Below are 72,089 nucleotides of genomic sequence, written 5' to 3'. Positions count from 1 at the left end.
TTTATAGTTTTTTCCTCAGTAGAGGAAAGACTGAAGAGAGCTTAAGAGACAACCTTCAAAATTACCCCTCCCCAAATGCCACTTAACATCTGTCTTAGGGTTTCTACTATTGTGATGAAACACCATAACTAAAAGTAAATTGGGGAGAAAAAGTTTTATTTGGCTTAACTTTCACACTGTAACCCATCATTGAAGGAAGTCAGAACAAGAGTTCAGAAAGGGCAGGAACCTGGAGACAGGAGCTGATGCAGAGGCCATGAAGGGGTGCTGCTTTCTGCCTTGCTCTTCATGGCTTGCTCAGCCTGCTTTCCTGCAGAACCAAGAACCATCAGTCCAAGGCTAGCACCACCCACAATGGGCTGGGTTCTTTCTCATCAATCACTAATTGACAAAATGCCCACAAGCTTGCCTGTAGCCCAATTTTATGAAGGCATTTTCTTTCTTTTTTTTCACATCTTATTTTTTTATTAGATATTTTCTTCATTTACATTTCAAATGCTATTCCCAAAGTTTTCTATACCCCCCCCCCCATGCCCTGCTCCCCAACCTACCCACTCCTGCTTCCTGGCCCTGGCATTCCCCTGTACTGGGGCATATGATATGAAGGCATTTTCTTAATTGAGGTTTCGTTCTCTCAAATGACTCTAGCTTGTGTCAAGTTGACATAAAACTATCCAGGACAGCTTACAAGAAGCTAAGATTCAGAATCTATAAGGCACTCAGTAAATATCTTTTTTTAAAAAAAAAACCAAAAAACAGAGTTGCTTGTAGCTTATGGTGATTTGAATGCAAATCTTTCAGCTCAGACCTTGCACAAAGTCAAGAAACTAAGATTCAGAATCTATAAGGCACTCAGTAAATATCTTTAAAAAAACAAACAAAAACAAAAACAAAAAACAAAAACAAAAAACAGAGTTGCTTGTAGCTTACGGTGATTTGAATGCAAATCTCTCAGCTCAGACCATGCACATAGTCAAGGGCTCAACCAGTAGGGGAGAGGGGCTAGATAGCCTCATAGATCAAATGAATCTAGTTGACTTTTATACAATATTTCAACCACACACTTCCAAATAGAAGAAGCATTCTTTTTAGGAGCCATAGAGCTTCCTCTAAAACGCGCTACATATTGAGGAACAAAGCATCTCTTAATAAACATAGGAAAATTGAAGTAACTATGGTCAGTATTCTATCTAACCATAATGGATTAAAATTAGAAATGAACTGTAAAGGAAACTATGGAAGACACTGACAAAATCATGAAAGGAATTTAAAACAATTCTAGAATTGAATCAAAATGTAACACAACTTATGAAAATCTATGGACATAAAGAAAGTAGCCTCAACAGTAGAGTTTACAGATCTAAGTTCTACATTTTAAAAAAATCAAAGAGTACTCAAATAATAAAAACTAACAAGAACTCATATAAACAACTTAATAATGTACTTTAAAGCTCTGTAGAAATATTCAATCAATCAATCAATCAAACAAACAAACAAACAAACAAACCTCAAAGCAGTAAATGGGAAGAAATTATTAAGACCAGGTCATAAATTAATGAACTCGAAAGGAAAAATAATGCAAAGCATCAATGAGAGGTGAACTAAAAGATGAACTTCACAGTACATCTTCCAGGAAATACAGCAATTTCCTCTGAATTAAAGTGTTCTAGCCTGGAAAGAAACTCCTTAGGACTCCAAAAGTTCTAAAAGGAAAGTCCTTAAGACTCAGGAAGTAAATAACTCAAAAGTCACAGGAAGTTCCCTAAACTAAACAGGAAGTTCCTTAAACTAAACAGGTGCACAAGGCTGTTTTGTCTCTAAGTTTATAAAAACACCGAGGACTGTTGAGGAGACAGAGACCAACTGAGATGTCTAGAGAAGAATCTTCAACCCGTGGAGATGCCTGCAGATCATGCAGAGAGATTCAGGGTTCTAGTTTATACAAGTCATCACTCATGCCAGGATGGGCTTTCAATGATGTAGCTTCATTTGAGTCATATCCTTTGCCTCTCACCTGTACTCCTATATGTGACTCTAATAAACTCAATGGTTCACCAAGTTTGGCTTTGATGGTCTCATTACTTTTGCTTTCCATCAATTCTCTAGCTAGATAAGTAGACAGTTTTTGACATTTCCATAGGAAAAGTGTTACACAACAATGAGGCTACCATCCATGATAGATGGAGCTCTGCAATGATGCAGCTGTTGGGGGGGGGGGTCATCCATCCTCCTGGAATTACAGCCACATCCTTCTCAGGTACTCTTAGGAAACAGCTTCTGATATGCTCACATATCTGCCCATAGGTCTTTTGCAGTGACCACTGAACTCAATAGTTTGATGTTTTCTCACAAGTTTATCCATGAAAACACAAGAAGAAAAGGGTTTCTGGTCCCTCGGGCCTTCTTGCTACAAGCAGAGTATATGAAGACTGTCTATACATGTTAGAGACATTCTCATGAGTCCTATGATTCTGCATCAGAGGTGCAGGAGGATATCAAAGACACAGAATAAAGCATAGGATCTCAAAGCCCATTTTCACAGAGACACATTCCTCCAACAACTCCTACCCCAATATCCAGGCCATACATCCTGTGTTACTTCCCAGAGACCAAGCATTTTCAGACTACTACACTCCTCTTCCATGATCCTTGGTGTAGTAGCTGATAAAGATGACCCATTTAGGGCTGAGCACGCAGTCTCTTATTCTCAGCCCTTTGATCAGTTATGAGTCTCTACACTGATTGCTACTTACTGCACAAAGAAGCTTCTCTGACCAACACTGGGAGCAGCTCAGGTTTATGGACACAAACATAAAAAGTTAGAAGGCAATTTGACAACATGCCATTTAGGAAAATAAGAGTAACAGCTTCTACCTTAGGATCTGTGTCCTCCCCAACTGTGATGGACAGTTTTATGTCAGCTCGATACAAACTAAGTCATCTGAGAAGAGGGAACCTTAATTAAGAAAATACCTCTATAAGACAGGGCTATAGAAAAGTCTGTGTTAATTAGTGATTGAAGATGGAGGGGCCCGACCATTGTGGGTGGGGCCAATCCTGAACTAGTTGTTCTGCATTCTATAAGAAAGGAGAGAGGGGAGGGGGGGAGAGAGAGAGACTCCTGACACTATTGATATTCTGCTATACTTCCAGAAAGGCACCTAGTATAACTGTCATCTGAGAGGCTTCACCCAGAAAAGTGGTAGAAACAGACGCAGAATCCCACAGTTAAACATTAGGCAGAGCTTAGGGAGTTCTATTGAGGAGGAGGATGAAGAATTGAAGGATCCAGAGAGGTCAAGGACACCACAAGAAAACCTACAGAATCAACTAACCTGGGTCCATAGGGGCCCACAGAAACAGAAAGCATGCATGGCCTTAGGCCCTCAGCTCATATGTAACAGTTGTGTAGCTCAGACTTCATGTAGGACTCCTAATAGCAGGAGCTAGGGCTGTCTCTGACTCTATTGCCTTCCTTTGGATCCCTTTTTCCTAACTGGGCTGCCTTGCCTAGCCATAATAGGAGAAGATACACTTAGTCATACTGCAACTACATATGCCAAGACAGGGTGATATCCATGGGAGGCCTTCTGCTTTTCTGAGCCTTTTCTGAAGAAAAGGGAAGAATAGGAGGATAGCGAGGAGGTGACGTGAGAGGGAGGGACTGGAGGAGAAGAGGGAGAGGAAACTATGACCATGATGTAAAGTAAATACATTAATTAATAAAACCCCAAATCAACCAAATAAACCAAAATGGGAATTTCTGGTTTCTTTGGAGTCTCAGTTGTGTTATGTGATGTTTTTCTGGAAGCTGTCTTATGAGAAGATATTTTGCTAAGAACAGACACGATGTCCTTTCACCCATGTCTTTTCACCTGTCTGGTGAAAGGATATATGATGTTTTGCTGGAGTGGACACTTGGGAGGACACATGATGTTTGGAAAGAGTATAAGTATAAGCCAACAGGCAGTGGATGACACTGTCAATGGTTCACCCTGCTGGTCTTTGATGATCTTTGTTGATGCTGGTCTTCGTTGACTATGCTCTTGCGTTGATTGGTGGAGCCTCTTGGTTTTTTCTGGATTGAGCTACTGCTGCTGATTCTTGTTTGGTGTTTTGGTGGTGGACTGGACAGCTGACAACATAGATTGGAATCACCCCCCCAAAACTACTTTAAAAGAGGTCCACATCCCATTGTCTTAGTGGCCGTCTTCCTCCCTTACTTTTGGTTAGTGGGTGAACCCTTACTAAAGTAGGTTTTGAAACACGTAAGCCTACACAAACAAATAACCCCTCTCCCCAAGTCAAACAAAAAAGAATCCTTGTGGAAAAAAAGAAAAAAGTAAAAGAAAAAAAAAGGAAGCAGGCTGAGTAAATCATGATAAACAACCCAGTAAACAACACCACTCCATGGCCTCTGCATCAGTTCTTGGCTCCAGGTTCCTGTCCTGTTTGAGTTCAGAGTCTGATTATGGTGATCTGGTCAACCTCATACTCACCATATAACTCAGACAGGGCTTGAACTTGTTATACTCCTGCCTACCATACCTGGTGGGTGGTATTTCCGCTTTTGTGATAGGCTTATCTTACTGAAGTAGAAATTTCTGGTTTCAGTAATGTCATGTGATATTTTACTGGAAACTGTCTTATGAGAGGATTTTTATGCTGAAGCAGACACGTGGGGGGATGTTTTGCTGAGAAGCATCCTGGGAAAAGGGCATGTGATACTTTGATAGAGCAGATACTTGAGAGGACATATGATGTTTGGAAAGGTTATAAATATAATTCAACAGACAGTGGATGACACTCTGTGGTATTGGTTCACCTTGCCACTCTTTGTTAGTCATTGTTAGGCCTTGCTGATGATGGTCTTTGCTGATGATGCTTTGTGGTATTGTTTTGCCTTATCACTCTTTGCTGGTCATTATTTATCATGACTTCATAGAGAGAAATGCCACTAAAGAACTTCTGGTGGTGTTTTGGCAGTTTCTCGTTGCTCCTGTAGACTCAGGCCAATTGGCAGTGAAGTGGAAACTTAAAGGTTCTTTGGAAAGTCAGTTGTGTTGGATGGTGTTTTTTTGGGGCAAGCATGTAAAGGAGTGTTTTCCTGAAGCAGTTATAGGTGAAAGGCTAAAAAGCAGGCTTGTTTCAATGAAGCAGACACAGGAGAGAGGTTGTTCTGCTAAAGCAAAGACGTGAAAGGACACATGATGAAGGGTTCTCTGCTAACAACACCCATGTATTGGTGCTCCTTACATTGCATAGTTGAACTTCATTTGTTGGGATTCAGAGAACTTTGGCTGATGGGATATACATGCTGAGTTAAGACAAGTGCTAAGGCAAAGCAGATGGAAGACGCATGATATTTGGAGGGTATAAATAGGACTTAAGGGAGTGATGGAGGGAGCTTGGCTTGCTGGTACAGCTAGCTGTGCAACCCTTGTGGGTCTCTTGTCTTCGCTGATCTTTACTTCCCTGAGAGAAGCACAACCAAGAACTTCTGGTGTTCCTGTTGATCCCTCTTGCTGACTCGAACTGAGGCTGAGGCCTGGCTGTCTCTGTTAGGTCCTAACACTGATGTTGCTAACCTGACTCCACCGAACGAGATTGCTAGTGAATCCCTGAAGTGTTTACAAGTGGATTGAGCTGTCACCTGTCAACCTATGAGCTGAACTGCCAATTTCCAGGAGTTACTCTAAAGAACTTTTCTATACAGGCCCATTTCCCACCCTTCCCTCAAACCCCCCTCCCCACCCATCCTTTCTTTTCCACTACCTCTGGTGGGTAGTAGGCTCCAAAGGATGCTAAAGCATTTAAGAACTGTGATGTTTTGTATATGCTCGGCCCAGGGAGTGGCACTATCAGACAGTGTAGCCCTATTGGAGTAGGTGTGGCCTTGTTGGAATAGGTGTGCCACTGTGGGCATGTGCTTATTTTTTTTTAATTAGATATTCTCTTTATTTACATTTCAAATGTTGTCCCCTTTCCTGGCTTCCCTTCTGAAACCCCCTTATCCCCCGCCCACTCTCCCTGTTCACCAACCCACTCACTCCCACTTCCTGGTCCTGGCATTCCCATACACTGGGGCATTGAGCCTTCACAGAACCAAGAGCCTCTCTTTCCATTGATGATCAACAAGGCCATCCTCTGCTACATATGCAGCTGGAGTCATGGGAACCTCAATGTGTACTTTTTGGTTGATAGTTTAGCTTTTGGGAGCTCTGGGGGTACTGGCTGGTTCATATTGTTGTTCCTCCTATGGGCCTACAACCCCTTCATCTCCTTGGGTCCCTTCTCTAGCTCCTCCATTGGGGACCCTATGTTCATTCCAATGGTTGACTGAGAGCATCCACCTCTGTATTTGTCAGGCACTGGCAGAGCCTCTCAGGAGACAGCTACATCAGGCTCCTGTTAGCAAGCACTTGTTGGCATCCACAATAGTTTCTAGGTTTGGTAACTGTACATGGGATGGATCCCCAGGTAGGGCAGTCTCTGCATGGCCTTTCCTTCAGTCTCTGCTCCACACTTTGTCTCTGTATCTCCTCCCATGAGTATTTTGTTCCCCCTTCTAAGAAGGACTGAAGTATCACTTTGGTCTTCCTTCTTCTTGAGCTTCATGTGATATGTAAATGTTATTTTAGGGATTCCCAGCTTCTAGGCTTATATCCACTTATCAGTGAGTGCATACCATGTGTGTTCTTTTGTGATTGGGTTACCTAAACTCAGGATATTTTCTAGTTCCATCCATTTTCCTAAGAATTTCATAATTCATTGTTTTTAATAGCTGATATGTACTCCATTGTGTAAATGTATCTCATTTTCTGTATCTATTCCTTTGTTGAGGGACATCTGGGTTCCTTCCAGCTTCTGGCTATTATTATAAATAAGGCAGCTATGAACATAGTGGAGCATGTGTCCTTATTACATGTTGGAGCATTTTCTGGGTATATGCTGAAGAGTGGTATAGCTGGGTTCTCTATGTCAATTTTCTGAGGAACTGCCAAACTGATTTCCAGAGTGGTTGTACCAGCTTGCAATCCTACTAGCAATGGAGGAGTGTTTCTCTTCCTCCACATCCTCTCAGCATCTGCTGTCACCTGAGTTTTTTGATCTTAGTCATTCTAACTGATATGAGGTGGAATCTCAGGGTTGTTTTGATTTGTATTTCCCTGATGACTAAGGATGTTGAACATTTCTTTAGGTGCTTCTCTGCCATTTGATATTCCTCAGTTTAGAATTCTTTGTTTAGCTCTGTAACCCAGTTTTAAATAGTTATTTGATTCTCTGGAGTCTAACTTCTTGAGTTCTCTGTATATATTGGATATTAGCATTCTATTGGATGTAGGATTGGTAAAGATCTTTTCCCAATCTGTTGGTTGCTGTTTTGTCCTATTGACAACATTCTTTGTCTTACAGACGCTTTGCAATTTTATGAGGTTTGTATATACTAGGTCAGGGAGTGGCACTATTAGATGGTATAGCCCTATTGGAGTAGGTGTGGTCTTGTTGTAGTAGGTGTGACACTGTGGGCATGGGCTTTAAGAGCCTCATCCTAGCTGCCTGGAAGTGAATCTTCCACTAACAGCTTTCAGATGAAGATGCTGAACTCTCAGCTCTGCCTGCATCATGCTTGCCTAGATGCTGCCATGCTACCACCTTGATGATGATGGACTTAACCTATAAACCAGCCCCAAATAAATGTTGTCTTTTATAATGTTGTTCACAGCAGTAAAATCCTAATGACGACAAGAACCATCATTAAAAAGAAGGTTTGAAAAAAAATTAAAGTTACAGACAGATCCTCATTGAACTCTCTAAGATTGCTGATTCATGAATGGTGTTTGTGAGTGGATTGAGCTGCCACTGCTGAGTCAGGTGAGCTGAACTGCAGATATCCTGACAATGAGGATTGGAATCACCGCAAAGAACTATTTCTAAACAGGTCCACATCCTCCTTTGCCCTATTTACCTTTCCATTCTGCTGGGTGGTGGGCTAGAAAGGAAGTAAAAGCATTTAAGTACACTTATTAAAGTAAGGTTTTGAAAGATACAAGCCTACAACTCACATAGCAAACTGTCTTCAAGGTTTGTTGGGTAGTGTCAAAACCCCTCCCTTCTTAAAGCAGAATAATATGTATGTATACTACACTGAGATTTAGCCACTCAAAGGACTCTTGGGTTGTTTCTAATTTTAGCTGTTGTGAATAAATGCTGGTTGCAGGGGTAGCCTTGTTCTTTTGTATTTTTTTTTGTTTTGTTTTGTTTTGTTTTGGGTTTGAGATCAATCCCGGGGCCTTGCACATTCTACGAAAGTGCTCTTCCACTGAGCTACACCCCATGTCCCAACACACAACATCTATAGCTCAGTGTGATTATGATGCCTTCCTGTTGTGTTTTTCAATAGTTAACTATTGCTGAGTGCAAACACATCACAGTTATCTATTTTCTTATAGAGGGACACATAGCCTTTTCTCTTCTTTGTGGTGGTGCTTGTATTTTGGTTTGGTTGCTATAAATAAAGATGTTGCAAATGTTTTTTAAACTTTTAATGAATTCTTTGTGAATTTCCCATTATGCTCCTCAGTCTGACTCATCTCCCTGTCCCTTCATATCCACCCTTTGCCCTTGCAACCTTCCCCCAAAGAAAACAAAAATAACTCCCCCCACCAAAAAAAATCCCCCAAACAAAAAACCCAAAACCAACCAATCAAGCAAAAACAATCCCATCATGGAAGCTGTGTTGTGTCCCAGTGTGTCCCAGTACACCCTTTTGCCCAAACAGCTTTACTTGCAAATGTTCATTGCAACGAGTCATATATTGGTCTGATAAGAGACTTCAGGCTTCTGTTACACCATCAATATTGGACTTTCACGGGTGTTGGCTGTACCCTGGATAGGTCTCTACTAGACCTTCTCGGGAGTTGGGGGTGAGTTGGCACAGAGTCAATGACACAGACTCCGGGAGTGTGGGGCACTGGGCTATGCACAGACAGGCTGGTCTCCAGTCGAGCTGATATGCTGAACCCTGGGACCCGGTGGTCATAATTTACCTACATGGGAGGGAAGGAGTTCTCTCATGTCTCCTGGAACTCTGGCTCCTGTCTAAGTTACTGCCCTCCACAGCCCCCACAAGAGAAGCATGGCTAGAAATCATGAAGGCAATGTCCCAAGCTGACCTTCAGGCTAAACTCCTCCCCAGTTACCTAGCAACAGAAAAGATAACAGTATACTTTAAAAGGGGCTGTTTGGCCCCTCCTTGCCCTTTCTCACTTCTCTCACTCCTCTCTGTCTTCTCCTCTCCTCTCTCCCTCTTACTCTTACTCTCTTTATCTCTAGCTCTCTCTCTCTCTCTCTTTCCTACCCTCTCTCTTTCCCCCTGCCTCTCTATAATAAAGCTCTAAAACCATAGACAGTCTCTGCTCATCAAGATCTGCTGCCTTCACTCTAGCAGGTGTGGGAACCTCTCTTCCCTCTTCCCTCTCTTCCATAACCCTGGAGCTACAGGGTGTGGCTCCAGGGCCCCCAGGTTGGGCTGTTTCTTGTCCACCCCGGACGAGTGGGTCAGAGGCTTGGATGCCCACCTGGGGTTGAGTGGAAAGCATCTGGCAGCCCTCCCATGTCTGCCTGTCCAGAGCATAGGTGGAACTCTGGCTGGGCATGGGTCCTTCCTCCCCCTTCTTTCCCCAGGCTCCTTTATAGTTTGCATACGGAAGCAGGTGAGAAATGCTGGAGAAAACTCATCTGAGCACTGCTGCAAGCTCCTTTAATACCCTCCTCCACCCACACCCTCATTGGTCCCAAGAAAGTATTCTAAACAGCAGTTCCTGATTGGGTGGCATTATTTGCACCAGCAATCCTTGCTCTCTCTCTCAATTAGGAACTCCTGCAGGAGATGCTTCTGCAGTTGCATGGCCCCCAGTACTTACATAGAGGCAGCCCTGCAGTTCCTGCTACACACGGGGATCCCTCTGAGATCTGTTGTTGCCCTGTGCCCAATTTTGGTTCTGCAGGACTGGCCTCATTCACATACTCCAACAGTTCACAGATGGAATGGACAATGGGGTGGGCCAACTCAGAGCCCTGAATCTGGGCCTGGTTGGAGGCTGAGTTGACCAAGTCACCTGCAACCATGCCACCAAGGCCAGATATCCCACTTTGCCCAGGCATGGGCAGGGCCACCTTTCCAGGTCTTATGCTCTTAGGGTCAGCTTCCCATGTCTACACCAATGGGGCCAGCTCTACTGTGCTGCTAAGGTGAGGCTGGGAACCACTCTCTTGAGTACTGCAGGAGGTAGGAGATGGTGACAGGTGGGTGACCTCTCTTAAGCCCACCTTACTGCATGATGAGGGACAGGGACAGTTGTTTTGCTCTCATGACCTTGGGACTGGCTCACCAGGGTCAATTCTATTGTGTTGCTCAGGTAAGAGGTACAGTGGTTTGCTCTCCCCAGATGATGCAACTGATAAGGGGCAGGGTTGGGGTATCAAAAATGTTTTTGTATAAGTTTTGTGTGTAGAGGAATAATGAGGAGGGGAGGAAGAGAGAGTATAAGACAGAAAGGGTGAGAGAAAGTGTGGGACAGAGGGAGGGAGAGAAAATGTCAGTAGGCCATGGTCAATAGAACAGGGTAAAAAGTTGTGTGGCAACCTTCTTGGTGTTGAGAGTTAAGTCCTTCAGTGAGCATATGGACTCTTAAAGCCAATATAAAGTTTTTATTTGGTGGCCAGCAGGCTATATGGAAAACTTATTGTTTGTCTTTTATGTACAAAACCTGTACCCTGGTTGACATCCTTCAATTAGCAAGAACAGTAGCAATAAGTGGAGATACAGAAGCCAAAAGCAAGGTTAGTACATTTAGGGACTTTCCTACAACTACAGATTATAATGGATTAAGTCTTTGTTCTCCTTTTGGCAGGTGTGGGGCAGTCTATGGTCTAGGCTCTTAGGTAAGAATGGTCCATTGGGTGTCTCTCATATAGCATGAGTTATGCTGAGGTGGTAGGGAGTACTGTCACATTGGTACTTGCATAAACAAAAATTCAAGTATCAATATGTAAAATATACACACCACACACACGAATGCACACACACAGAGGCACACACCTTTCTGATAGTCAGGACAAAGAGTCAATAAATGGAATTCTAGGAGGCAGTCTTCATTCTTATGTGATATTGGGGTGGATATCATTCACAGTAGAGCAGACCCTGCAGAACACTATAGTAATCTTAGTCTTCAGTTAGATAGTTAACTTCACATCTCAGTATTGCCAGTTCTCAGCTGTGGGGCCTGGAGGGTTTGGTCCCCACAATCCACTATTTGCATGAGTCTCATATCTTTGCATATGAGGTTCTTCTAGCTCCTCTCCTGGCTTCCCTGATTGGAGCCAGTAAACAGGATGCTGAATACAACTTCCAAGTATTGGTCCGTGTGCCAGACGTCAATGTGTTCAGAGCACACAGCTCACAACTGAGACAAAGAGCAACTCAATAAGTATCGGCATCCCTGCCTGAGTTGTTGCAAAGACTAACTGGAGTCTCCTTTCCCAGAAACTTCATACTAATTCTATATCCTTGGGGGAGGGGCCCTGTAAGCTATGTGACTCTGAAGTTCCCAGGTATAGTAAATATTTAATCTCAAATCAGGGTTTCTATTCTGCCTTTGACCATTATGTTCTCAAATAAAACACACACAACTTTTATATTTATAGTAAGCCTTTATAGCATTAAAGCTGGGCAGATATCTACCCTCTAAGCCATTAGAACTTACTTCCCCATCAATAACCCCAAGTTATAACTTGCCATGTTCCACCTGGTCAGCTCTTAACTCCAATTGGCCACGTTTTCATGATTCCTACCCCTTGTTATCTTGTTCTCTCTTCTTCTCTCTCTCCTTCTTCATGAACTCCTGCTTCCCACCCCAAGCCCAGAAACCAAATATCCTACCTATTTCTCTTCTGCCTAGCTATAGGCTGTAGGCATCTTTATTTACCAATCAGGGATAACTTGAGGGGCAAGATTACATATTGTCTTCCTGTGGATTCTCTCATCCTTGAGGAAAACCCAGCCTTGGGGGCCAGTATTTAAAATTACAATACATAGCAAAAGACCAAATCTCAACAGATACAGTACGTTTTCATTTACTTCATGGATTTTGTGAATCTGCCTCTTCCCTCCAGGAGAGAATGTTTCAATTTAGAAGAAATTATCTATGAGACAGAGATACCTCCCTACAAGAGAAATTTTAATGGCCTTTCCTCTTGAGAATCATCCTGATGGAAAGACAGTGCTGGAATACCAGGAAGTCTGTGCTGCAGACCCTCTTGGGTCCCTTGTCTGTGTAGGACAGGTCTCTGGGTACAGATGGGCAAGGGGTCCGCAAATGACAGACAGATCAACACGCAAGATTGTGCAGAATCTGAATGTATTGTCACAAAGTGAACACCAGTCTTATATAATACAGAAAATAAAGGGGGTAGGATGTCACAGCAGGCAAAGTACATTGAAGTTACCTGACACAAAACAAAGGAATGACTTCAAAGGGACTTATAGGAACCAGGTAATATTTACAGTAAGATAAAACAGCCCTGCCTAGGGTCAGCTTAATGACAGCTAAGGATTTGACACCCTAGTCACAATTTGTGCTACTCCTTTGAGCCTGTGAAAGCTAGCACCAGGGGGTTCTGCTCTAGCAGACCTTCTCATGAACAATGCAATACCACAACCCCCTATTTCCTGGGCCTTGATAAATTCTTGTAATATGCAATGTAGCTTGCTATACCTGGCTGTAGTGAAGATTCCTGTCTCAGTGGGATTCCCTAACTCTTACATGGTAAACCCACCTATTAGCTAGGCCATTGTGTTTGGGTGAGACTGGCTACTGTCCTAAGTAATCACTCTGCAGACTAGCCCTGAGCTATTCTGGCTCAGTTCTTTGTAATGCCTAATTAGTTTCACTCTCTCTACTAGAAGTAAATTTGAATGTTACTGAATAGGTAACCTTCTCACTGAATTCCTACTGAATTCCCAGTTTGTCGGCTTCAAGGTTTTTCTGGGACATTGGAACACTGGCAAAGGCTTAGCTATGTCAGAATTCAATCTTAAAAGGCACTTATAATAAAATAATACTAAAAGGGAGCACGTGGATCCATACACCAGACTAACGTGGGGATAGGGTATGAGTATATGGGTTATGAGAACGCTAAAGTTCCAGGAGGTGAGTTTCTGTGAAACTCTTTGCCTCATGAGTGCTCCTAGGCCTCTCGGCCTGCCAAGCAAAACTTCACTGGAGCGTGCGTAGCAAGTCTGCTATAAAGCCATCTTTCCCAGCTGCATAAACAGGACGGGAGCAATGGGAATAACAGTGAAAATATTTGGTTGGAAAGGAGAAAATTTCATGGGGTCTCACCCAAAGGCAAAGAACTATAGATTACTAATGGCTGCTGGGAGAAGAAGAGTTAGCCTCCCTCAGGGATACGCCTTCTTAGTGAAATAGGAATTTGTGTGTCAATCTCATCTTATTCATGGACATATGAAGACTTGCCTAAGGCCGGTTGGCTTTTTGTTTGTGTATGTGGCACATGCATGCACATACATATGGAGGTCAGAGGTTGACCTCAGGATGCCTTCCTATATTGCTTTTCATCATTTTTGTGTTCTTTAAGACAGAGTCTCTCTACTCAGCCCTGGCTGCCCTAGAATCATCTATGAAGACCAAGCTAGACATAGAGATCCTCCTGCCTATGCCTCCTGAGTGCTAGGATTAAAGGCATGAGCCACTATGCCTGGTCTATCACCATATTTTTGGAGAACTGAGAACTCCCTGCTTTGCTAAGCTGGATGACCAGCAAGCTCCAGTGGTCCATGCATCTCTGACTCCCCAGCACTGGGATTATAGATGCACATAGGTATGCTTGGCTTTCTACTTGCATGTTGGAGATCCGAACTCAGGTCCTTGTGTTTGCATAGCAAGCATTTCTACCAACTAAGCTAACTCCTGGGTCCTGAACCTGGGGCAGAGCTGGGGTCAAGCATCAGTTTGTCCCTCCAGGGGCTTTCACACCCTTCCCCCCTCCCCTCCCCCCCTACACACACACACACACACACACACACACACACACACACACACACAAAAGATGAGCATTCTCTCCTTGTTGAGATCCAGCAGCTGTGTGCTAGGGAGGATACCAGGCACACTTTTTTCTGTCTTCCGAGATCTTGATTTGGGTGATTAGAAAATGGAGCAGTAGACCATGCTGAAGGCACCCCTTCAATATCTAAATATGTCTCTTAATTGCTATGCTTTATGCTTTTGCTGGGAGTTGGAGAGGACCCATGCCTTTCTATTCTGGGAAGCCCTACATAGCTGCAGGGCTGGGCCCCTCAGGACTTTTGACTGTGTGCTATTCATTTACATAACGATCCTATCTCTCTACCTAATCTAAGACTAACAGCGGTATGGGAAGAGTTTTGGACAGTCCCATTTGGTGTTGTCTTTATTTTGTGTTTGTGGTCTTGGGGATTGATCTGATGGCTTCACACATGCTAGGCAACCCCCCTGCCACAGACTTCTCCATCTCCTGCTCTCTTTATTGAGACAAGATCTCTGTCACTAAATTGCTCACACTGGCTTTGAATTCTCTCTGCAGACCGTGGAGGTGTTGAGCACTAATCCCCCTCCCTCATTCTTCTTAGTATCTGGGATCACATGCATGTACTATGAGCCTGACTAAGGGAGGTTTTATAAGGCTAGTTTAGTGGAGTGACAAGAACATAGAAGGCTGTGCAAAGGGAGGAGGGACACAATGTTTCTTTATGGCCTTTCACTCCCCAGGTTCCTTCATCATCTATCTCCACTGCTCTCCAGGTTCATGTCCTCTATGTAACTTCTCTCCATAAGCAGTGAGTCAGAAGGGGATGAAGAACATCTATCAGTAAGTAAAAAGATATCAGGAGAAAGGGCATCTAAGGACACAGGCAGCAAGAAGTCTGAGAGAAAGAAAGGGGGTGTGAGCTCAAATGCTCAAAGACATTAGGGGGTGGAAGGGAAGGGAAGGGAAGGTAAGGTAAGGGAAGGGAAGGGAAGGGAAGGTAGGGGATGAAGACATGAGAGAGGGAGGGAGGGAAATGAAGATTTCACAAATAAGGGTTGGGGATATAGCTCAGTTGGTAGAGTGTTGGTCTAGCATGCACAAGCTGGATTCCATCCCCAGGATGAATACACAGGGCATAGTAGTGCACACCTCAAATTCTAGGCGGCAGAGGCAAGAATATCAGAAATTCAAGATCGTCCCCTGCTACATGGAGAGTTCAAGGCTAGCCTGTGGTACATGTCAAAGGAAGGAAGGAGGGAGGGAAGGAGGGAGACACGGAAGCACAGAGAACCCACAAAGATGGAACAAACGACAGAGACAGGGAGAGATACACAGCTAAAGACAGACTTGGAGCCCTGGAAAGACCTCGCTGAAGAAGACACAGAGATTCAGTCATCCAAGGACTAGAGTGTGAGCCAAAGTCCTTGGGAAAAGATGCAGACCGGGGAAAACAGGATGCAATTGGGCAGAAGAAGGGTGGTGGCAGGGAGAGGGTATAGTCCAACCAGAGGGGTGAGTCCTGTGCCAACCAGAGCAGTGAGCTCCATGCCAGCTTGGCTTCAGAAGCCTTGGGAGCCGCCAGCACAGTCATTTCTCTGACTCTTATTTAGTGCCAGGCCATGCAAATCAAAGCTCATTTAACCTCAACAACAGGCTTCAACACTGATGAGTACAGCCAGTTCTTCAGCGTGCTGGCTGGATCCCAGACACGTGCGAGTATTTATTTGTACATACTGCAGCCAATCCCACCAGCAGCTCTTCCATATAGTAAATCCTGTTATCTTCATGGCCTTACAACTGCACAGATAAGGCAGAGGCAGGGATAAGCCACGTCTCAAAGTCACCTAGTAGCTCAGATTCAACACTGAGATGTAAATAGAACCTGCCAACTCCATCCCTGCGCTGAGGGAAAGCTGAGAAGGTTAGAGATGCGGTTCTGATTCTGTAGACATGGGACATAGCCTGGGACCTAAAGATCTCCCAGGGAGATCTATGAGCTCTAGAGACCATTGTGTCCACCCGGAAACATTATGTCCAAGTATATTCACATCCCTTGAGCACCTGCCTATTATTTACTTCAAGAATATCTATTGTGAGCCCCACAACGTGCTGGCTACATACGAGGGGTCTATATAAGTAAAAGAGAAGACACGAGTAACAAAAAAAAAAAAAAAATCAGTGAGCTGAACCAGGCACACTCCTTAACAGCAGCATTCAGGCCACAGTTTCAAGATCAACCTGGACTTCCCTATAGGGAACACACACATTCCTGTCTTGGGCTGAAGAGATAGTTCAGGCTGTAAAATATGTGGCAAAAATATAAGGATCTGAATTCAATCCCTGGGCCCACATTAAAGAGGAGGAGGAGGAGGAGGAGGAGGAGGAGGAGGAGGAGGAGGAGGAGGAGGAGGAGGAGGAGGAGGAGGAGATAATCAAGGAACATTGGCACATCCTTTAATCCCAGAGCTGGGGAAGCAGAGGCAGGTGGATTCCTGTGGTTTCCTGGCGATTAGCCCAGCCTAGTCAGCAGCTCCCCCAGAGCTAAGTGAGCTATCCTATCTCAAAAGATAAAGTATGAAGCTTGGGATATTCTCTGTGGGCAAGAGTGTTTGCTGGATAAGTATAAGGACCTCGGTTCGGTTCAAGTCCCCAGAGCCCACATAAAACAAGCTGAGCATGCCTCTGTGTTTCCTGCAATCTCTGCATTGGGCAACGAAGACAAAAGGACCCCAGGAGCAGCTCACAGGCCAGATGGCCTAGACAGAAAAAGTGAGAGACCGTCTCAAGGCAAAGAGCAGTAGAGAAAGACATTGTGTCCTGCACTGCCTCTGCGTGCTTACACAGAATATGTGCGCTCATGCTTCACAGACATGCACTATGAACACACACGCACACACACACACACACACACGCACACACACGCACACGCACACGCGCACACACACACACACACACACACACACACACAGAGGCGGGGAGAGGGAACTCTGACCTTGTGAAACCTTTTTTTTTTTCCTTCAGCAGACCCTGTCAGATACTATGTTTGATTGATCCTGGAAGTTGCCAAACCTGATCTCACCTCAAGGCCTTTGCCCTTGTGGCTCCCTATACAAAAGGAAAGTCACGCCCTCCCCCCCCCCCCCCCTTCAGAGCTCACATTTCCTAAAGCCCTCCCACTATTCAGTCTAAAAAGACCATGACCTGACAGTTTCCTAACTAACTGAGCTCACCTTATTTCATCTTATGACCTGCTTGTGTTGGGTTTTATCTGCTGATATTTACATACCGAATTGGCCGGGGGGGGGGGGCATGATTTTCTTAGTACCAGGATAGTATGTAGTATGGGCTTACTCAACGTTGGCTGATAATAGTTAACACCTTTAATATTCCTTACAAAGGATCAAGCATCCCACACTCCTTGCAGGACTCTAGCCAGCCTGAGCATGGTACACATGGCTCTGGCAGGCTTTGTCTTTCTTCACCTGTTCTCTCTGCCTTGCTAAAAAACCATTCGATTATATTCCTGTAGCTAGCCTCCAAGTCTATTTCTTTATTTGGTCACTTCCTCCTCTTGAGACTGACTATAAAGGTCCAGCTATCAAACTATTGAAGTTCAGCAATCAAAAGTCCCCTTTGGCTGTTTTAATTTACATGCCTAATTAGAACTAAACACCTCATCCTTACAGGGGGTTCCCCTTCTACCCTTTCTTTCTAAATCACCATTTTCCTAAGGGCCGTGTCTGTCTCCTCTCTACCCACGGGCAGTCCTTTGTTCCTCTGGGATAAATACCCCTCTTCCTCATTCCCTTTCCCTTCTCTCTCATCCTCTAACTCCTGTCTTTGTCTCCTTATCCCTCCTCTGCACCCCGCTACCCCACCAGGGGGCAAGCAAATCTCCTTTGTGCTGAGAACTTGGTCTTGCAGCTACCTACCTTTTCATACTTCCCACGTGTAACATCAAATAACCTCTTGTTAAAGAAAAATCTACAGTGAGTTAAGTTTAACAAAATGTTTTCATATGGAAGTTTAAGGTTTTGTTTTTCAATTTCATGAATAATTTTATTGAAATTTTGACAGCAATTGTATTAAATCTGTAAATTGCTTTTGGTACGATGGCTATTTTCACACTATTAATCCTGAGACTGTGAGAACCAGAGGCGGTAGATGACGAAAAGGAGACAAAAATTTCCAGACACAAAGCAGGTGCACACATGAACTCAAAGAGACCGTGACGGCACGCAGCGACCCTCACAGGATGCGCATGCCTCCACAGGCTGCACATGCGCAGGACCGGCACAACTCAGACACAACCCCAGCAGGTGGGGTGGGAGAGCGCACAAAGTCCCACCCAATCCAAGAAGCTCTTCACAAGTGACAGCTGATGGCAGAGGGTAAGAAAAGAATTTTTTTTTTTTTTAAAAGGGAGTGACACTGGGTTTGTCAACCACACTCTAGGTCAGTTCCCAGGCTCAGGAGGAGTTAGCCAACTCAAATAGGACTCCATGGTGTTTTAGTGGCTTTTCTCTTTTTAAGGAGAGAGAGAGAGAGGGAGAGGGAGAGGGAGAGGGAGAGGGAGAGGGAGAGGGAGAGGGAGAGGGAGAGGGAGAGGGAGGAAGAGGAGGAGGAGGAGGAGGAAGAGGAAGAGAGAAAGTTGGCTAGGTAAGGAAGGGAAGGGAAAATTACTTTATGAAATAGATAGATAGATTGGCTATAGTTTGCTTCCTGTGGAAATGGTCTAGTCAGTTGGGAGCCTGTGATTGGCTGAAGCTCAAATGCTGTGATTGGCTGAGATTCAGTTGCTTGGTTAGCACAGAGCATATTCTTAGGCTGCTGTTTGCCCACAAAACAGGGTAAGGCTCACTGTATACAGAGACCATTTTCAATCAGTCTTTATCACCTTGGTAACATGGACATAGGCCAAATTTATCTATTTAGCCCTCTCACCCTCTCACCTCATTGTAACTCCTTTATATACGATGTTCTACAATGTGCGTTTCTCACGTATGTGTTTTTCAGTGTAACTCACTCATCCACAATGTTCTACAGTGTGGTTTTTCTCATTTTCCATGTTTCTCATTGTAACTCCTTTATATACGATGTTCTACAATGTGCGGAGGGTACCAACTATTGGTAGTAGAGATTAATTATAGGTTTGGAAGGTAGAGGTACAGGTTTTTTTTTTTTTAATTTATTTATTTTATTTGTATTAGTATACTGTAGCTGTCTTCAGAAACACCAGATCCCTTTACAGATGGTTATGAGCCACCATGTGGTTGCTGGGATTTGAACTCAGGACCTCTGGAAGAGCAGTCAGTGCTCTTAACCGCTGAGCCATCTCTCCAGCACCGAGGTACAGGTTTTTAAACTTGCTTAAACTGAACACAATAGAAAATGCCAAGTTCGGATTCTTGGCTTCTAAGTCCCCGTTCTTTGCTACTCTGCTGGATATGCAAAACTATGTTTCTGTCCTAGCTCTAGCTTGGCATGATGGGGCCACACAGTGATGGATTTTGAACAATCTCTCCCACTCTGTGTGTGTATGTGTGTGTGTGTGTGTGTCTGTGCCCCTGTGCAGGGGTTGTCACGCATTCTCCACCTTATTCACTTCAAACCTGTTCTCTCCTTGAGCCTGAAACTCATTACTTTGCTTGGCAGCCAAGAAGCCCAAGCAATGCCTCTGTTGTGGCTCCCCTTGCCAGTGTTATATGTATGCTCTACATGGCCATGCCCAGACTTTTACATGAATAATGGGGATTTGAACTTGGGTTCTCATGCTTGCACTCATAACCCAGAGAGATGCCTCTCCAGCCCAGTTTTGAGTTTTGTTAGTTTCCAATGCCTTCCCAAAGCTGACCGAGGGAAAGAGAAATAGGGTAGGTTTTGAAAAAGTGGGGCGAACTTGGACGTCCCCCATAGGTCTATATGGTAATTCAGTACTCAGGATGGCCCTATTTGGAGATGGTGAAACTTTTCGGAGGTGGGGACTTGTGACATGTTCTTAGTCCTGGAGGTATGGCTGAAGAGGCTTTGGGGGGACCCCCATCTCTTCCCCTCCCCTCCCCTTTCTTCTTCTTTTCCTTTTTTTTCTTTTTCTTTTTCTTTTTCTTTTCTGTTCATGAAGTAAGAATAACTTGTCGTACCAAACGTTCCCTGGCACTGCTATGCAACATGCCCACCAGATGGCCCATAGCAACGGGCCCTCCTGCTTACTGTGGGGCCTTCAAAACTTTGAGGCAAAACGAACCGTTTCTCTGTGTAAGTTAGCTTGTCAAGAGTAATGAAATAGAGGTCTGATCTCCTGGGACTGGTGCTCCCCCTGTAGGGCAAATACTGGAACTGCAAGAGTGACTTGGGAAAGGATTCTGGCTATCGAAACATAGGTACTTAGGCTGAGAGACTGTGGCCTGCAGTGCCACTGTCTCATCTATTCTGTAAAGTCCAAGATTACACCAAGTCCGGCTGGGTACCTCAGGACTATAATACTAGCACTCAGGAGGTTGACGAAATAGTGTCTGAGGACAGCAGCCTGGGTTACACAGCATGGCCCTGTCTCTAGATTTTCATACCAAAAATTTCAGGGATCCAGGGACGTGGTAGGTTTGTTTGTTTGTTTGTTTGTTTGTTTTGAGACAGGGTCTTACTAGGTAGAATCACCTGGGAAGAAAGTCTCAGTGAGGCATAGTCTACATTGGGTTGCTCTGTGGGGCTGTTTTTTGATTGTTAATTGATGTAGTAAGACCCAGCTCTCTGTGGTTGGTACCATTCCCTGGTTTTGGGGACCTGGACTATAGAATAGTATAGAAAGTTAGCTAAGCACAAGCAAGGGTGAGTTTGTTCTTTCTGCTAATGACTGCAGATGTGATGTGAACCTATTTGAAGTTCCTGCCTTGACTTCCCCTCCACTGATGGAATAGCATCTGGAATTATAAGCAGAATAAATCCTTCCTCCCCCATGCTGCTGATTGTCAGGGTATTTTATCGGGTCATCAGAAATGGTGTCTCCTTGGTTTAATTGCCAAATCCCACGCTTAGCATCTTGCCTGCCTCCTAGTGGACACCCAGGAAACACTAGTCATATCAATGTGGGAAGACTGAAAAAACAAAACAAAACAAAACAAAAGAAAACAAAACAGAACTTCCCTCCCTCCCTCCCTCCCTCCCTCCCTCCCTCCCTCCCTCCCTCCCTTCAAGGGCATTGAAAAAATTAAGCTATCATCAAGTGGTTTTCCACTTAATGAGCTTTGCAGGCAAAATAAAGACCTTTATTTGTGGAAGCCTCTTTGTGAACATTACACAGGAATTAACAAAATATTTATGTTGTGAAATGGAAAATCACTTTATAACAATGCATGCTGCCAAAGGAATTTTGCAAACAAAATATCTTTGTAGGTTGTAAGATACTTTATAAGCCACAAGGTATTTATAAGGGTTCAGTCCTGTGTACAGTTTACAATTGTACATTTTAAAGGGCTTTGTAAACTTCCAAGCTCTTTTGAAAAAACCCACAAAATATTCGACAAATGCCAGTTTTTTTTTTTTATACTATAGAGAGTGTTTTATAAACATCAAGGCAGGTGCAGAAAGACAACAGCTTTCTTTTCTTTTCTTTTCTTTTCTTTTCTTTTCTTTTCTTTTCTCTTCTTTTCTTTTTTTAGTTGTAATGAGATTCTCTACATTGAATTCCTTTTTAATTGTAAAGCACACTCTAAATCTTTTTAAATTTATGTTTGTGTGTATATGAGTGTGTGTGTATGTGTGTGCAATGTGCATATATGTGTGTATGGTGTGTACATAGGTGTATATAGTGATCCTGTTATGTGTGTGTATGTGTGTATATGTATGCATGTGTGTTGTGTGTGTGCATGTGTGTGCTGTGTGTTATGTGTGTATATGTGTGCAGTGTGTGTGATGTGTGTGGAGTTTGTATGCATGTCATGTGTAGTATGTGTGTGGTGTATGTGTATATGTGTTGTGTTCATGTTGTGAGTGTGATGTGTGTTGGATCTGTGTGTATGGTGTGTGTATGTGTGTGTTGTATGGTATGTGTGTACAGGATGTTTGGTATGTGGTGTGTGTGTGACGTGTGTTGGGTCTGTGTGTGTGGTGTGTGTATGTGTGTGATGTATGGTGCGTGTGTACAGGATGTGTGTGTGAGTGATGTGTGTGTGTGGTGTGTGTTGGGTCTGTGTATATGGTGTGTGTGTACAGGATGTGTGTGTGTGTTGGGTCTGTGTGTATGGTGTGTGTGTGTATGTGTGTGTGTGGTGTGTGCACAGGCACTGGTTGTTTTATGTGGTACTGGAGGTCCAAAGTCAGGTCCTCGTGTGTGCCCTGCCCTAGCACCACCATCACTCCAGCCTCCCCAACTCTCTTCCTTCCTTTCCTCTTTTTTTTTTTTCCTCTTTCTGTTTTACTTTGTTGAGGGCCCTGGATCCCCTCAGCTGTAGTTACTGGCAGTTGTGAGCCACCTTTCATGGGTCCAGGGAACTAAGTTCTGGTCCCCCACATGAGTAGCTTGTGCACTTATATGCTGAGCTGCCTATCTGGCCCCTGATTGCTAATGGTAGATTCCTCCTAGGTCAACCATAAAGTCTGCCCTGAGTATCTGGAGACTACTGTAGGTTGGATGGAAAGAGACTTTATGTAATCAAATGTATGAGTCAAAGAGCTTAGGAGGCCTCACAGTTCCCTTCCCCCCATTTCTTTAAAAATAAGTCTGTGGCTGAGCTCTAAACCCTCCCTTGTGTCTCTTCCCTGCTCATCTACAAACCCCATCACCTGTCTCCCGAGGGCCTCAAGGAGCAGCGCAACACACACACACACACACACACACACACACACACACACACACACACACACACACCCCACACACAACGTCTCTGCCCACCTGCTGGCCTTACTTCCTGACCAGGTGCCAATCAGTGCATCACATAATGTAGTACTGCCATCTACTGGTCAGAAACGACTACTTGAGGACTCCTGCAGGTAGCACAGCTTCTGGGCCTTGGGGGGATAGAATTCTGGCAGCAGAGGTGGGATGGGGAGTAATGGAGCAAGACGGATTAAGTGGTGTGAGGAATGTGAGGGCAGGGTAAGGGAGGGAGTACGAAGAGGGATGGTTAATCCTAAAACCTCTGAGAAAGCCAAGCTTGAACCAACCACTGTAAAAGCAGCTTACCAAAGTATATACACACTTTTGAAGCACTTGTATGGAGGCAATGATCCTACTAGATACCACAGGTCTTTTTGTCATATAAAAAGCCACATGTGGTGGCTAGAATAGGTATGGTCTCCGTAGGCTCACATACTTGGATGATTAGGGACTCACTCTTTGAAAGGCTTAGGAGGGGTGGCCTTGTTGGAGCAATTGTAACCTTGTTGGAAGAAGTGTGTCACTGGGGGTGAATTTTGAGGTTTCAATTGCTCATGCCAGGCCTAGGGTCTGTCTCTTGCTGCTGCCTGCATAGCCATAGCTGGATGTAGGACTCTCATCTACTATGTCTGCCCGTGTGCCACCATGCTCCCTGCCATGAGGATAATGGACTAAACTTCTGAAACTGTAAGCCAGCCCAATTAAACGCTTTCATTTATGAGTTGCCTTGGTCATGGTATCTCTTCAGAGCAATAGAACACTGACTACATCACTCAGTGATGGGATTAGGATTGAGTTGTTGGCTGGAAGGGTCTCATAGATGCCCCCAACAGTATAGGTTATTGCTATTGCTCTTGGTTAGTGTGGTGGTTTAAGTAGGTTTGGCCCCTGTAGATTCATGTGTTTGGATGCTTGGCCCATAGAGAATGGCACTATTAGAAGGTGTGGCCTTGTTGTTGTGGGTGTGGCCTTATTGGAGTGGGTGTGGCCTTGTTGGAGTGGGTGTGGCCTTGTTGGAGGAAGTGTGTCACTACGGAGGTGGGCTTTGAGATTTCATATATAGGCTCAAACTTCACCCAAAGCAGAAGATAGTTTCTTTCTGGCTACCTGCAGAACAGAGTCTTCTCCTGGCTGCCTTTATATTAAAATGTAGAACTCTTGCCTCTTTTTCTGCCTGCACACTGCCATGTTTTCCACCATGATGGTAATGGATTAAACCTCTGAAACTGTAAGCCAGCCCCAAGTAAATGTTTGCTTTATAAGAGTTGCCTTGGTCATGGTGTCTTTTGACAGCAATAAAACCCTAACTAAGACAACTATCTTCCAGAATTTGATGGGTAGTAAAACCCCATTGCTGAAGACACTACATGCTTGAATCCTAGAACACAGGAAAATCAAGCAGGTGCTGACTGGCCAGGAAGCTTCACCCCTATTGGCTAGCATTCGTAGTGTTGGGAGGTGCTATGTTGATTACTGGAAGGGATGAAACCATCAGTCCTACCCAGCTCTGGGCCCTGTGAGCAACAGTGAGAACCAGACTGCAAAGACATGCCCACTGTACAATAGAAAAACTAATATTACGGTACACTTAGTTTGGAACACTTTCTGATTGGATTTTAAGGTCCCTGTCATAAGATACAGCCCATGCCTAGTACCAGTAGGGAGGCCAAGAACACATGGCCAGGTAAATCATAGATCCCAGAGGAGAACCTACTATTGTTCTGCTAACTGAATCTCATACCAAACCTACTCCTAAAGATTTATTTGTATAGTCATAGATTAGTGCATCTCTCACCCACCATCAGAGAAGTTTCTGAGCTGGGCAGTGGTGGTGCACATCTTCAGTCCCAGCGCTTGTAAGGAGGCAGAGGTAGGTGGATCTCTGTGAGTTGGAGGCCACTCTGGTCTGTATAGTGAGTTCCAGAGCAGTCAAGGCTATATAGAAAGACCCCGTCTCAACAAGACAACAACAGCAAAAATAAAAACAAATGAATGGATAAAACAGCCATGCTTAGTTTTTGCAGTAGATGGCAATTGACAGAGACCCACAGCTGGCCACGGTGCTGAGAATAAAAGACTATGGAATGCACACACACACACACACACACACACACACACACACACGTTACTTGCATACACATACACACATACACACATATACACTTGCATATATATGTACTTATATATACACTTGCATATATATTCTTGCACATATATATATACTTGCAGATATATATACTTACATGTATATATACTTGCACATATATACATATATACTTGCACTTATATATACTTGCATATATATTCTTGCACACACATATATACTTGCACATATATATATATATATATATATACACTTGCATGTATATATACTTGCACACACACACACACACACACATATATATACTTGCACACACACACACACACACACACATATATACTTGCACATATATATGCAAGTAACAACAATTAATAAAAAGTTGAATAAGGAGGAGTATATGCTAGCATTTGGATGGAGGACAGGGAAGAGGAAATGTTGTAAATATATTATAATCTCAAAAAAGAGGCAATTAAAAAAAAAGAGAAGCTGGAGCTTTATGGCCCTCTCTCTTACTTTCCCCTGTTTTTCTTGAAGGGCAGGTTTCTCTGTTGTTGTATCTTTGTGGTTGGAGGAGGAGGGTGTGTCAGGAATTTACCTTGGCAAAGCTCCTGGTAACTCTCCAAGGGCTACAGGGCATGCAGGCAGAAATTTAGTAGCTCACATTTGAGGCTTAAAGCCTCAATGGCTGGTTGGAAACATTATCACATTTGTGGATGTTAAGCAAACAGCACTCCCCTTAAGGGAGCTTGAGGGTCCTAAGAGTGTGGTGTGTGGAGGCTGAATTTCAGGTATCTCCAATAAAAGTGTGGCTCTGGGCCACCTCTGTCAGAAAGTGTCAAGACAGCAAGAGGGATCAAGAGTAGACAGACTGCAGAACTGGAGCAAAGGTAGACGCTTTGGGGACAGGGGTTAATTCTGGGCATCATAAGCAAGTGAGATAGGTCTGGCCACACAGTGGGTGAGTTGAGTAAGTGGCTAGTTTCATCACTTTATTTATGTAGTAACTTATTCCTTCCTTGGCAGGTGTTTTGAACAAGTAGCATTAGCCACCTGTTGTTCCAGGTGCTCCCAATACAGCAGTGAACAAGACAGTAGGTTGGCCCTTCTCTCACTCAGCGTGGATGTGATGGAAAAGTTCTCACCAAAAGACCTTCTGGAGATTTCTCGGTGATTAAGAGTACTAGCTGCTCTTCCAGAAGACCTGGGTTCAATGCCCAGCACCCACACAGTAGTCATGACCATTAGTAACTCCATCCCAAGGGATTAGATGCCATCTTCTGACCCCTAGGGGCACCAGACACTCATATGGTGCAGGGACATACATGCAGACAGAACTCCAACACACACACACACACACACACACACACACACACACACTACAACAAACACAGAAAAACACACAGTGTTTAAGCAAGGTGTGGCAGCACAAACCTTTAATCTCAGCACTCAGGAGGTCGAGGCAGATGGGTTTTAGTGAGCTCAAGACCAACCAGGTCTACATAGTGAGATCCTGTCTCAACAAACAAGCAAGCAACCCACACTCAAACAAAATCACAGCAAGGGTTCTTTCTTGATCGGTGAGGAAGGCTTTGTGTATTTATGAGATCCGTGGAGGACTTACAGGGGAATGTGGGAGAATCTAAGCAGAGTCATTCAGTTCAGGGCCTGAGGGCTGAGGAGATCCTTGTCTAAGAAAGAGAATGGGAAAGTCTGTGAAGGTGTGTGACTGTGGCCCGCACAGTACAGGGACCTGAGAAGCAGGGACAGCTGACAAAAGATCACATTGTTGCTTTTTCTACAAGACACATGGAGTCAGGTCAGTCCATTGACACAGAAGTCAGACTGTGTGTGGCAGGGTAGGTGGTAGATGTGGGGGAGGTTATGGAGAGAGGGACGAGGGACTGATCTTTTAATAGGTCAGGGTTTGGGGTGGTGTTGGTTAAATGTGACAAAATACCTGGAATTAGGTAGTGAAATCATACAGCATTGTGAATAAATTAAAAGACATTATAATCTAAACATTAAGATATAGTCAGTTTAAAATCTGGGTGTAGGTCCATGTGCCTATGATGCCAGTAGTGGAAAACAGATCCAGAATTCAAGACATCTTTGGATGTATATAGGATTTTGAGGTTGGTCTGAGCTACATGAGACTCTGTCTCAGAATACGTAACTGAAAAATTTTGTCAGCTTCATTTTATGAATTTCATCTCAATTTAAGCACAAGTAGGGAAGGGGAGGGGAGGTGCTTTTCTAGACTCACAGTGTGATCTTGTCCCCCGCTACTCACTAGCAGTGTGATGTCATCATGTGGCCTGTCACTCATCTATAAAGGGGATTCTCAAACATGACCCTCCAACACAACACGTGGGAGCATGATGGAGCCAACTCAAGAGAGAGCATCTCTAGTCCGCTAGCACTGATCATGGAGTCTAGATTGCTCTGGCAAGTAGGGACTATGACTGTTAACAAGCATGAGAGAGGTGACTCAGAACAAGCCATGGCCTCCAGAAGTCTCTCTGTCCAGACATCAAGAAAGGTGCTTCACTGGGTTTTCCCATTCCATTCACAAGGGACGGAAATGGGGACACATGCGAACCTGAAGTCCACTGACTCTCCTCTCTTGGCCCATTCAACGGGACAAGAAGTGAATCTGGTACTGTGGGGGTGTTTTGGTTGCACCACTGTTATTGGGAATGAGGTCAATGTTCTCAGGAGCTACAGGGCTGGCCAAAGAGAAGTTCTGGAGGATGGTGGTGAAGAAAAGGAACAATTCATTGCGGGCAATGCCTTCTCCAAGACAAATGCGCTTTCCTGTGGGCACAAAGGACAAGTCATGTGAGCTTCACAGTGGTATATAACCTTTGTACTGTCTCATCCCCAAACCCAGACAACCATGGCCATTGCAATGAAAAGTTTGAGTTTACCCTTTAACCCATAATGCTAAGAGACTATAAAGAAACCCTCCATCTCCCGCCCCCCCCCCAAAAAAAAAGACATGTAAAATGTTTGGTGGATGGCTGGCATTCATTAGTAAGAGTTGGATTTCCAAAGAATCCATTGTCCTAGAGGAAGCTAGGACCAAATTGAAGTTGAGGGTAGATAGGTGGGTGGGTGGATGTGAACATTTATAACATGATATCTTTAGGATTTTTAATTTCTCTCATGAGGACAGTAGCAGCCAGCTCATGAAGCTATTGTGAGCACAAAGTTAATGTTTGTAGTGGCTCTTAAACTGACACCTGGCTGGTAAACTCCCTATGAACCAGATGTGGTGGTGGATTCCTGCCATTCTAGCACGTGGGAAAGTTGACAGAGATGGGTCATGACCTCAAAACTGCCTGGGCTGTAGAGCAAGACTGACACCGACACCCTCCCACCCCCAATCTTAAAAAGCTACAGGTAGAGAAGGAAGGGGAGGAGAAGGAAGAGGAAGGGGGAAAGGGAGGAGGGGGATAAAAGAAGAGTGAGTGAGAAGGAGAGAAAGCGGGAGGAAGAGAAAAGGGAAAGAACACAGGAGAGCGAAGAGAAAGAAAGAAAAGAAGAAAGGAAGAAAGGCTCCTATTGGTGTAGTGTGTTTATGTGGAAGTGTAGAAGAAGTTTCTAGATCTCCCTGCCCCGCCCACTCCTGGTCTCAGCCCTAGATCGACTGAGCTTCAACAAGTTCCTATCTGAATAGTTCAGACGATTGAGAATGGGCGGTTACATGTAATAAGGGGTCTGTGGCACCCACCAGGTTCTCAGAGGAATGAGGAGCCCTTGCTGGTTGGTAACCTCCGGCATGGAAACCACGGAGCAATGGGAGCCTAAAAGCCCCGCGCACAGGCACCACAGTCTGCCCACGCCTCAGTGATTCTTAATCTGCAACTCTCCTCTGCTCCCCCACCCCCCAGGACCTCTAGGTGCAGGAGGCATTTCTCAACAACCCCTGTGCTGGTTGTTGTTGGGAAATTGTGCCTGTGTGGGAGTATTTAGGAAAAGCATCCCATACCTTTGGGCATGTCCTTTCCATAATTTAAGTGATATGAGCTTAGAAATTTATGGAGTAGCTCTCTGAGATGATTCTCCTAGAACCAGTTTTGTGACCCAGATTTTTCCAGAACAGCTTAATGACTCTCTCTCTCCCCCTCCCCCTCCCTCTCCTTCTCCCTCTCCCTCCCTCTCCCTCTCCGTCTCCATCTCTCTCCCTCTCTCTCTCTCTTCGTCTCTCTCTCTCTGTCGCTCTTTCTCTGTCTGTCTGTCTCTGTCTCTGTCTCTGTCTCTGTCTGTCTGTCTGTCTCTCCCTCCCTCTCCCACTCTTAATACGATGTCCCCAGGCCTGGAGCTGTCAATTTGGACACCTTCCTTGGCTCTTTGGCTCTAATGCTTTTTGGCTTCATTTATTTTTCTTGTGGGCCAGGGCACTCAACATGTATCTTTTTACCCACCAGACATTATTTTTCTTTCACCTTTCCCCCTTTCTGATTATTTTTGTCTAAACCCACCATTATTTTTCTCTCTCCCCTGCCTATCCTCTCTCTCTTCCCCTCTTTCTCCCTCTCCCTTCTCTCCCCTTTTACTCATTCGCTCCCTCTCTCCCTTCCCTCTTTCTCCATTTCTTCCCCTCTCCTCTCTCTCCCTTTATCCCCCTCTCACCCCTCTCTCCACCCTCTTCTCCCTCTCTCCCCTTTCTTCCTTTTTTCTCCCATCTTCTCTCTCTTACTTTTCCTCATCTATTCCCATCTCTTTCTCTACCTCTTCACTTCTCTTTCCACTGCCTATCTTCTCTCTTCCCTTCTTTCTCCCTCTCCCCCTTCCCCTCTTTTCCCTCTCTTCCCATCTCCCTTCCCTCTGTCCCTTTCTTCCTCTCTCTCCATCTCTCCCCCTCTCTCCATCTCTTCCCCTCTCACCTGAGAGCCCTTCTCTCTTCTCTCTCTTTTCCTCTCTCTTCCCCCTCACTCCCTCTCTTCACCCTCCTCTCCCTCTTTCCCCCTCCTATTATTTCCTTGTCACGTGTTCATGTAGTATACTCCTCTTTATGTCCCTTTAGTCTATTTCTTACTCGGTTTCTCTCTCTCTTCATTTTCCATCATCCTCTCCTCCTGTTCTTATACCCGTAGCTCCTTATCACACCCTTCCATTCCTCTTCTACTACCGTACCACTCCACTGTGTATCATTCCTAAAATGCCTCTTCTTGTGTCCTGTTTTTAATTCTGTTGTTGTGACAAATATCCCAACAAAATCAACATGGATGAGGAAGGGCCTCTCTTTGACTTACAATTTCAGAAGACTGACTGTCATGCCAGAGATGTCAAAGAAACAAGAGCTGGGACAGCTGGCCACCCCCACACCCACAGTCCAGAGCATGCTGCCTACTTCCATGGAGCTCAGTTTCGATCTTGCCTCTTTTTCAGGGCCTCAAACAAAGACTAATGCCACTCACAATGGGCTAGGTCTTTCCATATCAGTTAACAGTCAAGGAGCAGATCATGCTAATATAGGCAAGTCCTCAATTGAAACTCTTTTCTCAGGTAATTCTATGTTTGCACATTGACAGATAATGTGGACTAGTACAGCTTGTTCTAGTCTCCCTGTGCCTCCTGTTTGAATTTTGTTATCTTTCTATCATCTACTCTCTGTCTCTAGCCTTATGTATCTCATTCTTGTCTCCCTCTAAATTTACAACTATGGAATGGAGACATTCACTTTTATCCAATTTCTTGTCCCCACACTGAATAAAGATTAAATAGTGGAGAGATCCAATACATTGGATATTTCAGGGTAGAGTTGAGCCCTGAGTCACTGAACTTACTAAGACACTCAACTCTAGACTGGGTCCGGGGGAGTGGCTCAGTGGTGAAGCCTCTGCCTAGAATCCCTCAGTGAGGGGCTGGGGGAGTGTCTGAGTGGTAGAGCCCCTACCTAACATTTGCAAACCCTAGGTTCAATCATCACCACAGAATGAAAAGGTCTAAGGAGTTCTTTCTTGGACTCTCCTTTATCTCCAAAGATAAGGAATCTGTCTAGATAGAGTTTTTCATGGCTAGACCCTGTTAAAATGAATTCAATTTGGCACAAGGCTGCCCATATACATAACAAAACATTAACCTAACTTCATTAGTGGTGAATTGCAAACTGTATTGAGGTTATAGTGCAAGTAACTATTCTGTTAGCAAATAACTGAATCACAGCCAAACACAGCAGCAACCAATCCCAGGCTGCCAACTACTACAATATGGCCAACTAAGAGAAGAGTGTAGCTGGTATAAGTCAGGTTATATCCATATGCTCAGAACCAAATGGCTCACCTCTGATCAACACTACTGACTGCTGTAACTCTGAACTTTTTTCTGGTTCAGGATACTAACCATTATGAATGGATTCTTTGCTCAAATAGATGGCCATGATTTTGATTTCTTTTGCAATTTAACAAGCCAAGGAGTATTTAATGCAATCAGGGGCTAGTGTGTCAAGACATGTGCCATCTCCCCATTGCTCACAGATAAAGTCAACGCTTCCTCAGCTGTCAAGACCCAACCAAGTTCATGGAAGCAAGCATAGATGGTGTTGGTTGTTCTTCTGCTGCTTCTTAAGAAAATGAATTTTCTTGGGTTTAGAGGCTTTTAAATACTCCTCCAAAAAGTCCTCCTGACCAGGATTCTTTAGTTCAAGACTCCCCTCATAGGGCTGTAGCAAGGTGAATGGGGTGGTTCAGGCAAGGCAGCTGGGAGAAACTCAGTGAACAGGACCCTATTGCTGTTTGTGTCTCAAGGTGGGCCTGCCCTCTAGTGTCTGGGAAAGGAATCACAGGTCTGTCTCACCTGTGGAGAAGGGCATGAAAGCTTCATTTGTCTTCAGTGCCCCATTGGCATCCAGGAAGTGCTCAGGATTGAAGCTGTCTGGTTGTTCAAAGTACCGTGGGTCATGAAGAGCTGAACTCAGGATGGGGTACACCTCAGTGTTCTAGGAGACATTACAAGATACATAGATGTTAACATACCCCGACTCCATATGCAAAATAGCCAATTCCTAAGAAACACAGAATGCTGGGAAATCACAGACAGGATGAGTTTGGTGATTAGCAGAGTTGAGTATGTTTATGGATGGAATAGCAATGAGGAATGGCAGCTGATCTCACCTTGGGGATCAGGTATCCTCGGAACAGTGTGTCTTTGGTGACTTTGTGTGGTAGACCAATCGGAGCAAGATCTGTAAATCTCTGAATCTCATGGATGACTGCATCAGTGTATGGCATTTTGGTTCTATCATCAAGAGTCGGTAGCCGGTGTGAGCCGATCACCTGATCAATCTCCTTTTGGACTTTCTCTGCACAAAAAGAAGAGATAATAGACAGTATCCCCTTCTTGGAGGTGATGCACAGTGACCCAGTTTTCTGGGATCCAACAACCCAGGAACAGTTCAGAGCAAGGAGACTCTGCTGAGGAAGACACAGTGCCCTTTTGGGAGCACACACCTGTGCCTCTCTCAAGGATCTGTCTCTCCAATCATGCTTAGAGCCTGTTACAGTCTCTTCTCAGCAGGCTCCAGCTTTGCTTGTGAAAGAGAGAAAAGGAAAACCCTCAATAAGGAGCCATTTCTACTGTTAGTTTGCAGTAAGGGCTGGAGGGGGAAATGGCAAGAATGTATGAATGTTATCAATTGTATTCCTACGTGCACAAGTTTACACAGACACACACACACACACACAGACACACAGACACACACACACACACACACACACACACACACACACACACACACACACACACACCTTTGCAGGGAATTCATAGTTAAAAATCCAGGGGCTGGAAGGATGACTCAATGTTTTTAAGAGCACTGGTTGCTCACTGAGGGGACCCAGGTTCAATTCCCAGCACCCAATTCAGCTCACACTCTTTGTAATTCCAGGTCCATGTGATCTGATACCCTCACACAGACATATATGCAGCCCAAACACCAAATGCACATAAAATTAAAATAAATTTTAACACGTAGGCTAATAATCTGATGTTATATCCTAAGAAATAAAAGGGAAGTTAATTACTGTATGTGTAACTACATATAAAATATGAATATTTTGGTTGAGGAAATGGTTCAGCTAATAAGTGCACTTGACTTGAAAGCCTGACAGTCTGACTTTGACACCCAGAGCCCATGTGCAGGTGGAAGGAGAGAACACAATACACAAAGTTCTCCTTTCATGTCTACATAGAGCTGTGGGAGGTAGGCTCACAATAACTCCAAATCATTTTTAAAAGTTTAAAATGTGTGGATGTAGGCCAACCAAGAAATGGATGAGCCAGTTAATAAAAGGAAAGATTGATGAGTGATGGAAATAAGATGTGCATTTTCCACCTATTACTTGTGATATTAATCAATTAAAATTAATAATTGGTTCATAAATACAAAAATAGTGAACACAACAAATCAATGATCAATCGAATGTTAAATTTAATGAAGATTAATATAGGAATTAAAGCTGTATTGGATGATAAATAAACTCACAGAGAAATGAGTAAGTTATTAGATGTATTAAGTGGATACATGTAGGAATGGGTGGACACATGAAGGGTGAATTCAAAGGCCAGTTGGAAGGATTAAGGAATGAAAAGATTCATATTTCAATGGACCAATGAATCAGTAACAATAGGCCAGCCAAATATTCCTGATCAAAGAATAAAACTCATGAGTTGATTAATCCAAATGAATGAATGAAAGGCATATCCTTGTGTGAATCTGAGATGAACAAATCAAGGATTAATAGTCTATGGATATGAAGAAGATGGGCAGGTGCTTCAAAGATTAATAATCTATGGATATAAACATAGGCAGGTGACGATATGAGTGGGTGAATAGACTTATAGATGGATGGGTGGAAAAATGTATGTATGTATGGACAATAGATGTCCAGGTTAGTGAATAGAATGGGTGAATGGATGAAAAGTGGATGAATAGAAAGATGAGCGCATGGAGGGATGTAAGACAGAAGGAAAGGAGGCAGGACAGGATGGATGGGTGGATAGATAGATGGATGGATGGATGGATGTAAAGACAGAAAGACAGAAAGAGGGAAGGAAGGTTGAATTGATGTATGTATGTATGTATGTATGTATGTATGTATGTATGTATGTATAAATGTATGTAGAGACAGAAAGACAGAAGGAGGGAAGGAAGGTTGAATTGATTATGTATGTATGTATGTATGTATGTATGTATGTATGTATGTATGTATATATATATAGACAGAAAGACAGAGGAGAGAAGGAAGGTTTGATTGATGGATGGATGCAAATACAAAAAGACAGAAGGAGGGAAGGAGGGTTGGATTGATGGATGGATGGATAGATGGATAGATGCAAATAAAAAAAGACAGAAGGAGAAAAGGAAGATTGGGTGGATGGATGGCCAGATAGATGGATGTAAATACAGAAAGACAGAAGGAGGGGAGGAAGGTTGAATTGATAGTCAGATCAATCTTTAAGTGATAGGAGGAAACAACAGAAAACAAGTCAGCTGATTGCTCATTCACATACCACCACAGCACTGCTTTAGTTTCGAGCAAACCAAACAAAGCCTTCAGAGCTCCAGATGTAAGAGGCCCATGTCTCTCACCCCCACAAACCCCTGCAGCCAAAAGAGAGTTGAAGATCCCCCAACTGTCCACTCATGGTGCACCTGCGACATGGGGGTACTTGAGCATGATCAGGAAGCTGTAACGGAGCGTGGTGCTGGTGGTCTCGGTGCCAGCAAAGAACAGAGAGAGCACAGAGATCACGAGGTTCTGGTGATGGAACTCTGTATGGTGGTTGGACTTCTCCTGGTTCCAGATGGGAGAGAGAAGGGATGATCAGGGGTGGCTGAGCCCTTGCAGTGAGAAACATGAGCCTTTCTAGTCACTGTGCGTGTGTCTCACACTATCTGGACCACTGGGCATGTGTCCCCTCAGCAGTTCACACCTGTCTCATTGGCTCTTAGCCTCTTTCATTCAGTCTTCACTCGACTCCTTTGCTCTTTAGAATCTCACTTCTCTGTCTCTTATTTTATGTGTATTTATGTGTATGTGACTGTGGGTGTCTGGAGTGTGTGTGTATGTGTGTGAGTGTGTATCTGTGTGTTTGTATTTGTGTGCGTTTATCTGTCTGTGGCTCTGTGTGTTTATGTGTCTGTTTGTCAGAAAAGCTAGGAGACAGCATTGGAGTCCATAGAGGTGGAGTTACATATGATTATGAGCAGCCCAACATAGGTTTTGGGAAAGGAACTCCAGTCATCTGCCATAGCAGACAGGGTTTCTAACATGAGCCTTCTCTCCAGACTCTGTGGTCTTGTCTGCTTTTCATTCTTTGCCCCGTGTTTCATCCCCGGCCACACCCCTTCTCTTTCCCTATGTCACTTTCTCCTCCCTTTCTCTTTTCTCCCAGATGTTCTGCATCTCCTCCACTCTGTTTCTTCCTCTCCTCACCATCCTCTGTCCCCTCCCATCTTTTTCTCTGACAACATCCCCATCCTTCACTTTCACCCACCCCATCTCTCATCCATGCAGGACTAACCTTCTCCATGCGCAGAAGGTAGGTATCAATGAAGTCTCGTGGAGCACTGGGGTCCAAGGTGGCCCTGTGCTTCTCCACACTATGGCCAATGTAGTCAAGGATTTCCTGCAGGTTTTTGGAGATTTGTCTGTGGGCACCAGGAAAGTACTTCAGGATGGCAGAGAAGAGCTCAAACACCTGCAAGAAGGAGAGACTCAGGGGGTCACCTGGACCTTTCCGGTCACAGGAAGTGGGCAGTGATCCTAGGTACTCAGATTTCATGAAGTAACACACACACACACACACACACACTACATATATATATATATATATATATATATGTATATATATATATATATATACACACACACACACATATATATATATATATATACACATACACACATATATATACATGTATATGTATATATATATACATATATACACACACTATATATGAGTGTGTTATATATATGTATATATAAATATATATATACACACATATGTATGTATATATATATATATATATGTGTGTGTGTGTGTGTGTGTGTATACCATACACATGCATGCTTTTGAACTGTAGTTCCAAATTGTCTCTAACCTTTGTCCTACATTCTCTGTATCTCTCTTTTCCTTTCCTCTGTGCTCCTTCCCAAGTCCCTTTGCCAAACTGTCTTTGTTTTAATTTGTGGGTTGTGTGTGGGTGGGGTCACAGGGTATCATTTTAGCAAGACTGACCTTAAACTCAATATGTAGCCAAGGATCACCCTGAATTTCTGATCCCCCAGCTTCCACCACCCAAATGCTGGAATTTCATGTTTGATATACCACCAAACCCAGGATGTATAGTGCTGGGGATGAGCCCAGGGGATCATGCATGAAAACAGTATTCTGTCTTCTGAACTACATCTTCATAACACATCATTGTTTTCTTCATGTCTGGATGGCTCTGTATTTCTACATTGAGGTCGCTCTAACCTGTTAAACATGCCCCCTCCTTGCCTCCAGGTCTCAACCACTTTATTTCTCCATGCTGTCTCTGTCTTTCTTCCAGCCCTAAGACACTCCCTCCTTCACCTACAAAGCAATCTCTTGTTTCCTCTGCCTTGGATGCTCCTCTTTTCCCACCCACTGACCTGGCTGGACAATGAGCTCATGAGGGAAAATGTCTGGTAGATCAGATTTAGCAGATGCAGGAATTGGTGGTCTTTGTAGTCAAAGCGCTCTCCAAAGACAATGGAGCAGATGATATTTGCTACGATGCACTGGAAGTAGAAGGTGGGGTTCAGAGGGGCTCCTGGAGGATGAGGAGGCAAGACAGGAGACAGGAGATATAGGACCATGGGGATATTTGAATTTATTTCCATCTTGTGAGGCAGCTGACACCACTCACTACTCAAAGAACAGCAACAGTAGCTAACCTCACTAGCACATATATGATGGACCAAGCCCTGTTCTAAGCACTGAATGCATCATTTTATTTAATTTCCTCAGGATATCGGACATAAGATGCAGTGTTGGTAGCATACAGAGTGGGAAGCTAAGTTCACTAAGAACACAGCTACTCACAACTGGGGTCAGCATTCAGACCCCTAGGAGCTGAGAGGGACTGTAAGACTGTGAAAGGCAGCCTGGTTCTTGGTTGAGCACAGGCTGGAAACCCCGGTGACTCTGCAGGTACGGTAGGTGGTTTGCCATGCTCCTAAATACTAGGCTCCTGACACGAGGCTGCAGCCCTCCATAGATTTGTGGCCATCAGTCACGTAAGGGTAATGCCCTAAGCCCCTCCACAAGTAGAAGAAATGACCACAGGTAACATAGCCTCAAGACAAATCTCCATTTTAATGAGATACCTAAAGGTCTGGAGGCCTGGCCAATAAACTCCCCTTCCCAGACACTCCTTCCTGCAAAAGGTATTTAACCTCAGGTCCTCCCTGAGAGACTGGGGTACGGTTTTATTCATCTACTTTCCTCTGTGACAATAAATGTCTTAAAACCACGGACTGCCTCTTTTCATTGGGATCCACCGTGGGGAGCAATGGACCAGGCCTTCGCCTAAAGAGCCAGCCATCTAATCTCCCACAGAAGGCCTCTCAGTGCTCCACCAAGCCAAACCAGTTGTCCACTGGACAAACCAAGGACTCCTCCCCACAGGACCCAGATGGAGCTCTCCCCTATTTTCCCCTTCGGCCCTGGGTTAGATCCAGGCTGTGGGTCCTCACTCTGTTCTCAGCTCTTCCGAGGCTCCTGTCGGTGTTCAAGAGCCTGAGAACCAGATGACCCTTGCAGGGCCACAGATCCCCAAGCCAGCTCCAGCTGTCCTGCACTTCAGACTACGCTCCCCCACCCCCTGGAACAGTGTCTTGTGGCTTCCCCATAGCCTGAACCCACCCATGTGGGTTAAGTGCAGTCTAAAGTCCCAGGTCCTGCCTCCACCAGTGGCCTGAGCCCTGTGGCAGAGTAGATGTGGGGCACTCCATAATTCTACAAGGGACAGCATGTATAGTTAGTGTCCACAATGTACCTCCTCCCTGGTCACCATTCTGACTCTGAGCTGATAGTTAATTCCCAGTGGCAGGAAAGGACAGAGAAAGGTTCAGGGATTGCCTGTATGGATTCACATGCCCTGCATGTTCCACTCCCATCTGCCAGTCTTCATCCCTTCTCAGACTTCTGGCTCTGTGGTGTTTCAGAAGCCATCAGGACCTGCTGTCTTTTGCAGGCCAGGTTAAGTCATGGACCCTGGTGGTTGGAGGTTTGTTGTCTGTCCAACAATATTGGGCCCTTCTTGCTTTCTCCCTGGAACTGGCTTGTCTATAGTCTCTGATTCTCTGTAGAGCCTTCCCTGAGTCTATTCAGTTTCACTCTCAGCCTTAAAACTTGTCTTCCTTTGGATCCTTGATCTCTATGACTTGTCTTTCCAGCCATTTTTCCCAGTCTCTGCATCTTTCTTCCTCTCCTGCTTCTGCATTGCCATCACCTCAGCTCTCCTGAGAAACGTCAATAAGAGACCACAAATGCCTGCTGTGAAAAAAATGGAGCTACAAATCAAGGTCTCTGTCTCCAAGATGCCCTTGGAATCACGAAGGACCCAGAAGTGCCTGAGAATTCTACCAAACTACAACTCCCATGAGTCTCTGTGCTCACTGATTCCCATCAGCACAAGAACAAGGAGAAATCACAGTTTCTGCTTTGAACATGTCTGCAGTTCTTCCTGCTTCCTTCATTTTCATTTACCTAAGCTCTGTATTTGCCTTTGGTTGACCAGTGGTTGTCAACCTGTGGGTCATGATCCCTTGGAGATCAAACAACACAGGGGATGCCTGAGTCCATCAGAAAACACAGATATTTACATTATGTTTCCTAATAGTAGCAAAATTACAGCTATGGAGTAGCAAAAAATTTTTCTACGGTTGAGGAGTTAACACAACATGAGGAACTTTATTAAAGGGTCATAACTTTAGGAAGGTTGAGAACCATGGGACTAAGACCATTGTGGGGCAGGGAGGGCATGATGAAGATTAGGCCAAGGTGGACTTGAACTCTATGTGTAGTAGAAGATGACCTTGAAAATGTCAACATCCTGCCTCCACCTCTGGACTTCAAGGATTACAGCCACACCCCACCATGACAACTATATATGGTACTAGAAGCATTCTCCAACTCACCCACAACAACAGTGTAGGCCAGGACCTCACAATGTGGACAGGACTGGCCTTTAACTCATGACCATCTTGTCTCAGCCTTCTGAGTTCTAAGATGGCAAGTATATACCAACCACACCCAATTGACAGATAAAATTAATTCAAAGATTGATTTTTCTGTATACAAGTGACCAGCATGGTTAAACTATGTCTCTGAGATATTTGTGGATAATATAAACCTCACTTTTCTTTTTATGTCTCTGTATTTTTCTCTCTCCACATTTATCCATATCTACCCTTCATCCCCTCATCTCTCTTCTGTCTCTACAGTCTTTCTCTACCCTTGTGTGTCTCTTTCTTTGGTTGTGCCCTCATATCTTCTTTATGTCCACTCTCCAAGACTCACCCTTGTATTTCTTCAGTTCCTCCACCAAACATTGGGCCTCTTCCTTTATCCGCTCCTCCACACTCCGCTTTCCCATCCCAAAGTCTCTCATGGTGGCCAGAGAGAATCGCCGAAGGGTTTTCCAACGTTCCCCACTGGAAAAGATCACACCTAAGAAAGTAGGGGAAACATGGGTGGTTGGGTCACATTGGAAATTCAGAGAATCCCCAGTCCTTTCCCATGGCTTGGATCCCACCTCTCAGATTCACCTTCCTGGGTCACATCCTCCTTTTCACCCTGTCCCATATCTCACCATATCCCTGAACAATTGGATCAAGCACAGCAACTGTCCCTCGGCCAGAGAAAGCCTCAGCTTGGTTCACCAGAGCTTCCCTTATGGTGTCTGTCCCGCACAACATGACCACGGGCCTCGGTCCCAGGTGTACTGTGAACACATCTCCATATTTTTCTTGAAGCTGCCAAACCATAAGGGCACCAGGATTGTGGCTAGTCAGCACAGACATTGTTGTTAAACCGTTAAAATGCTTAGATACAGATTGATAAATAGGCATCTCCTCTCCTGGCCATCCTTCCCCTTCTGAGGACCTAAGAGTTGAAGGGTTATTTCACTACCCAGCAGGTCTGCACTATTGGTTGTATGTTCTAATCAATGCACCAGAACTGTAGAGTTTGAGTAGGGCTCTAAACACATGACTATAAACTCAACCTTGAGGAGGTAGAGGCCATATAATGAGTAGTTATGTTTGGGTATGTATCCACTTGGAAGCCTTCCTGGGCTACCTAAGGCCCTACCTCAAAACAAAATAAATAGATATGGATCTATATATAGATATGAATATAGATACAGATGTAGATATAGACCTATGACCACACCCTTCAGTCTGGCCAGCAGTTCCTGACATCTTATCTAGATACCATGCCTTCTGAAAACAGTCAGAGAGAATGGCCCTGACCCATTCAGTGGGTTACTTGGGAGGGAAAATGGATGACCCCTGCTGGTGGTCCTAACTTCAAGCATGTCTACAGTACAAATCAGGAAACTATCTGGCAGTGCAGTTGTCTCTGGGCATCTCTAGGGAATTGGTACCAGGAATATCCAAACCTTCCAGTGCTGAAAGCCCTTGAATAGAATGGTGCACATTTGCAAATAACCCACCCTCATCCTCTTGTGACCTTTAGCTCATTCTAGATTTCCATGCTGCTAATAGAAATTAGATGCTGTGGAAATGGTCAGCACACATGTTGTTTTGGGAATAATTCTATGAAAAAGCTCTATATGTTTGATGTTGATGTATTTACAATTTTAGGTGGGGTTGCAGCACCATACCTTATGGAACAGTGAAAGAACAATCTACAGATCAGATACAAGATATTATATAAAACTTGGAGGAGGATCATGAGTTTGTGATTACCCTGGGAAAAGTGGGACAACCTTGTCTCAAAAGCTAAATATAAATGAATGATTATGCCAGTGAATCCAGGTGGCTGATCTGTTAAAAACCAAAGGAGGGCAAGAAGTTGGGATTGCTACCACTATATCTGCTCTCTTAATGGGCCACCAGGTCATGGATAGTCATTGATTATTGCACATTGATTATTATGAACAAGTGATAATTTAACACAAAATACCACTTGTGAAGCAACAGTACAGAGACTGGTATAGACAGTGCCAGTGTCCTTGGCTTGTATAGTGCATGGTGTTTATAGCTGATTAGCCCTACCTACCTATCTACCTACTCACCTCACCTCCCGCCCTTCTCCTCCTCTTTGTCCTGGAACACCTCAGGCTAATCTCTTTTGTTGGCAGGAGCAAAACCTATGGTTGATACCTCTGACATTTTTCTTTCTCTTCTAGAAAAGACAAGCTCCAAGGAGTGAAGCTACACACTTACACCTCAACACCTTCACACCTCTCGTGTTCTAAGCACAGTGTCCACAACAGTTCCAACACTGGAAGACTTGCCTGTCCATCTGAGTACCATCATTATGAGACAGCATGTCACTGTTCACTCAGTGACATTCCCACCTGAATATACAGCCTGGAAGGAGCCCCTTGCTCTTCCTGCTGAGAGACCTCCAAGAGCAAACCTGGGCTAAGCCCACAGGTCTCAGGCCCTGTGGATGGCTCACCTGTATGAAAGAGCTCAGAAGGCCCCGTCTGTCCATCTGCAAGAGGTTACCCAAGAAGGGCAGGGGACGAGGTCCTGGTGGGAAGTGGCCATGGGTCTTTGGCTGACTTTGGCTGACTAAGAATATCAAGAAGCCTGTGGTGAGAGCGAGAAGGAGCAGCACACTGAATTCCATGGTCCTGGTCTAATCACTTCTGACTTCAGTGCACACTCCAGCAGGATCTTTTATGGTGAACCTGCCCTCCTACTCACTTATGCAACTCCAGCTATTCCCGCCTCTGTTCTCATCATTGTCCAGGTGTGTGAGCACCCATACTTCCTGTTTGGGCTGCTGGTGACCTGCTCACTCCCCATTCCTTTACCCCAACCCTAGATGTTGGCAATGACATCATGAAATAGACACACAGGACAAAAGGGCATTAAGAGGAACATATCTTGATTTCTGCACTTGCCAGCTCAGTTTTATCTGTTTATTTACTCAGGCATGGACCTGTGTGTGCTGCATATGTGAAGGAACATTTCTCTTTTTTTCACTTATTTATTTATTATTTAATTAATTAAATCATTTTACATCCTGATCAATGCCTTCTCCTTGCTATCCCTCCTCCCCATAGTCCCTCCACTCAACTTTCCATCTCCTTCTCCTCTGAGAGGGCGGAGGCCCCCACTAGGTATCAGCCTATCCTGACACATCAAGTCTCTGCAGGGCTAGGCACACCCTCTCCTGCTGAGGCCAGACAAGGCAGCCCAGGTAGGAGAACAGATCCACAGATTGGCAACAACTTTAGGGACAGCCCCCACTCCAGTTGTTGGGGAATCCCCATGAAGACAAACCTGCATATTTGCTACATGTGTGCATGTGTGTGTGTGTTAATTAGGTCTAACCCATGTATGGTTGGTGTTTCAGATTCAGAGATTCCCCCAAGGGTCCAGGTTAGTTGACTCTGTTGGTCTTCCTGTAACATTTCTATCTCCTCTATGACCCTTGATCCTTCCCCCAACTCTCCATAAGAGTCCCTGAGCTCTGTCCAAAATTTGGTTGTGGATATCTGCATCTGTTTCAGAGAGATGCTGGGTGGAGCCTTTCAGGGGACAGTTATGCTAGGCTCCTGTCTGCACAATAGAGTATTATTAGTAGTGTCAGGGATTGGTGCTTATCCTTGGGATGGGTCTCAAGTTGGGTTGGTTATTGGTTGGCCATTCCTTCATTCTCAACTCTATTTTGCTCCATGCATTTCTTATAGACAGGACAAAGTTTGAATTGAAAGTTTTGAGGGTGGGTTGATATCCTTATTCGTCCCCTGGGGATGCTGCCTGGCTACAGGAGGTGTCCTCTTCAGGTTCCATAGTCCCACTGGTAGGAGTCTCAGCTAAAATCACCCCCATAGATTCCTGAGAACCTCCCCATCCCAGATCTCTGATACATCCTAAAGGTTCCCCCAACCCTTACTCCCATTAGGTGCCAAATTCCATTCATTCTCCTTGCCCTCTGGCCCCCTTTCTTGTCTCTCCCCATACCTGATCCCAAACACCCCCCTCCCATTTCCCTCCTCATCCCCTCTCCCACCCAGTTCCCTACATCTTATGACTATGTTATTCCCCCTTCTAAGTTATATTCAAGCATCCACATTTGGGCCTCCCTTCTTTAGCTTCTTTGGGTCTTTAGAGTGTAGCATAGGCTTCCTTTACTGATAAGTGGCTGATATCCACTTATAAGGGAGTACATGCCATGTGTGTCCTTTTGAGTCTGGGTTACCTCACTCAGGATGATATTTTCTAATTCCATCCATTTGCCTGCAAGATTCTTGATGTCCTTGTTTTAAATAGCTGGATAGTATTCCATTGAGCAAACAAACCACATTTCTTGTATCTATTCTTTAGTTGAGGGACATCTGGGTTGATTCCAGTTTCTGGCTATTATGAATAAAGCTGCCATGAACATAGTGGAGTAAGTGTCCCTATGGTATAGTGGGGCATCTTTTGAGTAAATGCCCAGGAGTGGTATATCTGGGTCTTTAGGTAGAACTATTCCTAATATTTTGAGAAATGGCCAAATTGATTGCCAGATTGAATGTGCATGCATGGTCTTCTCTGTTCCTCTAGATATGTTTGCATGTATACAAATGTATATGTGTGTATGTCTGTCCTGTCTGTCCATCTGCCTGTCTGTCTGTGTTGTCTTTCTTTCTTTCTTTCTTTCTTTCTTTCTTTCTTTCTTTCTTTCTTTCTTTCTTTCTTCCTTCCTTCCTTCCTTCCTTCCTTCCTTTCTTTCTTTCTTTCTTTCTTTCTTTCTTTCTTTCTTTTTCAAGACAGGGCTTCTCTGTATAGCCCTGGCTGCCCTGCAACTCACTCTGTAGACCAGGATGGCCTTGAACTCAGAAATTCGCCTGCCTCTGCCTCCCAAGTGCTGGGATTAAAGGTGTGCACCGCCATGCCTGGCTGGTGGTTGCTTTTTAAAGATAGGATTTCTCTGTGTAGCCATGACTGTCCTGTTACTCACTCTATAGACTAGTCTGGCCTCCAACTCAGAGAACTCCCTGCCTCTGCCTCCTGAATATTAAGATTTACAATGTATGCACAGCTCACAAGTATATTCTTGCACTGTGGATCTAGTTCTCAGTGGTAGAACTAGAAGTAGAGTTTTGCATATTACTGTGTGAGTCTCACTGTGTTTGTACAAACACCAACCCCAGTGCAGATGTGACTTCTTCAGAGTCCCCATTGCATTCTCTAACCTATAACAGCCACAAATATGGAGCAAAAGAAGAAGGGCTGGGAGAAAGAGATACAGGCATGGTAAGGCTCAGCTGTCAGGTAGAGAGAGAGGCTTCAGCCTGAAAGAGGAATAGTTGGAACCGCTAGGTCTCTGATCACTGTGAATGGTGATTGCCTCCTCCTGGCTGTTTCAAGGCACATGAAGCTTCCTGACCTTCCTCTTGCTATCCCTCTCTGACAGTGTCTCTGTTCCCTCATAGACTCTGCACTGGAGGATGCAGAGCCTGTCTCAGTCTGCTTCATTTCTCCTGAAACAGAATGCAATAGACTAGGTGATTATGGTTAGCAAAAATTTTAGAAGCATTTATTCTCAAGAACACAGCACCAGTACCTGGTGAGGCCTTTGCTGCTGCACTATAACATGTCACAAGGGGCAAGCAAGTGTGCCTAAGACTGTGAGAACTAAAAAGGACCCTGAGCATGCTCATAGAAGACACACTCCTATAATACTGTCATCAATCTATTCACAAAGTGCCATGGTTAAATGGGAGAGAGGGTGTCTCTCACTCTTTTGCCTGCTTTTAGGACCAGTTCTCTTCCTACTGGCTTGCCTCATTCAGCTTTGTATGAGGGTTTGTGCCTAGTTTTATAGCTTCATGTCATGTTGTGTTTGGTTGATATCCCTAGGAATCCTGCTCTTCTCATAGGGAAAACAGAGCAGCAGTGGATCTTAGGGAGAGGAAAGGTATGGGATAAAACTGAAAGGAATGGAAAGAGGGGAATAAGTAAAGAGAGAAGAACAAGTAAAAAAGAAAGAAAGAAGAATGTGAAATATCTCCCATGATTCCATGTGTTTCAATGCTTGATCTCTAATGAACAGTATTTTAAAGAAGTTCTGATACACTTTACATGGAAGACTTAGCAGAATGAAGTAGATTACTTCAAGGACCTCCTCCCTCCCAGCCCCTGTCTCTCCTTCCCAGATGCTACCTTCTTCCCAGCTACCATGCCTCTCTGCCATGAAACTGGCCATAAATAAATCCTTCTAAACATTTGCTTCTGATCAGATATTTAACCATAGTGACAAATACAGGAACAAATGCAAAAAATCAGTACCATGAGTAGGGTTGTTATGTGATAAACATCAACTTGCTGTTCCCAGCCTGAAATTCTTTGGCAGCTTGGGCTTCAGCTATGGGAAATTGCCACTGATCAAATAGCAGCAGCAGAGAAAGAATAGAGTGTGAGTGTGAAAGAGAGATGCAGCCCCTCAACACCTTGGGCACAAACTGGGTGGAGGGTCCCAAGGTCCCCAGAGGACTCTCCATGCCACAGGCACCCTAGCATACCCAGGATCTTGGGATCACTGGTGAGTGGAATACAACATCTGTTCCAAAACAACCCAGAGGAGCTTGGGCCAGCAGGAACAGGGACACAGGAAACCTGCCCGACCAGCGGCTGGGGTTCTTTCCAGTTGGCACCAGCCCCACACCACCTTGGGCGCGAATTCTGAAGATGGTCCTACAGTCCCCAGAGGACTCTCCATGCTGCAGGCACCCTAGTCTTAGGATCACTGTGGAGTCAGCCTCCAGAGAGGGTTTTAACCCTGGGACTCAGGTGAGAGCACCATCTTGTATCCCAGGTCTCTCAGAGACCAGTCTGAACAGGAGAGCACATGGCCTCAGAAGCAACAGAGCTTCTTGGACAGGGTCCCTTGGGCCTTCATCCTCAGCCAGGAGGCGGAGCTGAGACCCAGAACTCTGGACACCTTCCCTGCAATAGGAGAGCTTGCCTGCAGAGAGTGCTCTGACCACTGGGACTCAGGAGAGAGTTGGACTCCCAGGAGTGCTGACAGAGGCTAACAGAATCACAGGAGGAACAAGCTCCAACTAGAGACAGCTAGAACATCTAACACCAGAGATTACCAGATGGCAAAAGGCAAACATAAGAATCTTACTAACAGAAACCAAGACCATTCTGCATCATCAGAAACCAGGACGCCCACCACAGCAAGTCCTGGATACCCCAACACACCGAAAAGCAAGATTCAGATTTAAAATCATATCTCATGATGCTGGTAGAGGATTTTAAGAAGGGCATTAATAACTCACTTAAAGAAATATAGGAGAACACTGCTAAATACATAGAAGCCCTTAAAGAAGAAGCACAAAAATCCCCCCAAAGAATTACAGGAAAACACTGCTAAACAGGTAGAAGACCTTAAAGAAGAAACACAAAAATCCCTTAAAGAGTTACAGGAAAACACAACCAAACAGGTGATGGAATTAAACAAAACCATCAAAGATCTAAAAAGGAAAGTAGAAACAATAAATAGAACCTAAATGGAGACAACTCTGGAGATAGAAATCCTAGGAAAGAAATCAGGAGCCATAGATGTGAGCATCAGCAACAGAATACAAGAGATGGAAGAGAGAATCTCAGGTGCAGAAGATTCCATAGAAAACATGGACACAACAATCAAAGAAAATGCAAAATGCAAAAAGATCCTAACTCAAAACATCCAGAAAATCCAAGACACAATGAGAACACCAAACTTAAGGATAATAGGTATAGATGAGAGTGAATATTTTCACCTTAAAGGGACAGTAAATATCTTCAACAAAATTATAGAAAAAAACGTCCTTAACCCAAAGAAAGAGATGCCCATGAACATACAAGAAGCCTACAGAATTCCAAATAGACTGGAACAGAAAAGAAATTCCTCCTGACACATAATAATCAGAACAACAAATGCACTAAATTAGGATGGAATATTAAAAGCAGTAAGGGAAAAAGGTCAAGTAACACAGAAAGGCAGACCTACTAGAATTACACCAGACGTCTTACCAGAGACTATGAAAGCCAGAAGATCCTGGAAAGATATGATACAGACCCTAAGAGAACGCAAATGCCAGTCTAGGCTACTATACCTGGCAAAATTGTCAATTACCATAAATGGAGAAATGAAAATATTCCATGACAAAACCAAATTTACACAATATCTTTCCACAAATCCAGCCCTTCAAAGGATAATAAAGGGAAGACTCCAACACATGGAGGACAATTATGCCCTAGAAAACACAAGAGAGTAATCCTTCAACAAACCTAAAAGAAGATAGCCACAAGAACAGAATCCCAACTCTAACAACAAAAATATTAGGAAGCAACAATTACTTTTCCTTAATATCTCTTAATATCAATGGACTCAATTCCCCAATAAGAAGACATAGACTAACAGACTGGCTGCATAAACAGGACCCAACTTTTTGCTGCTTACAGAAAACCCACCTCAGGGAAAAAGACAGACACTACCTCAGAATAAAAGGCTAGAAAACAATTTCCCAAGCAAACAGTCTGAAGAAACAAGCTTGAATAGCCATTCTAATATTGAATAAAATCGACTTCCAACCCAAAGTTATCAAAAATGACAAGGAGGGACACTTCATACTCATCAAAGGTAAAATCTTCCAAGAGGAACTCTCAGTTCTGAATATCTATGCTCCAAATGCAAGGGCATCCACATTCACTAAGGAAACTCTAATAAAACTCAAAGCACACATTGCACCTCACACAATAATAGTGGGAGACTTCAACATCCCACCCTCATAAATGGACAGTTCCTGGAAACAGAAACTAAACAGAGACACATTGAAACTAACAGAAGTTATGAAACAAATGGATTTAACATGTATCTACAGAACATTTTATCCTAAAGCAAAAGGATATACCTTCTCAGCACCTCCTGGTACCTTCTCTAAAATTGACCATATAATTGGTCACAAAACAAGCCTCAACAGATACAAAAACATTAAAATTATTCCATGCATCCTATCAGATCACCATGGACAGAGGCTGATCTTCAAAAACAATATAGGTAATAGAAAGCCCACATTCATGTGGAAGCTAAGGAACACTCTACTCAATGATAACTTGGACAGGGAAGAAATAAAGAAAGAGATTAAAGACTTTTTAGAGTTTAATGAAAATGAAGCCACAACATACCCAAACTTATGGGACACAATGAAAGCATTCCTAAGAGGAAAACTCATAGCTCTGAGTGCCTCCAAAAAGAAACTAGAGAGAGCACACACTAGCAGCACACCAAAAAGCTCTAGAAAAAAGGAAGCAAATTCACCCAAGAGGAGTAGACCTCAGGAAATAATCAAAGTCAGGGCTGAAATCAACCAAGTCGAAACAAAAAGAAATACACAACAATTCAACCAAACAAGGAGCTGATTCTTTGAGAAAAATCAACAAGATAGATAAGCCAGACTAACTAGATAATAGATAAGCCAGACTAACTAGAGAGCACAGGGACAGTATCCTAATTAACATAATCAGAAATGAAAAAGGAGACAACAGCAGAACCTGAGGAAATCCAAAACATCATCAGATCTCACTACAAAAGACTATACTCAACAAAACTGAAAAACCTGGATGAAATGGACAATTTCCTAGACATATACCAGGTACCAAAGTTAAATCAGGATCAGATCAATGATCTAAACAGTCCTAAAGAAATAGAAGTGGTCATTAATCATCTCCCAAACAAAAAAAGCCCAGGACCAGATGTGTTTAGTGCAGAGTTCTATCAGACCTTCAAAGAAGACCTAATTCTAATTCTCCTCAAACTATTCCACAAAATAGAAACAGAAGGTACTCTACCCAATTCATTCTATGAAGCCACAATTACTCTGATACCTAAACCACAGAAAGACCCAACAAAGAAAAAAACTTCAGACCAGTTTCCCTTATGAATATCGATGCAAAAATACTCAATAAAATCCACACAAACCGAGTCCAAGAACACATCAAAATGATCATCCATCACGATCAAGTTGGCTTTATCCCAGGGATGCAGGGATGTTTTAATATATGGAAACCCATTAATGTAATCTACTACATAAACTCAAAGACAAAACCACATGATCATCTTCTTAGATGCTGAGAAAGCATTTGACAAAATCCAACACCCATTCATGATAAAAGTCTTGGAAAGATCAGGATTCAAGGCCCATACCTAACCATGATAAAAGCAATCTACAACAAACCAGTAGCCAACATCAAACTAAATGGAGAGAAACTTGATGCAATCCCACTAAAATTAGGGATAGACAAGGCTGCCCACTTTCTCCCTACTTGTTCAATATAGTGCTTGAAGTCCTAGCCTGAGCAATTAGACAACAAAAGGAGATCAAGAGGATACAAATTAGAAAGAAAGAATTAAAAATATCACTATTTACAGATGATATGATAGTATATATAAGTGACTTTAAAAGTTCCACCAGAGAACTCCTAAACCTGATAAACAGCTTCAGTACAGTAGCTGTATATAAAATTAAGTCAAACAAATCAGTGGCCTTTCTCTACACAAAGGATAAACAGGCTAAGAAAGAAATTAGTGAAACAACACCCTTCACAATAGTCACAAATAATATAAAGTATATTGGTGTGACTCTAACTAAGGAAGTGAAAGATCATTATGATAAGAACTTCTAGTCTCTGAAGAAAGAAATTGAAGAAGATCTCAGAAGATGGAAAGATCTCCCATGCTCATGGATTGGCAGGGTCAATATTGTCAAAATGGGTATCTTGCAGAAAGCAATCTACAGATTTGATGCAATCCACATCAAAATTCCAACTCAATTTTTCACAGAGTTAGAAAGGGAAATTTGCAAATTCATCTGGAATAACAAAAAATCTAGGATAGTAAACATGATTCTCAACAATAAAAGAACCTCTGGGGGAATCACCATGCCTGACCTCATGCTGTACTCAAGAGCAATTGTGATTAAAACTGCATGGTACTGGTACAGTGACAGACAGGTAGCTCAATGGAATAGAACTGAAGATCCAGAAATGAACCCACACACCTATGGTCACTTGATCTTGGAGAAAGAATCTAAAACTATCCTGTGGAAAAAACACAGCATTTTCAACAAATGGTGCTGACTCAACTGGCAGTTATCATATAGAAGAATGTGATTTTATCCATTCTTATCTCCTTGTACAAAGCACAAGTCCAAGTGGATCAAGGAACTCCACATAAAACCAGAGACTCTGAAACTTATAGAGGAGAAAGTGGGGGAAAAGCCTCGAAGATATAGGCACAGGGAAAAGATTCCTGAACAGAACAGCAATGGTTTGTGCTGTAATATTGAGAATCGACAAATGGGACCTCAACATTGCAAAGCTTCTGTAAGGCAAAAGACACTGTCAATAAGACAAAAAGGCCATCAACCCATTGGGAAAGGATCTTTACCCATCTTAAATCCGATAGGGGACTAATATCCAATACATACATTGAACTCAAGAAGCTGGACTCCAGAAAATCAAATAACCCCATTAAAAAATGGCATACAGAGCTAAACAAAGACTTCTCAACTGAGGAATACTGAAGGGCTGAGAAGCACCTGAAAAAATATTCAACATCCTTAATCATTAGGGAAATGCAAATCAAAACAACCCTGAGATTCCAACTCACACCAGTCAGAATGACTAAGATCAAAAATTCAGGTGACAGCAGATTCTGGTGAGGATGTGGTGAAAGAGGAACACTCCTCCATTGCTGGTGTGATTGCAAGCTGGTACAACTACTCTGGAAATCAGTCTGGTGGTTCCTCAGAAAATTGGACATAGTACTACTGGAAGATCCAGCAATACCTCTCCTGGACATATATCCCGAAGATGTTCTAACTTGTAACAAGGACACATGCTTCACTATGTTCATAGCAGGCTTATTCATAAGAGCCAGAAGTTGGAAAGAACCCAGATGTCCCTCAACAGAGGAATGGGTACACAAAATGTGGTACATTTACACAATGGAGTACTACTCAGCAATTAAAAACAATAAATTGATGAAATTCTTATGCAAATCGATGGGTCTGGAGGATATCATCCTGAGTGAGGTAAACCAATCTCAAAAGAACTCACATGATATGCACTCACTGATAAGTGGATATTAGCCCAGAAACTTAGAATACCCAGGATACAATTTGCAAAACACATGAAACTCAAGAAGAAGGAAGACCAAAGTGTGTATACTTTGTTCTTCCTTAGAATGGGAAACAAAATACCCACGGAGGGAGTTACAGAGACAAAGTTTGGAGCTGAGATGGAAGGAAGGACCATCCAGAGACTGCACCACCCGAGGATCCTTCCCATAAACAGACACTAAACTCAGACACTATTGCATATGCTAGCAAGATTTTACTGAAAGGACCCTGATATAGCTGTCTCTTGTGAGGCTATGCCAGTGTCTGGCATTACAGAAGCGGATTCACAAAGTCATCTATTGGATGGAACTCAGGGCCCCCAATGGAGTAGCTAGAGAATGTACTCAAGGGACTGAAGGGGTCTGCAACTGTACAGGTGGAACAACAATATGGACTAATCAGTACCCCCAGAGCTCATGTCTCGAGCTACATATGTAGTAGAGGATGGCCTAGTCAGCCATCATTGGGAGGAGAGGCCCTTGGTCTTACTAACTTTATATGCCCCAGTACAGGGGAATACCAGGACCAGGAAGTAGGAGTGGATGGGTTGGGGTGTAGGGCAGGGCGAGGGTATTTGGGGAGTTTTGGGATAGCATTTGGAATGTAAATGAAGAAAATATCTAAAAAAAAAAAAGGAAAGAAAGAAAGAAAGAAAGAAAGAAAGAAAGAAAGAGAGATGCAGAGAAACAGACATAGACAGAGAAAAAGAGATAGATGTAGGAGATACATGTATACAAATAGAGAGAGGCTAACCTTGAATTGGAACCTGAGGCAGAAGTAAAGAATTTTTGCCTGCCTGCCCTCATTCTCCCTGGCAAGTTTGTCTAACCTTTCACTTGTCTGATACTATATTCAACTTCTTCTGGATTGCAACAGGCACTTAAACACTAGCATTTCTACAGGCATCCTTCAGGACTGTAGTACTGTGAGACAGATGAGACTTACAGCCTCATGGATGGACAACTACCTAATTCTTAGCCTTTCTATTGTGAATAGTCATTGTTGCACTACCCAGCCATGGCCTGAAAGCCTGTGTAATAATAGGTAGATGGTAAATAGATAAGTAATTGATTTTATACACACACACACACACACACACACACAGAGTGACTGATTGATGCTATCAATCCTGTTCCTTTAGAGAACCCTTATTAATGCAGGCATTGGTGTAATTCTTGGGAGATTTAAAGGGAACCTACAGGAATCTGAAAGTCAGTGTTCAGAAGCATGGAGCTCAGGGACCATGGGCTGAGGAGGCCTCTGCTTAGACAGAAGTTGCAGGAAGAGGATGCTAAGAAAGAGCATGAGAAAGGCCCATGAAGGTGTGTGATTGTGGCCTATAGGATACAGAAAACTAAGTCAAATTATGTGAAGTAAAGGCACGAGACACCAAAGATCACACACTATCTTGATTCCATTTACCTGAACCATACATATTAGGCATGTCTATAGACATAGAATTCAGACTTCATATACAGTCCATTAGCACAGAACACAGGGCATGGAGAGTTGATAAGTGGGGACTGGGGCTGTTGGGAGGAAGAGGGAAGTGACTCAGCATGAGATTTGGACTCCAGAAGTCTCTATTCAAACAAACAGAAAGACAGTTGAACATGCTTTGGAGCATTGGAGAAGCTGCAATAGAGAAAAGAACGTGAGCAGCTACCCTAGAGTCTGGTTTCCAGCAGGTATCCCAGAGCCAGAAACATGGGGCCATTCTCAAAAGGCGTGGGGATACCTGGCTGCCTCAGCTCAATCAGTGGGCTAAGAAGCAGATCTGGTACACTGGGGTATTTTTCCAGTACCACTCTCCTTGGGAGTGATGTCAATGTCTTTAGGAGCCAGAGGGACGGACACTGGAAAGTTCTGGAGGATGGTAGGGAAGAAAAGGAACAATTCATTGTGTGCAATGCCTTTGCCAAGACAAACATGCTTTCCTGTGGGCAGAGAAAGTAAGCCATGTGATCTCTTGGCTAGTATACAACTTTTGAACTGTCCCATTCCTAAATCCATTTAGACAACTCTGCCCATTGTAATGAGTAAGAATGAGCTTAACCTTCAACCTGCAATTCAAATCAGAATGTTAAGAGATTTCCAAACCTGAAAGAATTGGTGCAAGGGCCAGTGAGATGCCTTAGCATGGGCAGGACCCTGCCACCAGTCTTGGGAACATGAATTCAATCCCTGAGAATTGGACACACATGGTGTAAGGAGAGACACCCACACCCACATACATACAAACACACACCATAGTGCATATGTATACAATAAGTAAATCATAAAATGAAGGACAAATTGTTGTTGGATGTCTCATGGTCACTTTTGACAGGTTTGTAGCTTTTGTTAGATTACCAGAGCCCTTCTTCTGGAATTGTAAAAACCCACTTAGAACAGGTGCAAAGTGTGTTTGTGCACACATTTATAATGCAAGATCTTTAGTGTCCTCCTTTCTCATGCGAGGAGATTTATATGTATCTCATAGGGCTGCCCTGAGGGAAAAGGTACTTAGCTTCCAAACGCAGACACCATTGCATACACCAGCAAGATTTTGCTGAAAGGACCCTGATATAGCTGTCTCTTGTGAGGCCATGCCGGTGCCTGGCAAACACAGAAGTGGATGCTCATAGTCAGCTATTGGATAGAACACAGGGCCCCCAATGGAGGAGCTAGAGAAAGTACCCAAGGAGCTGAAGGGCTCTGCAACCCTATAGGTGGAACAACAATATGAACTAACCAGTACCCCCCAGAGCTCGTGTCTCTAGCTGCATATGTAGCAGAAGATGGCCTCGTCGGCCACCATTGGTAAGAGAGGTTCCTTGGTCTTGCAAACTCTATATGCCCCAGAACAGGGGAACACCAGAGCCAAGAAGTGGGAGTGGGAGGGTAGGGGAGCAGGGCAAGGGAAGGTTATAGGGAACTTTCGGGATAGCATTTGAAATGTATATAAAGAAAATAATAAATAAAAAAATTAAAAAAAGAAAGAATCTTATATGCATTAAACATGGAGACACAAGCTTGTAATCCTGGCACTTAGGAGACTGATGTACGAAGATAGTAAGTTCATCTGGGCTACATAGTAAGAGCTCTCTGTCTCTTATCTTTTTCTGTCCCTTCTGTCTTTCAACACCCCCTCTTTTTCTCTTTCTCTGATACTGTTCTACACCTTGAGATTAATAAGCTTGAACAAGTTAGTTCAGAAACACAATTGTTCATACAATTGAGAATTGGAAGGCACTCATGATAAGGGGTCTGTGGCACCCATTGGGTTCTCAGAGCATTGAGGAGCCCTTGCTGGTTTGTAACCTCAGGTATGGAAACCACGGAGCAATGGGAACCTAAAAGCGCCTGCACAGGCACTACTACCTGCCCTGTTTGTCAGATTCTTGATCTGCAACTGACTGCCTCAGGACTCCAGGTTCAGCAGGGATTTCCAGTAACTTCTGTGCATTCCAGGTTGTTAGTAAATTGTGCCTGTGCGGGTGTATTTAGAAAAGCATCCTATCTCTTTGGGAATCTCCTTTCCAGAATTTAGATGACACGAGCTTAGTAATTTATGGAGTAGCTCTCTGAGATGATTATCCTAGAACTGGTTCTGTGACCTGGATTTTTCCAGAACAGCTTGATGACTTATCTTAGTCTCTGCTTCTGTCTCTCTCCACCTCCCCACCCCCTGTCTATCATAGTCTCCCTGAATTCCTGTCTGTACCTACCACCACTACATGTCTTTTTATCTATTATCTTTGTTTGTGTCTTTCTCAATTCCCTAGGTACTATCCTAACCACCCCCTTTCTTTGTCTAGGGACAGCTTGTCATGTGTTCCTTCTCTAGTCTCTCTCATGTTCCTTTGTCTATTTCTAGTTGTGTTCTTCTCCAACTTCCTTTTCTTCTCTCTTCCTGTCTGGTTCATCACCTTTCTTCTGTCTTATGTTCATTCCCTCATTCTCACAAAATGTCTCCTTTCCTTGGAGCTGCTCTCTCTCTCTCTCTCTCTCTCTCTCTCTCTCTCTCTCTCTCTCTCTCTGCCTCTCTTTGTTGGCATCTGTTTCAATGTCTTTGCCTCTCTATTGTTAATCATCTTTGTCTTTTTTCCCATCATGTGCCTGCCTTTCTAATCTTGGAACTGTTCTATGAACAATTCATTTTTTAATCTCACTGCTGTATGTGTCTCCAACTCCAAAGATGAAATATGAAAGAGGCCATTATACCAGACAGAGCCAGGAGCAGGGTTGAGTCCAGGGTCACTGAAGCCACTTATACTCAAGACTAGACAGTTTTTAACTGAGACATAGCTCAGCAGGAGAGCACTTGCCTAAAACCCCTTAGTGAGGGTTGGTTGCAAAGGGGATGTTCTAGATCCCTAGATGATCACCAGAAAAGGATCTTCTAGAATGCACCAGGAAGGGGCTGGAGGTGTGGACTGTTGGCAAGAAAACTTGCTTAAATCCACACAGCTCTGGGTTCCATCCCTAACATGAGGATTGTGGCAAGGGGAGGGGTTGGTGACCAAAGTCTATAAAACTATTTCTAGAACACCCCTTTTTCCAAAAGAAAAGAAACCTGAACACAAAGTTTCCATGTTTCCATCCTATAGAGTCCATTAAACTGACTGAATTTGGCTAAAGGCAACGTCTGTATGTAACAAGCTAACCAAACACAAGAGTCACCTGAACTATATATACAGTAATTTGAGATTATATTCTTCCAATGAAGAACAAGTCTCAGCCACTCAAAGAAGTTGACCAATTCTAGGATACCAACCTCTCCTGCATGGCCAAGTAAGGCAAAAAGTGGAGCTGGCACTAATCGAGCTGTGTGTGTACGCCCAACCTCTCTTTTATTTCTAGACACTGCCTGCTGACACTGATGAGTGCTGTAACTCTGAACTTTCTCTGGTTCAGGATATTATCCCACATGAATGGTTTCTTTGCTCAAATATATGTTCATAATGTTGATTTCTCTTGTAATATAACAAGCCAAAGAGTACTTAATGCAAACAGAGGTGAGTGTGTCAAGACATGCTCCATCACCCCACTGTTCAGAGACATAGTCAATGCCTCCCCAGTGGTCAAGACCCTATCAAGCTCATGGCAGTGTTCATAGAAGATGTCGGTTGTTCTTGCTGTTTTTTCTTATGAAAATTCATCTTCACTCTTCGCTAACTCAAAGGCCACTCCTGCCTGGGAGCCAGGTAGTCTGCCTGTAGATTTTCACCTCTCCCTCTGTCCCACCAGTCCTGGCTGAGAAACGCTTTAATTCTCAACATCCTCAGGTATCAGGGTTATGCAAATCATTACTACTTTGACACGATTTTTCCCTAATTCCATTCATTTGCTTGCAAATTTAATATCATTTTCAGCACCAGAGTAATACTTCTTTGTATAAATGTAACACTTTTTTTTTATATCTATTTTACTGTTGAGGGATATGTATGTTGTTTCCAATTCTGGTTATTATGAATAGAGAAGCAGTGAACATGGTTGAGAACGTGTTTTTGTGGTAGGATGAAGTGTCCTTTGGGTACATGGCCAAGAGTGGTATAGCTGTATCTTGAAGTTTATTAACTCCTCTTAGGAACTGCCAGACTGATTTCCATAGTGGCTGAACACATTTGTACTTCCACCAGCAATGGATGAGTGAAGCTGCTTTTTGCTCCTTTGTGGATTCTTCTTTCTGCCACCCTTCTCCACCCAGTTTCTACCCTTTCAACCCCCTAGAACTAGATAGGAAAGAAAGATATTTCTGAATAAATTCAGTGGTTTAAAGGGGGTAGCATTATCCTTAGACTGCTTCTTGCTGGTTAGGGCATCAAGGTCCTTGGGGCAAGTTTGTTCTTTGTGGTCAGGATATCTAAGTTCTTCTTCCTCCCTTTCCCCTCCTTCTCTTCTTCTTATTTCTACTCCATGCTCAAATACTTAAGAAACCACGACCATCAACAGCCAACCACCCACCAACTACCCAGCCTCTCAGGGCCCTAGCATTTATACATCCCCTGAAAAGTCCCCAGAATCCCGAATGTCACATAATCACAGGAACTATCTGCAGCTGGCAAAATCATGCCAAACCATAGTTAGTTCCTGTGAAAAATCTGAAGCAGCCCCATATCCCACACCTGGAATTCAAACAAAAACACGTTTCCATAATATTTCTGTGTTTTTCAAAGAATCAAAACCTCCAAAATTGTCCCTACAGAGGAGTGTTCCCCTTGTGCCACATCCTTGCCAACATGAGCTGTCACTTGTGTTATTGATCATAGCTATTCTGACAAGTGTAAGATAGACCCAGAAAGGTTGTGAATAGACAAAAGAGGGAGACAGGAATCTCCCTGGGAAAGGAAAATAGAACTGATTATATGGGTGGACTAGTGACAGCAGAGGAAACAGGAATGGAAGGATCAGATGGGGAGAGAAGATGGACGTGAGGGATACAAAGTGAGGAGAGACAGCTAGAATTGAGGGGCATTTGAGGGGTTGTAGGGAAACAGTACAGTAGAAACTTCCTAAAATATGTGAAGGTTATTCTAATGATGCTTCCAAATAATGAGAGAGATATAGTCCGAAATGGCTATCTCTTATCACCAAGTGAAGCTACTAGTACCAGGAGTTGGTTACATTGAGTCCTTAGCCAAAGGTGTCTCATAGAACTCTCCAAACAACCCAGAATATTGCCAAGACAATAGGTTTCTTCCAGAAGAGACAGCAAGAACCTGCACCCCCACAACTCGATGGACACAGGGAGCTGGTGCCTACAGAGAACCTCCATCTGCATGCTCTAGTGCCTTTGATATGGAATGTAGTTTGAGGACAACTGAAAGAGAAATATACACACCAACTCAGCCATGAAGCTTTGGTGTACAGTGCTGCTCAGACTGCAAAATGTGCTTGGGTGCAATGGTGGCACAAAATTTGTGGGAGTAGCCATCCTACTTTTGGTTTGAGGAAGAATCAGTGACTAGATTGCCCAGAGACCTAGGACAAAACCAATTGCTAATGGTAAAAAAAAAACTAACAATAAAATGAATCTTAAAGATATTTTGTTATATTCATAACTTGTTGCCTTATACAGCACAGCCATCATCAGAGAGACTTTCACCTGAAGAAGATGGGAACAAATACAGAAAACCACAGTCAGACATCTCTCTCTCTCTCTCTCTCTCTCTCTCTCTCTCTCTCTCTCACACACACACACACACACACACACACACACACACACACACACAGAGAGAGAGAGAGAGAGAGAGAGAGAGAGAGCTTGGAACCCACAGGTCTAAATGGGATGTTGCCATCAAATTCTTCCCCTCTGAGCTCAGAGAACCTAAGGAAGAGGAGGTGGAAAAAGTGGAAGAGGAGAGCAGACGGAGGACACCAGCAGACCAAAGCTTTTAAGTCTACACAATCAGAGCTCATATGAACTCACAGACTGAGGCTGCAAACAGAGGGCCTCACAGGGCTGCCTGCACCCTGTGTGTAAATTATACAATTCAGCTCAGTATTACCATGGGATTTTTGCATGTGAGAATGAGTGGGTACCTGATTCTTGAGCCTTCTCTTGTGCTCTTTCCCTTCTGGTGGTTTGCACTGTTCAAATTCAGTGTGATGGGTTTTTGTCTTATTGCATTTTTTTATGGCTTGTTTTTATCTCTTAGAAGACTGTTCCTTTCTAATGAGTGGATCCACTTGGGAGAGGAGGTGGGGAGGAACTGGGAGAAGTAGAGGGAAGGACACTGTTATAAGGATATATTGTGTGAGAAAAGAGTACTTGTGATAATAGGGGAAAAAGTAAGAAAGAAACATAAGACTAAGGGAAACAATTGATGAATTTGATGCAACTAAAAAGAATTGATGGGTTATTTTGGTCATTAGTTCCTAAGGAAAAGAATCCATCTTCTGCTATTTTTAGGACTCCCTATAGGAACTACTGGTTGGACTTAAGGATGTCATGGGCTTTCTAACAACAGAATACTCTGTGCTCCCATGTCCTCTATTAATCTGTTATTTATTTCGGGAGCAGTGGTGGAAATCTGCCTTTGCACTGAGCTCATTTTGTTCTCTGTAAAGATTCTCTTTAGTTGGGCATTTACACACGATTAAAGACAAATGTTTTCACTTATTTAAAGGAATTTCTCCTAATTATAAAAGAAAAAAGAAAATGAAGGCTGGAGAGATGGCTCAGTGGTTAAGAGCGCTGGCAGCTCTTCTAGATGACCTGAGTTCAATTCCCAGCACCCACATGGTAGCTCACAACTATCTCTAGCTCCAATTTTGGGAACTTTAGACATATATGCAGGTAGAACAGTGTTCAATCAATCAATCAGCCTTCAAAAAAAGAAAGAAAATGAATTTGCCCAGATTAAGAGGCTTTTACATACATCTCCAAATTCCTCCTGACTAGGATACTTTTTTAATTCAAGAGTCCCCATGTGGGGTTACACCTAGGGTGAATAGGATGGTTAGGCAAGGCAGCTGGGATAGACTCAGTAAACAGAGACCTAGTGCTGTTTGTCTCCTGGAGGATAGGACTGCCCTCTAGTGTCTGGGAAAAGAATCATATATCTGTCTCACCTGTGGAGAAGGGCAGAAAAGCTTCACTTTTCTTCAGTGTCCCATTGGCATCCAGAAAGTGCTCAGGATTGAAGCAGTCCAGTTGTTCAAAGTACTGTGTGGGTCAAGGAGAACTGAACTCAGGATGGGGTACACCTCAGTGTTCTAGGAGACATTACAAGATACAAAGATGTTAACATGCTCTGACTCCCATATGCAAACCAGTCAGTTCCTAAGAAACTGGGAAGATTTTGGGAAGCCACAAACAAGATGAGGTTGGTGATTAGCAGAGTGGAGTATGCTAATGGAGTAGTGATGAGGAATCATAGATTGTCTCACCTTGGGGAGCAGGTACACTTGGGACAGTGTGTGTATGGTGACTCTATGTGGTAGATCAATTGCGGCGAGATCTGAAAATCTCTGAATCTCATGGATGACTGTATCAGTGTATGGCATTTTGGTGCGGTCATCAAGAGTTGGTAGCTGGTGTGAGCCAATCACCTGATCAGTCTCCTTTTGGACTTTCTCTGAACAGAAAAGGGGGACAATAGACAGTACCCCCTTCTCAGAGGTGATGCACAGTGACCCTGTTTCCTGGGATCCAATAACCTGGGAACAGTTTAGAGTAAGGAGACTCTGCTGAGTCTCACCCATTGTCTCATCCATTCTTCTCTCAAGGATCTGTCTCTCCAATCATGCTTAGAGCATGTTACAGGCTCTTCTCAGCAAGCTCTAACCTTGTAAAAAAATAAAAATAAAAAAAGAGAAAAGAAAAACCCTCAATAAGGGCCATTTCAACTGCCAAACGGAAGTGAGGGCTGGAGGGGAAATGGCAAGAATGTAATGAATGTTATCAATTGTATTCTTGCACACACACACACACACACACACACACATTCTTGACTGTGTATTGTATGGATGCATCGCCTGTCAATTAAAAAGCCTATGGCATAGGCAAGAAATAGAAGGTGGAACATCTGGGAGGAGAAAGAATTCTGAGATAGAGCCAGGAATGGGAGAATTTGTCTGGGAATATGAGGAGATAGAAGCGTGGTATTTGAGCATGGGGATAATCAGCTATGTGACAGAATGTAGGTTAATAGTTCGGTTATCTAAGTTTTGATCTTATCAGGTAGAGCCTAGTTATATGGCTAAGGTACATGCAAATATATTTTGAGTCTGAGTCTTATTTCTGAGGTCATGGGGCCGGGAGAACCACATTTCACTTCTAAAATGATGACTAACATGGGGCAATTAGAACCCAAGCTTACAGCCTTAAAAGGCCTGGGTAAAAAGTAGAGAAGTCAGGCTAGCTGGACAAGAGGTCTGGTCTCTTAAAAAAAAAGAATGACGAAAGTTCTTGGAACAGCACAAGACTAGTGGCTTGGAAGGAGCCTACAGAGAGGTAGAATAGAAAATGGCTTTTTAAAGAAGGCCCTACTAAATTCAAAAGCAGAACACAGAAATTGAGGGGCAGAGCATCTGAGGGGGAGGAACCTATGTAGAGACTACATCTGTGGGACACAGCAGGTTGATCCAATCCTGTCCTATGAAAATTGATGCCCAGAGCTCATGGTATGTGAAAATGCAGCCCTAGGTTGACTATTATAGCCAAAGTGAGGTGGAAGGCTTAAATGTCTCTCCCTATATACAAAGAGACAACACAGCCTCTGAGCTAAAACATAACAGACACATGAGAAAGAGATTAACAGATCTCTGTGATTTCTAGACCATCCTGGTTTACACAACAAAGTCCGGGTGAAACCTTAAGTTGATAGGTACAGTCTAAAATTCAAAATTATAATTTTTCTCTTAAAGATACTAGTTAAGCCTTTTTGCTTAATAATAAGTAGAAATATACTTAGTAATTAAAAAATAAACACATCAATCTTAAATTATATAAAGAGAAAGTGGAATGTAGGTATATTTATCCACATGTTATATGTTTATAATTTCAAATAGAAAGATAATGGTTTTTCTGATTCTAAAAAGCATTTTTCCCCAGGAAAGATATATTCTGCTAGTCAATGTAAGGAATCCAGATACCACTGGACAAAAGAATAAAGAATAATACTGTCAAGTGTATTAGCTATATTACACATTATCAGCTTGGGAATACAGAATACAAATGCATTTTGTCAAAGGAGATAAATCAATCAAATAAATACATATGTCAAAAGACAATATGATATTATTTTAGATTTTAAAAGACAAGGGACTGTTGCCAGTTGGAGTCTAAATGTGATATGCCATCATAGTATCCAACTGGACACACAGACAATGGTCCAATTTAAAATGACATAGAGTGTGTACTCACTATTTCTAGTGAGGTATGGTGTCAATGCTACTCTGAACAACTAGTCTTTTTAAATGTGGGCTCCCATGGGTGAACTGGTTATAGCTCACCCTAGTGCATGGCATATAAACCCAAGGCAAAACCTCTAAGCAAATGGAATATTACTTGGGAATATGCTTATACACTAAATAGAAGGGAATTTAAATGAAGTTGAATACAGAAAAGGATATTAAATTAAGAGAGAAAAGGGTAAGACAAATACATCTACATAGACAATAATTTCCAAAGAAGGGAGAAAGAAATAAAAATGAAATAGATATTTTCAAGGTTACATAGATACTAAATAATTAAATTCATGCCTTTGATCTCAATACTTGAGTGACAAAGACAGGGCCAGAAAGGTTCCTTGTGAGTTCAAGGCCAGTCTAATCTACAGAACAAACCCAGGTCAGTCCAGGCTACACAGAGAAATAATATCGCAATAAATAATAATATTAATTGTTTTAAAATTATCAAAATGAAGGTGATTATAAGCTCAGTGGTAATAATGGTATGGTACTTCCTCTTTGAGAGAGGTCAGAATAGAGCAGACCTAAAATGAAAAGGAGCTGCTGTATTAAATCAGTCTATACTTATGATGACTTCAAACTGCTGGACAAAAGGCAGCAGTTTGAAGAGAGGCTCTAGGTTTGTGTTAACAGGAAAGAAGAAAAGGCTTTGGATTCCTTCAGAAATTATAAAAATCAGATTTACTAGAGGGAGACCCCTGAAGATCTTGGCTGCAGAAAGAAAGAAAAAAATCAAAAGGACTAAGTGAACTGGTGAAGTATAATGCTAAACCCTCTATTGGAACAACTCTGAAACTGGCTGAGATTTTAAGATGCCTCTAATCAGAACTTCAGCTATACATAGCCAGTAAATCTTGTTAGCTACAGAATTCTCATGACTTATTAATACATACCATCCTTTCATACGGCATGAATTTATATTGATGTTTGACTATATGTTCAAACTAACTTCTAAAGTCTTCCACCTGCTCAAACAAAGAACAGTAAATCATCAATAATTTATCTGTGTACTCTGCACATTCCATACAAATGTCTTTATATAACTATATATTGCTTGTAAGGTTTGTATGTTGCAGAATGGAAGGCCAAGGAAGCAGCCCTGGAAAGAACCACCCTAGAAGATTTCTGATATGCCTGATCCAGCCTCAGACTGCTGGTTCCTTGGAAGAATTGCTTTCATAACTGCTTAGGAAGGGTTGCTGATTCCAGATGACCTCAGTTCACCCGGCCTTTCAAACTATTCCAGTCAGGGCTTCAATTAAGCCCTGAACTTTCTCAGCACATAGAGACTGAACAATAAATGATTACTGCTAGCTTTCTTAAGACTAACCATTTTCCTAAATTTTTTTGGCCACCAAAGATGAATTCTATGTCCAAAATCAGCAGAAAGCAATTATAAGAGAACTCTACCACATTCCCAAGAGGTGGGGGAAAGGAATTTTGGTTATTCAATAGATGTTAGATGTTTGTTGTCTTTTAAAAGGGGATAGTTACAAATTATTATGGTCTTGGACAGGGAGGAGATGAAATAGGGAGGTTAGATTTGGGGATTTATTTTTCCTTTCCTTTCCTTTCCTTTCCTTTCCTTTCCTTTCCTTTCCTTTCCTTTCCTTTCCTTTCCTTTCCTTTCCTTTCCTCTCCTCTCCTCTCCTCTCCTCTCCTCTCCTCTCCTCTCCTTTCCTTCCCTTCCCTTCCCTTTCTTTTCCTTTCTTTTCCTTTCTTTTCCTTCCTTTTTTCTTCTTTATTAGGTAAGAGGAAGGGGGTTAAGAAGAAAAGGAGGGATATGAAAGGAAATATAAGAAATTAAACAAATAGGGGTAGTTTATTGAGTCTACTCTTAAGCAAAAGAACATTTCATAGCCATAATCTTACATTGGTACAGAATTATGTATATTGATAGAAAAATGAGGTAATTTTTGATACATTGGTGTGGGTTATTGTATATTGATACAACTTTAAGGTTATTTTGATACACATAGTATGTACATGCTTTTAATGTTTATTTGAGGTATTTTACTTATATAATTCTTAAAGGTGCAATATAAAGTTATAGTCCTTTTGAAAGCTGAAATTACAAATTGTTAGGAATGATAAAAATGCAGCGTACAAACTATTGAGGATGGCTAAGAAATACAAATTGATAGTTAAACTCATGGTCATATTAGATACTAGTTTAGTTAATAATAAAATGTTTTCAAGGTCATTCACTTAGTAAATAGCCAAGAATAAACAATGTTTGACAATTTAGATATAATATAAATAGATAATAGGTCTTCAAAAACTTAAGAGATCCACAGAGAATGACATTTAAAATTATTTCATTATTGAAAGATGTTTTGAATAAGAGACAAGTCTGCCTCTTACTCACAGTACCATCATTTCATTTCAAAGAAGATGAACATCAATAACATCCATATAGAGTTGTTTCAATTGTGGCAAGGTAGCCACTGGGCAGAAAATGCCCATTATTCAACTACAGAATGATGTCCAGGAAGGACAAACAGACACATGGAAGTTGACTGCAAAGCTCTGCCAAGACAAAGTAAGAAAGTCCTTCATAATTTCTGCTTCACAAAAAGTCTATCAGATATACTGGGCCAGAAAGTTGAAGAGAGATGCTAAAATGGTATAGAGTACATTGGGGACTGTTCAGGTGGTCTGCTGTCTGTCATTTTTGAAAAAAATTGGAAGCTCTGTCCTTCCACTTCTTGTATACCTAGGTAATATTGATTCTTTCTGAGGTCGAAAAGGGATTGAAGACTAGATAGTCAAAGTCTTACTATAAGCTCAAATTGTTTAAAACTTAAGAAGATGTTCTAGGTTTATGAACTAGGTTTAATGATGCTAATGCAAATTAGGATAGAAATTGAGTTAAGTATAGCCTTCCAGTCCACTCCAGCACCGGGGTTCCTTGCCCTCGGAGTCTCTGAACACCCGCAAGGACCCACACAGGATCCCCCCATGGGATCTTAAGACCTCTGGTGAGTGGAACACAGCATCTGCTCCAATCCAATCACTCGGGACCTGAGACTGCATTAACTAGGGAAGCAGATAACCCGGCCTGATCAGGGGCACAAGTCCCTTCTGTTCCACTCCAGCACCAGGGTTCCTTGTGTGCAGAGTTTCTGGACACCCCCAAGGTCCTCACAGGACCCTTCACGGGATCTTAAGACCTCTGGTGAGTGGAACACAACTTCTGCCAGGAGGCAGGTTCGAACACCAGATATCTGGGCACCTTCCCTGCAAAAGGAGAGCTTGCCTGCAGAGAGTACTCTGACCACTGAAACTAAGGATAGAGTTAGTCTCCCAGGTCTGCTGATAGAGGCTAACATAATCACCTGAGGAACAAGCTCTAACCAGAGAGAACTATAACAACTAGCTCCAGAGATTACCAGATGGCAAAAGGCAAACGTAAGAATCCCACTAACAGAAATCAAGACCACTCACCATCAGAACGCAGCACTCCTACCCCAGCTAGTCCTGGGCACCCCAACACACCCGAAAAGCTAGACCCGGATTTAAAAGCATATCTCATGATGATGGTAGAGGACATCAAGCAGGACTTTAATAACTCACTTAAAAAAATACAGGAGAACACAGCTAAACAGGTAGAAGACCTTAAAGAGGAAACACAAAAATTCCTTAAAGAATTGCAGGAAAACATGACCAAACAGGTGATGGAATTGAATAAAACCATCCAAGACCTAAAAAGGGAAGTAGAAACAATAAAGAAAACCCAAAGTGAGGCAACACTGGAGATAGAAACCCTAGGAAAGAAATTTGGAACCATAGATGCGAGCCTCAGCAACAGAATACAAGAGATGGAAGAGAGAATCTCAGGTGCAGAAGATTCCATAGAGCACATCGGCACAACAATCAAAGAAAATACAAAATGCAAAAAGATCCTAACTCAAAACATCCAGGAAATCCAGGGCACAATGAGAAGACCAAACCTACGGATAATAGGAGTAGATGAGAATGAAGATTTTCAACTTAAAGGGCCAGCAAATATCTTCAACAAAATTATAGAAGAAAACTTCCCAAACCTAAAGAAAGAGATGCCCATGAACATACAAGAAGCCTACAGAACTCCAAATAGACTGGACCAGAAAAGAAATTCCTCCCCACACATAATAATCAGAACAACAAATGCACTAAATAAAGAGAGAATATTAAAAGCAGTAAGGGAAAAGGGTCAAGTAACATATAAAGGCAGGCCTATCAGAATTACACTAGACTTTTCACCAGAGACTATGAAAGCCAGAAGAGCCTGGACAGATGTTATACAGACACTAAGAGAAGACAAATGCCATCCCAGGCTACTATACCCGGCCAAACTCTCAATTACCATAGATGGAGAAACCAAAGTATTCCACAACAAAACCAAATTCACACATTATCTTTCCACGAATCCAGCCCTTCAAAGGATAATAACAGAAAAAAACCAATACAAGGAGGGAAATCACACCCTAGAAAAAGCAAGAAAATAATCCCTCAACAAACCAAAAAGAAGTCAGTCACAGGAACAGAATGCCAACTTTAACAACAAAAATAACAGGAAGCACCAATTACTTTTCCTTAATATCTCTTAATATCAATGGACTCAATTCCCCAATAAAAAGACATAGACTAAAAGACTGGCTACACGAACAGGACCCAACATTCTGCTGCTTACAGGAAACCCATCTCAGGGAAAAAGACAGACACTACCTCAGAGTGAAAGGCTGGAAAACAAATTTCCAAGCAAATGGTCTGAAGAAACAAGCTGGAGTAGCCATTCTAATATTGAATAAAATCGACTTCCAACCCAAAGTTATCAAAAAAGACAAGGAGGGACACTTCATACTCATCAAAGGTAAAACCGTCCAAGAGGAACTCTCAATTCTGAATATCTATGCTCCAAATGCAAGGTTAGCCACATTCATTAGAGACACTTTAGTAAAGCTCAAAGCACACATTGCACCTCACACAATAGTAGTGGGAGACTTCAACACTCCACTTTCATCAAGGGACAGATCGTGGAAACAGAAACTAAACAGGGACACAGTGAAACTAACAGAAGTTATGAAACAAATGGATATCTAACAGATATCTACAGAACATTTTATCCTAAAACAAAAGGATATACCTTCTTCTCAGCACGTCATGGGACCTTCTCCAGAACTGACCATATAATTGGTCACAAAACAGGCCTCAACAGATACAAAAATATTGAAATTGTCCCATGCATCCTATCAGACCACCATGGACTAAGGCTGATCTTCAATAACAACATAAATAATGGAAAGCCAACATTCACGTGGAAACTGAACAAAACTCTTCTCAATGATACCTTGGTCAAGGAAGGAATAAAGAAAGAAATTAAAGACTTTAGTTTAGAGTTTAATGAAAATGAAGCCACAACATATCCAAACCAATGGGACACAATGAAAGCATTTCTAAGAGGGAAACTCATAGCTCTGAGTGCCTCCAAAAAGAAACTAGAGAGAGCACACACTAGCAGCTTAACAACACATCTAAAAGCTCTAGAAAAAAAGGAAGAAAATTCACCCAAGAGGAGTAGACGGCAGGAAATAATCAAACTCAGGGGCAAAATCAACCAAGTGGAAACAAGAAGAACTATTCAAAGAATTAACAGAACGAGGAATTGGTTCTTTGAGAAAATCAACATGATAGATAAACCCTTAGCTAGACTCACTAGAGTGCACAGGGACAGCATCCTAATTAACAAAATCAGAAATGAAAAAGGAGACATAACAACAGATCCTGAAGAAATCCAAAACACCATTAGATCCTTCTACAAAAGGCCATACTCAACAAAACTGGAAAATCTGGACGAAATGGACAAATTTTTAGACAGATACCAGGTACCAAAGTTAAATCAGGATCAAGTTAACGATCTAAACAGTCCCATATCCCCTAAAGAAATAGAAGCAGTATTTAATAGTCTCCCAGCCATAAAAAGCCCAGGAACTGATGGGTTTATTGCAGAGTTCTATCAGACCTTCAAAGAAGATCTTATTCCAGTTATGCACAAACTATTCCACAAAATAAAAGTAGAAGGTACTCAACCCAACTCATTCTATGAAGCCACAATTACTCTCATACCTAAACCACAGAAAGATCCAACAAAGATAGAGAACTTCAGACCAATTTCCCTTATGAATATTGATGCAAAAATACTCAATAAAATTCTCGCCAACCGAATTCAAGAACACTTTAAAGCAATCATCCATCCTGACCAAATAGGTTTTATTCCAGGGATGCAGGGATGGTTTAATACATGGAAATCCATCAATGTAATCCATTATATAAACAAACTCAAAGACAAAAACCACATGATCATCTCGTTAGATGCGGAAAAAGCATTCGCCAAGACCCAACACCCATTCATGATAAAAGTCTTGGAAAGATCAGGAATTCAAGGCCCATACCTAACCATGATAAAAGCAATCTACAGCAAACCAGTAGCCAACATCAAAGAAAATGGTGAGAAGCTGGAAGCAATCCCACTAAAATCAGGGACTAGACAAGGCTGCCCACTTTCTCCCTACCTATTCAACATAGTACTTGAAGTCCTAGCCAGACCAATTGGACAACAAAAGGAGATCAAGGGGATACAAATTAGAAAAGATGAAGTCAAAATATCACTTTTTGCAGATGATATGATAGTATATATAAGTGATCCTAAAAATTCCACCAGAGAACCCCTAAGCCTGATAAACAGCTTCGGTGAAGTAGCTGGATATAAAATTAACTCAAACAAGTCAATGGCCTTTCTCTACACAAAGAATAAACAGGCTGAGAAAGAAATTAGGGAAACAACACCCTTCTCAATAGTCACAAACAATATAAAATATCTTGGTGTGACTCTAACGAAGGAAGTGAAAGATCTGTATGATAAGAACTTCAAGTCCCTGAAGAAAGAAATTAAAGAAGATCTCAGAAGATGGAAAGATCTCCCATGCTCATGGATTGGCAGGATCAACATTGAAAAAATGTCTATCTTGCCAAAAGCAATCTACAGATTCAATGCAATCCCCATCAAAATTCCAACTCAATTCTTCAATGAATTAGAAAGGGCAATCTGCAAATTCATCTGGAATATCAAAAAACCTAGGATAGCAAAAACTCTTCTCAAGGATAAAAGAAACTCTGGTGGAATCACCATGCCTGACCTAAAGCTTTACTACAGAGCAATTGTGATAAAAACTGCATTGTACTGGTATATTGACAGACAAGTAGACCAGTGGAATAGAATTGAAGACCCAGAAATGAACCCACACACCTATGGTCACTTGATCTTCGACAAGGGAGCTAAAACCTTTCAGAGGAAGAAAGACAGCATTTTCAACAAATGGTGCTGGCACAACTGGTAGTTATCATGTAGAAGAATGCGAATTGATCCATTCCTATCTCCTTGTACTAAGGTCAAATCTAAGTGGATCAAGGAACTCTACATAAAACCAGAGACACTGAAACTTTTAGAGGAGAAAGTGGGGAAAAGCCTTTAAGATATGGGCACAGGGGAAAAATTCCTGAATAGAACACCAATGGTTTGTGCTGTAACATTGAGAATTGACAAATGGGACCTCATGAAACTGCAAAGCTTCTGCAAGGCAAAAGACACCGTTAATAAGACAAAAAGGCCACCAACAGATTGGGAAAGGATCTTTACCTATCCTAAGTCAGATAGGGGACTAATATCCAATATATATAAAGAACTCAAGAAGGTGGGCTCCAGAAAATCAAATAACCCCATTAAAAATGGGGCTCAGAGCTAAACAAAGACTTCTCACCTGAGGAATACCGAATGGCTGAGAAGCACCTGAAAAATTGTTCAGCATCCTTAATCATCAGGGAAATGCAAATCAAAACAACCCTGAGATTCCATCTCACACCAGTCAGAATGTATAAGATGAAAAATTGAGGTGACAGCAGATGCTGGCGAGGATGTGGAGAAAGAGGAACACTCCTCCATTGTTGGTGGGATTGCAAGCTTGTACAACCACTCTGGAAATCAGTTTGGTGGTTCCTCAGAAAATTGGACATAGTACTACCGGAGGATCCTGCAATACCTCTCCTGGGCATATATCCAGAAGGTGTCCCAACCGGTAAGAAGGTCACATCCTCCACTATGTTCATAGCAGCCTTATTTATAATAGCCAGAAGCTGGAAAGAACCCAGATGCCCCTCAACAGAGGAATGGATAAAAAAAATATGGTACATTTACTCAAAGGAATACTACTCTGCTATTAAAAGGAATGAATTTATGAAATTCCTAGGCAAATGGTTGGACCTGGAGGGCATCATCCTGAGTGAGGTAACACAATCACAAAAGAACTCAAATGATATGTACTCATTGATAAGTGGATATTAGCCCAGAAACTTAGTATACCTGAGATATAAGATACAATTAGCAAAACACATGAAACTGAAGAAAAATGAAGACCAAACTGTGGACACTTTGCCCCTTCTTAGAATTGGAAAAAATCACTCATGGAAATAGTTACAGAGACAAAGTTTGGAGCTGAGACAAAAGGATGGACCATCTAGAGATGGCCATATCTAGGGATCCATTTCATGATTAGCCTCCCAACGATGACACCATTGCATACACTAGCAAGTGTTTGCTGAAAGGACCCTGATATAGCTGTCTCTTGTGAGACTAGGCCGGGGCCTAGCAAACACATAAGTGGATGCTCACAGTCAGCTATTGGATGGAGCACAGGGCCCCCATTGGAGGAGCTAGAGAAAATATCCAAGGAGCTAAAGAGATCTGCAACCCTGTAGGTGCAACAACATTATGAACTAACTAGTACCCTGGAGCTCTTGACTCTAGCTGCATATGTATCAAAAGATGGCCTAGTCGGCCATCACTGGAAAGAGAGGCCCATTGGACACGCAAACTTTATATGCCCCAGTACAGGGGAATGCCAGGGCCAAAAAGTGGGAGTGGGTGGGTAGGGGAGTGGGGAGGAGGGTATGGGAACTTTTGGGATAGCATTGGAAATGTAATTGAGGAAAATGCATAGTAAAAAAATATTTAAAAAAAAGAAATTGAGTTAATTACAAAACTTTAAACACACCAAAATAGGATAGATAATAGGATATTTTCTAAAGTTGCAAAATACTATGGGCTGATTATTTTAAATGTATGTCATACTTTATAGTTTTCATAATTATTATATTTTTATTTAATTTGTATTTGAAAAAAGAGCCTTTTATTGGACTAATAAATGGAATTGTAGAGAGAATACCTTGTATACTGTATGGATGGATCATCTGTTTATTAAAAAGCCTATAAATGATGTCTTAGACAGGAAATAGAAAGTGAGATGTCAGGAGGAGAAATAATTCTGGGATAAAGCCAGTTATGGGGAGGATTTTCCAGTGAAGATGTGAGGAGATGGACACATGGTACCCAAACAGACTTAACCAGGCACATGGCAGAACGTAGGTTAGAATAATTGGTTTATCTATGTTTTGGTCTAGTCAGTGTAGAGCCTAGCTCTATGGCCAAGGTATTTGTAAATAAATTTTGAGTCTGAGTTTTATTTCTGTGAGCATTGTGCTGGGAGACAAAACCAGGTCTAACTTATAAACATGGGTGAATTAGAGATGACCACATCAAGGGCTAATCATTTCTAGATTATTTCTCCATAGATGAAGAAAACAAGCTATTTCAAGAGAGATCCATATTTAAACAACATCTATCCACAAATCCA

The 72,089-nt window shown here is 42.8% G+C and overlaps 1 protein-coding gene, 1 long non-coding RNA gene and 1 pseudogene across 2 annotated transcripts; 1 reads left to right on the top strand and 2 right to left on the bottom strand.

The window, feature by feature from the left end:
• Positions 1-17,471: 17,471 nt before the first annotated feature.
• On the top strand, positions 17,472-42,327 carry Gm51442. Its single transcript, XR_003946615.1, has 2 exons — positions 17,472-18,482; positions 41,476-42,327. It is a non-coding gene; the product is annotated as a predicted gene, 51442 (long non-coding RNA).
• Cyp2b19 (cytochrome P450, family 2, subfamily b, polypeptide 19) lies at positions 26,481-41,969 on the bottom strand. Its single transcript, NM_007814.2, has 9 exons — positions 41,751-41,969; positions 39,913-40,075; positions 39,621-39,770; positions 36,707-36,867; positions 35,592-35,768; positions 34,720-34,861; positions 32,183-32,370; positions 31,866-32,007; positions 26,481-27,878 (listed from the first exon to the last, which is right to left on the bottom strand). The coding sequence occupies exons 1-9, from the start codon at positions 41,922-41,924 to the stop codon at positions 27,697-27,699; spliced, it is 1,479 nt and encodes a 492-aa protein (NP_031840.1). The 5' UTR covers positions 41,925-41,969; the 3' UTR covers positions 26,481-27,696.
• Positions 42,328-53,215: 10,888 nt separating the features above from the next.
• On the bottom strand, positions 53,216-60,651 carry Gm45034 (annotated as a pseudogene).
• Positions 60,652-72,089: the final 11,438 nt, after the last annotated feature.

This window comes from Mus musculus, chromosome 7 (assembly GCF_000001635.26).
Source record: "Mus musculus strain C57BL/6J chromosome 7, GRCm38.p6 C57BL/6J".
In the NCBI taxonomy this organism is placed as follows: Eukaryota; Metazoa; Chordata; class Mammalia; order Rodentia; family Muridae; genus Mus; species Mus musculus.
The sequence above is the reverse complement of the archived record's forward strand: the minus strand, read 5'-3'. Positions and strand labels throughout refer to the sequence as shown.

Excerpts from the sequence above, each read along its gene's own strand:
- Cyp2b19 (NM_007814.2), bottom strand. The coding sequence starts at position 41,924 with ATGGAATTCAGTGTGCTGCTCCTTCTCGCTCTCACCACAGGCTTCTTG. Across the intron at positions 32,008-32,182 it reads GAGGATACCTGATCCCCAAG|AACACTGAGGTGTACCCCAT; the intron begins GTGAGATCAGCT and ends AATGTCTCCTAG. Across the intron at positions 27,879-31,865 it reads TTTCATGCCCTTCTCCACAG|GAAAGCGCATTTGTCTTGGA; the intron begins GTGAGACAGACC and ends TTGTGCCCACAG.